Source organism: Sander lucioperca, chromosome 5 (genome assembly GCF_008315115.2).
Source record: "Sander lucioperca isolate FBNREF2018 chromosome 5, SLUC_FBN_1.2, whole genome shotgun sequence".
In the NCBI taxonomy this organism is placed as follows: domain Eukaryota; kingdom Metazoa; phylum Chordata; class Actinopteri; order Perciformes; family Percidae; genus Sander; species Sander lucioperca.
Genome location: NC_050177.1, coordinates 26,978,728 through 27,034,458, shown reverse-complemented (window position 1 = coordinate 27,034,458; position 55,731 = coordinate 26,978,728). Strand labels below are relative to the sequence as shown.

Below are 55,731 nucleotides of genomic sequence, written 5' to 3'. Positions count from 1 at the left end.
TTTTATCAAACTGATAATGTGTTTGTGTGTCGATGAGTTATTTTTTCTGTTTTAACAGTTAGCTGCTAGCCACCATGCTCAGGATCACCAGCTAAACAAGAGCTAACCATGCTAAACGTTATGAGGCTGATTCAGTACAATAACTTTAATGTAGCTCTGCTCATGAAAGAATCTGAATCACTTTATCTTCATTCGGTACAGCAGTAAAACTACCAAAACATGCTGTCTAAGTACATGTTAAAGTTCTGCTTTGAAATTGTACTGAGGTAAAAGAATTAAAGGCTAAATGTACTTAAAGGATCAAAGTAAAAGTACACAGATATTGGCTAAATGTACTTAAAGAAGGCAATCAAAGTAAAAGTAAACAGGTATTATCAGTTATCCTGTGCTGGTTTCTGAAATGAGCCCTTATGCAAAATAATTCATAATAATATATCTCTCCTGTTTGTACTTTACTGCTGTCGGTGGAGGGGGGAGAGGGGACGGAGGCACTTCAACAGCGCGGCGCTGTGCTGGTTGAGATTGCTGTTATAGCCTTATTTCACTCAGGGGAAAAATGTCAAAAAGACAACAAAGTTTGCTTAACTTTTTCAAATACGCTGGCCAGTCGGATCCCAAACAAGCAAAAATGGTTTCTGCCGATCAAGAATGTGGAGACCACGGTGGGTTTTTTGTTTTAATTGTCCGATGGATAATTGCTGCTTGTGAAAACGATCGTTGCAGTGTATTTTAATTTTTTTTTACATTTCGCACCGATGCAGTGCACGTTCTGAAATAAAAATAAACATTGCCCTGATGTACACACAGCGTTGTTTAGGCTTTTTTAGTCAGAGCCAGAGAAGCTACGTAGGCAGGTGTAATTTTTTTTTAGGTTCCATTACCTCCAACCCCCGTTTTGAGTCGCTGGATCCACCCCCCCTCTGCGCTCCGGGACCTCCCACTTTACAAATTAAGCTGCTCAGATCCTACATTAAGCATGAACCAGAGTTCCTCTGTGACAAAGGAAGTGTTGTCTGTCTGTCCATACCTGAGAGTTTCCAGTCTCCAGTGTGGATCCTCCAGTCCAGCAGACAGCAGCTTCACTCCTGAGTCTCCAGGATGATTATAGCTCAGGTCCAGCTCCCTCAGATGGGAGGGGTTGGAGCTCAGAGCTGAGGCCAGAGAAATACAGCCTTTCTCTGTGATCAGACAGGCTGACAGACTAAACACACACACAGTCATGTTAGACGTTCACATTTGTCCACTGTTTAAAATTTGCATATGCTGCTTGTTTTGTATGCTAGCTTGTAGCGTTAGCATGCTATCTTGTAGCGTGCTGCAGCCCGAGGCAACAAAACCATAAACGTGCTGCCAGACTATTTTTACCACACACGTGTGTGTAATGTTGGCTGCTTCATGGGCTGTTTAAGTAGCCTACAGTATTGATTTCTTTACCCCACTTCACATTGGGAATACACAACAGATAATCCTTTTTACGTGTAAATATGAATAAGTATGTAACTTGTAATGTGCTGGTGGTTGGCTAGTTGTCATACAGAACTACTTTAACCCTTGTGTTGTCTTGTGACAATACAAGGGTTAACAGTTGAATTTAACAGTGATAATTTTGCTGTTGAAAAGACGTTTAAATCTGGTTCATTAGTGAACATTTTTTCACCGACTACTTAAAGAAATGTGGATGTGGTTTCTTAGTTAGGCTTCAATATGACAATATTCTTTACACACTGCAGAGTATGACATTTTTCATTATTGCAAATCCTGGTGAAATATGATCTGAATGTGAAGGTTTTTTTTTACTCTGTCTGGCACAATAACAGAATAACATACATATCCTCCTCCTCCTCCTCTGTCTCTGACAGAATAGCAGTGTATGTGGACTGTCCTGCTGGCATTCTGTCCTTCTACAGAGTCTCCTTTGACACACTGATCCACCTCCACACATTTAACACCACATTCACTGAAGTTCTTTATCCTGGGTTTGGTGTGTTGCCTGGTGCTTCAGTGTCTCTGTGTCCTCTGCAGGACTGAGAGTCTCTCCTGGTTCCTCAGTGTCTCTGAGTCCTCTGCAGGACTGAGAGTCTCTCCTGTGGACAGAAACACTGACTGAACATCAGTTGCTGAAATCAAGGTCCAGTGTGTTCACTGTGACAACCCCCTGTGTCTGTGTGATTCACCTGTCTCTCTGACTTTGTAGGTGAATTGTTAGTGTAACCTGCTACTTCATCATGGTGTGTCTCTTAGTTGTTGTGGCCTAAGTGCCGGGCAAAACATTACTTTGGCTGATCAACATTTTAAAACTATATTTTCTGATGTTTAATTAAACATATTCTTTCCATCTTGAGGACCATCATTTGTTCATGTGTTCATTTTCATGATTCCTGTCATCAGTTGACTCTTTACTGAGTTTTAACACATTGGACATCATCAGGATTCAGCCTGAGGTGGCTCTCCTCGCAGCGCCGTCACAAAGGCCGAGCAGCTCCTGTGATGCAGTTGGGGAGGATCTTTTTTTGTTGTTTCTTTTTTTACATCCATGTACACAACAGTTGAAAAGTTCTGAATCAGCTGTAATATTGATGATCTTCTCTCCTTCAGTAATAAATATTGTAACAGAGATAAGCAGAATGAGTCAGACACCAGATGTTTTATTTACATGTGAAATACATTTTAAATGAAATGATTCAAAGTTCAGTTAGTGGATGTCCCCACAGTGTTGCATAATGGGAGAATACTGTTGGTCCAGAAAAGCTTCAGTGACACTCGATCATTTTTGAAGTTCTAAATTTTGAGTTGTTGTGTTTTTCTTTTTGAAAGAAAAACAAGACGTTTGAAGAAGACCTTTAGGAAATGATAATGCCAGCTTGTTTAAGGCTGCATTGTTGTGAACTTGACACTAAAAAAGGAAGCTGTTCCTGTTTAAATCTGCAAACAGGTTCAAACTAAGCTTCCAGTTTATTTTACTAATGACTGCTGGCTATGAATGCAAATTTCTTCTCTTTTAATTCAACTGTTGCTCAGAAGGATCTTTGTCTCTTTCCCGCCCTTTAGATTGTCAGTCTGGTCGAACCATTGTACAGTGTTTTGTTGTCCATGTACAAAAACTAAAGAACATCAATTTGGAAAGAGGACTTTCATCAAAGAGCATTCAGACATTAATGGCGTTTTTCCACTACATGGTACTTGCTCAACTCAGCTCGACTCTACTCGATTTTTTGGTTTTCCTTTATGAAAAAAAGTCCCTGGTACCTGCCGACAGGTCATTTTTTTAGTATCACCTCGCTGAGGCGATACCAAAAGGTGACCAAAACCTGCAGACTACTGATTGATCAGAGAGAATCGTCACTAATCACAGCGTCATCATTGCTGGCGACAGACAGGGGTGTCCTGAACAAACCCGCCATTATTAAATACTTTACCCAGCGGTGTTTTGTTTTTTTGCTTTTGAAACAAAATTTGTCTTCTGGCTGTGGCAACAGCCACATGCCGAGAATCAAAAACAACACACATTGGACGTTCTGTGTGTGTGTCGCGTTAGGTCACAGCAGTTTCCTGCAGCGTCGTTATGACGACCAGGTACTAAATCTGCAGTGGAAAAAGGAGGACGGGGCACAGCGGCCGGGCCGAGCCAAGCTGGCTCAAACAGGTACCATGTAGTGGAAAAACGCAAGCTCTGTTGCACCAGTTCCGCAGTCATGTATTTTAGTAAGGCCCATAGACAAACACATCAACTCAATACTTAGAGCCCAGTTGCACCGTTTTGCTTCAATAATGAACACAGCTCACCGATACTTTTCTGGACTGGAAAACGTATTCAACGTCCAAGTTCCAACAGGATTCTCCCATCAAGTTTGAATCATTTCATTCTTCTTTTTGTAGGGACACAACTATTTGTATTGAGTATTGCATGTTGAGAAAATAATAAACTTGTACTTTGTTTGATCTGGTTCTGTACTCAAGCAATTAATCATTAACATTAACACCTGTTATTTTGAGAAACATAAAGTAAAGTTAGTAAAGTATCTGATAGAAATAATGATAACATCAAGCAGTTACGGTTTATTAGCTTTGTTACGTAGCTAACTACAGCTACAGTTGATAGGTTTTCTTAAGGAAATATTAAAGCTAAACTATAACTGATCCAGCTAACGCTAAAGTTATCTTTATACAACCTGACAAAGGTAAATAACAGAACCCAAATCTGTCTTTGTGACATCTCTTTTACTATATATATATATATAAATACATATAAATATCTTACCACAGAACGGTGTCATTTCTGTAAAAAAAAACTTTTTAAATTTGTTGTAAATGCAGTGACTCTAACTGTAACTGTATTCTATAATCTACCAGCCACCGACACATTTACTGCTCTCTAACACAAAGAAACAGACGACTAAAGCTAGCTGGTAAGATAGCACAGTTAGCCATAGCTAAAACTAACCTTTATGCAAACTTTTCCATTCTGTATATGGAAAATGTCCATTTTGTGAACTGGCATTCAGTTATTTTTAACTAAATGACGCAGCAGCTTAACTCCTGCTAAAGCTAACTATCTTAGCAGAATAGTCATAACTGCCCTCTCCAGGTCCGTATTCTGAATTTTTATCTGAATTCTCTGAGTTTTTATCATATGTAGTCCTTAAATCAGACAAAGTATTTATTGTGGTGATTTTAATATCCATGTGGACGTTGACAGCAATAGCCTTAGTATTGCTTTCAACTTACTTCTACATTCAATTGGTTTTAGTCAGAGTGTGCATAAGACCACCAAATTGATAAGTTTGTAGATGGTACTACTGTAGTGGAAGTTTTTCTTGTTAGCAGCAGGAGTGCGTATCAATAACACCAGATGAAACAAATAAGGATGATTTGAGGATTAAACCAAAGTTTGGTCTTTGAGTATTTATTTACATTTGCAAATGCAGGAAGCACACGGTTCCAAAAGGCAAGCAGCGGTGGTGTGAAAGGTCTCTTCAACGAATAACAAAAAGCACACAGTATATATGAATCTCCAGTGAGATAGAAAAACATGCCCCCCCTTTCTAAACATGACTCACCATTTCTTACAATCAAACATAGTCAGACATTCAGGAGCCACTTCACTTCTTCCCCTCTGTACTACTTTCTACCCCAAGGTTTAGACATCCCGTTTATCTCAACTATGTGAGAAGTCTCAACTATTCAGGGAGAAATAACAGATAGTTTAGGGTGACCTTGTAGTCCCTATCTGTTCAGTGTACACATTACGTTCCCAGACTTTGTGGCTCTTACTTTCAACATGTGAGAATAAGAAAAACTCACTTTCAGCATTGTGAGACAAAGTAAAACAGAAATAAGATAAGAATATAAACAATTATGCTTAAATATAATTTTGCCATTACACTACGGCCTCGCTACGGGCGACTTTAGACTCTGTTGCTCCCCTCAAAAAGAAGGTAATTAAGAAAAGAAAACTAGCACTTTGGTATATCTCCCAAACTCGCAAATTAAAACAAACCTTGCGAAAACTTGAAAGTAAATGGCGTTCCACCAAACTGGAAAAATTTCGTTTAGCTTGGCAAGACAGTCTGAAAACATATAGGAAGGCCCTTAGAAATGCCAGATCAGACTATTACTCATCACTAATAGAAGAAAATAAGAACAACCCAAGGTTTCTTTTCAGCACTCTAGCCAGGCTGACAGAGAGTCACAGCTCTACTGAGCCATCTATTCCTACATCCTGTAAAATCCAGGATTTAATTTAAAATCCTTCTCCTGACCTACAAAGCTCTAAAATGGTCAGGCACCATCATATTCCAGAATGCAGAGTTACTTGTGGTTCCTAGAGTCTCTAAAATTAGCGTTGTTTAATTGATAATTAATAATTACTTTAGATAACCATTTTATTACTTTGACTAACATAACCTGTAGGCTCTATAGAGCTCTCCCTACGGGTTTCTCCATAGAGCTCCCCCTACAGCTTCAGAATAGATATTTGGCAGTTCCTATGTTTACTCGTGTCTGACTCCTCTCTCGGTCAGTCTGCCGTTTCCTCTTTCTCTGTTCCTCCAACAATGCTTTCCTAGCTTTCTGCTTCTTTTTTGCCGTCTCAGCCATGACAATAGTGTGAAAAACTCCATTGCTACCTTGTTAGCCGGTTCCTGAATGGGTGTTATGTGTGCAGTGCCATGAAGCAATTCGTTACATTGCGAGACCTGATATCACGCGATCCTTCCTGACACTGTGGCCGGCGACTCGCCCAAACCCAAGGGTGGTTTTTCCGCTCACAGGCGACCAACCTTGATTAACAAGTCAGGGAACGTTAAATCTGACTTGATATTCATGTTAAATGCTAATAAAAAACTTTACTTACTAATCTGACTAAACTTAGGTCACTCTGAGAAGTAACAGTCTACACATCTCCTTTGTAGCATCCATTTTGTTGTTATGGTTACAATCAATATTCTGATTTTCCAACTTCAGAGCCTGAATGCCTGCCAGTACCCCCGACATGCTGGGAGGGGCGAGGGCCCGTTCAACACTGCTTGCAGTTTTAATTAATGTTCTGTTTTGGCTGATATAATACTGACTTCAACTTTATTTGTTGCTTCCAAAAGACAATGAGAACAATGTGTAATAGACAGCAGGATAAAAGATTCAATATTCATCCGTAGCTCAAAGCACATCACTGAAATCAAACAAACGTCTCCTCGTGCTAAAATATTGAAACAGTGCATCAGAGGAAGGAACATGTTCCCTCTGAGGTTTGAACTGCAAAATCTAATTAGTCTGCAGCTCATCCCTTCAGGATTCTGAGTTTGTTGTTGTCATTCCTTGAAGCTAATTGGCCCACAGGTCAAAACAGCTAGAGTTTAGTTTCCTTTGAGAAGGACGCTGGGATTAATTATCTGCTCTGCTTAATAAGTCTCTTCAGAGCTGCAGCTGTAATGAGATTTTTGTGACTTCAGTTTTAATAAATGAATACTTCAGGGGACTCAACTGAAACACCACAGATCTGTCAACCATCACAGACAGCAGAGAAAATACAGCTCAACAGTGAGTGCCCACTTTTTTAACAGCTCCAGTGTCAGAAGTGTTTTTCCCCGTTCAATTGTTCCATTGACGTTTCAAAAATTGCTGACTTAAAAAGTTTTACGCCCTGAGCCAAGGCAACCAGCTGCGAGAGGAATCGTAACCATAAAACATTTGATTCTGTGCAAAAAACACATTTTGAAAACTGCAATAAAGACGAAAGGCACGAGAATGTGTACAGAAACTACCATAGACTTTAATGGTTACAGCTCGTTCTAGCCGTTTGCCGGTTCGGGGGTACAGTAAACATTTCCATGGTTACAGTAAGTCACATGAGTTTGACAGGTAACAACTTAAATGTTAATTTCTTCTCTGCTCTGATTGCTGACACCGTCACTCTTGTGTTGTGGTCAACCACACACTCGCTGCACACAGCACTGAGCTATGTAATTGGTCCAAAACGTCTGACCCATCCAAAAACCGGATCATGGTTAAATTTGTTCGGAACGAACCAGTCTTTTTGGTCCAGGGCAGGTTTCACACCTGTAAGTTGGTGTGAAGGGGCTTTAAAATAATATTTTTCATGTTCAAAAGGGGTAGGAAGAAGATACATAAGAAATTTAAAAAACTTCCACATCTACCAGATACAAGAATAAAGTTAAAGGTCCAGTGTGTAACGTTTTTAGTTGTTCATTATCAAAATCTGTGTTGCCCATTCACAAACTTGTCCTTTTCATGATTATTTACCACCACCATCAAGTATTCCTTTTGGCTTGAAATTTTACATTTGCACTTGCATGAACTGGGGTAGACGCTCCATATTCATGCGTCATCTTGAAATACATTAGCCGGTAAGGGACATACAGGACATACTGCTCCACCTTTCGCGTTTTCACTGTCACATGATAAATTCACAGGTGCTGCTAATGGCTATCGTCGCTTCCCAGCCCTTTTTGAAGCGTGAAGGCTACCGTAGCTGTAATACGTACTTTGAACTGCGTGGCGTGAGAGAGTTGATTGCGATAAATGATCTCAATGCTAGATGGGAGAAATTCCTACACATTGGACCTTTTAAGAATAAAAAAAATGTCCATTTCCTTTTATTTTCAAATGTGACTCAAACCTCAACCCGGCAGTTTGTGAAATTGTCACGTTATTTTGATCTATTGATTCGTGTACAGGGAAACGATTTTATACATTATTTCGTGGTGGTCACCTCTGGGGGATGCAAAACGGGGACGCCACACGCAGTAGACGGTGACAACAACGGCCTCCGGGACACGATCCGCCGTCTCTGGGAGACGCAACAACGGGGAAATTAAACGCTGCACGCCGGCAATAACAACGGCAACAACAACGGCAACAACAACGGCAACAACAACGGGACGCACTACAACAATGGGGCGGTTGTGGTTAAGAAAAGAAAGATGGGGAAAGGTTATGGTTAGGAGAACAAGAATGTGGAAAGGAACTACCACACGCGGGACGCGATACCTGTGTTGTTTAACCCATCCACCACCCCAAACAACCTCCTTACGCGGATTTTCGGCTTTTCAATACTACTTGCTACCATAATCGTGCTGTTATCACGTAATATGCTTCCCATTCAAATACATTACTTTAAAATTCGTGCTCACCAACACGATAAAAACGTGTCCCTGTACACGAGCCAATAGATTAAATAACGTCACCATTTCACGAACTGCCATGAGACTGGGCTGCAAACCTAGATATCCTGGGTTAAAGTCCTGTTTGTTTGCCTCATTCATCAGTTTACTTCCTGCTTTGCTACCGTCATAAACTTAAATATAGTAATCGTAATTGCTGCTTGAACAAACAACCTCTGGGAGTGTTTTTCGGGGAAGCACAGTTTCAAATCAACTGTTGGAAGACTGAAGGATTTCTGCTGTGATAATGATCAGATTTGAAACAAAGGGAAGATAAAGTGATGGTTGATTAACCTCCAGAGAATCTCCTCTAATAGGCTCAGGGACTTTTTAATTGGTTCAAACTGGGCTTAGCCAATCAGAGTGCTGCTGTGTTTGGGATCAGTCATCTTGGGGGATGTTTGGACTGCGGGTATAAGATGAAGCCAGACAGGACCGAGTTCCTCCTGACAACGGCTGATGGACCTCAGCAGGTAGGACAGCTCACTTCTACTTAATTATTTTACAAATAATTGATTGTGATTTACAGAAGCTTATGGGAAAACTATCAGATTCACATTATTATGTGAATAGTTTATTGTAATAACAAGATGTTTTTCACATTATTACAAGATATTTTCACATTTATCCCAATATTTTCACGTTTTAACATGCTATTTTAATGCAAAAACAAAATGTTTCCACGTTTGTACAATATATTTTCAAGCTATAACAAGATATACTAACATTTTAACAAGTTATTTTTAACAAGATGTATTAACATTTAAGTTATTAAGTTAACTTAAGTTAAGTTATTTTTAATCTTATAACACAAGATATTAACATTTTAACAAGATCTTTTAACCTTTAACAAGGTAGCTTCACAGTTACACACAATATCTTCACATTATTTCAACATACAAACTTATCAAGTTATAAAAAGAAAACTTTCTTATACTATTACTATATACTATTTATCATGTTATAACATGAAATTATCACCTTATTAGGGGGGAAATTTTCACATGTGATAATTTTATAATATATATGTATAATGTTTAAGTTATAACATGATAATTTATCTTGTTAAAACATGAAACTGCTATTTGAATGAAGACATGATGTGCTCACCGATAAATTGCAAAATATATCTAATTTACACTGAATATCAAGAACATTTTCTTGGTATAACTTGATATGTTTGTATGTTGTAATGTTGTGAAAATACAACAACTTTATTACAATATAAAAAGTTTTCATGTAATAATGTGATACTGATACATTTTTGGGTGTTGCAGCACTTCGCTAACGTAGTGATTGGTTACCGTCTGATGAAACCGTTTTTAATGAGCATAACAACGTACTTTAATTTAAAATTGAATTACCTCACATGATGGCTAACTGGCTCTTTAATGATCTCATGTTTACAACTTAAACAAGAAAATGCATTTCCTGCAGAAAATGCGTGTGAATGCTGAAAAGCCAAATTGCTAAAGCTAAACTGGATTGCTGACTTAATTGCGTAAGATTAAGGTAAAGTCCTGAGAATAGCTGGAAAAGTGGGAATGGTTTTAATTAGTATGAATTTCATTGAAAAGTTGAATAGCACTACTAATGTAAAAAAAAAAAGATGTGGAATATTTAACGTTTTTTTGAAAAGCTAACACCAAACTGAAACTGAAAAATTTATATTATTTTCAATTACTTAACGTTTAAGTTCAATAATGCCAAAAGATGTAGAACATTGTACGGTTCGTATTTATTTTCTAGCTGAAAGTATGAGCAAGTAGAAGAGAGAGAGCTGTGAGAAACATTTATGAAAATGCAGAAATATTAAAAGAATTATGTCAAGTATTCTAATATTGCGGCACACTGAATACAGCCATAGTATAGTATGTATAGTATGTCGAAAAATTTGATTAAAAAGTCATAGATAGTATGTTGAAAAAATCATACTATAGTATTTCAAAAAATCATGAAAACGTCAGTATAGTATGTTGAAAACAATCATATTATATAGCATGAAGAAAACAGTGATAAGGTCATAGTATAGTATGTTGAAAAATGTCATAAAGTTATATTATAGTATGTTGAATAAAGTTATGAAATTGGCATGGTATAGCATGTCAAAAAAACTCCACACAGAAAATATCTGGCCGGCCAGGGATCTAACCAGTGTAGTCTGCAGAGCCTACTTGTTTTTCCTATTTGCATCAGTGCTATCCTCAGAGCTATTGTGCTACCACATTAAAAGTTTTAGTATAGTATGTTGAAAAACCTCATAGAAAAACTCATTGTATAGTTAAAAAAGTAAGAAAAAAAAAAAAAAAGTCAACAATATACCCTGAAAAAATAAACCTTCTAGTCTTTTTTGCCAAGCTTTAGAAACAGAAGTCGCCAACTTATATATATTCAATGTAAACAACCGATCCAATTGGTCATCATCCGTGCACCAGAACATTTCAGGCTTTTAGGCAGACATTTCACGTAAGATCGGTGTTCTTAACTCATCATAATATGGACAATACAAGAGAAAATGTGATTCGTTTACAATACTATGACTTTTTCATGACTTTTTTCGAAATACTATACTATGACTTTCATATTACTTTTTTCGTCATACTATACTATGACTTTTTATGATGTTTTAGACATACAATCCTATTACTTTTAATTAATTTTTTCAACATACTATACTATGACTCTTTATGACTTTTTAGACATACTATACTATTACTTTTTATTTTTTTTCCAACATATTCTGCTATGACTTGTTTTCTACCCGTATGTTTTGGTTCCATGATGGCTAAGAGGTTTGCACAGATGCAAGTAAATTCTGCAGCCTTGAACTCTGGTTTGATTCCCAACTGTTGTTACCCTGGATTTGCATTTCCTTCCAGACTTTCTTTGACATACTATACTATGGCTTTTGTTGACTTTTTAGACATACTATACTATTACTTTTTAATTGTTTTTTCCAACGTATTCTGCTATGACTTTTTTCTACATTTTATTACTTATTTTTTGACATACTATACTATGACTTTTCAATTACTTATTCCGAAATACTATACCATGACTGTTTTTGACATGCTATATAGACCATGACTTTTTTTGACATACTATATTATGACTTTTCGACATGCTATACAATGACTTTTTTCAACATACTATACTGTGACTTTTGATGACTTTTTAGACATACTATACTATGACTTTTTATTTTATATATTCTGCTATGACTGTTTTCTACACATCTATTTCGGTTGCAGGATGGCTCAGGGGTTTGCACTGATGCAAATTAGACCAGCAAGTAGACTCTGCAGCCTTGAACTCTGGTTTATCTCTATTGTGACTATTACACCACTGCTCATCATAACCCCAACCGTCAAACACCGCCTAACAAGAGTCTGGGTCTGCCGAGGTTTCTTCCTAAAAGGGAGTTTTTCCTCGCCACTGTCGCAATAGCCACTGCTAATGCTTGCTCTTGGGGGAACTATTGGAATTGTTGGGGCTTTGTAAATTATAGAGTGTGGTCTAGACCTACTCTACCTGTAAAGTGTCTCGAGATAACTCTTGTTATGATTTGATACTATAAATAAAATTGAATTGAATTGAATTGGTTCAATTCCCAACTGTGTTGGGTTTTTTGGTGTGGAGTTGGACTTTCATTCACATACTATACTATGGCTTTTGTTATGACTTTATTCGACATACTATACTGTGACTGTTTTCGACAAACTATACTATAACTTTTTTATGACTTTTTTCGACATGCTATACTATGACTTTGTATTACTTTTGACAATTACTATACCTTTTTTTCTAACATATTCTGCCTTTATGCTATTTTTTACATAATTACTTTGGTTCCATGATGGCATAGAGCACTGATGAAAAATTAGACCAGCAAGTATACTCTGTAGCCTTTAACTCTGGTTCGAATCCCCATTTGTTTGGCTTATATGTATATCTTTTTTGTGACTTTTTTCGAAATAGTATACTATGACTATTTTGTGATTTTTTCTCGAAATACTATACTATGACTTTTTTGTGACTTTTTTCGACATACTGTACTATGATATTTTATGACTTTTTTCGACATACTATACTATGCCTTTTTTTACTATTTTCGAGATCCTATACTATGACTTTTATGACTTATTTCGACATACTATACTATGCCTTTTTTATGACTTTTTTTGACATACTGTATATAATAATAATAATGTATGTTTATTAATCCCAAAAAGTCATAGTATATTATGTCGAAAAAAGTCATAAAAAGTCAGTCTAGTATGTCGAGAAAAAGTCACGAAAAAGTCATAGTATAATATGCCGAAATAAGTCATAAAAGTCATAGCATAGTATTTCAAAAAAAGTCATAAAAAAGTCATAGTATAGTATGTCGAAATAAGTCATAAAAGTCATAGTATAGTATTTCGAAAAAAGTCATAGTATAGTCCGTCTAAAAAGTCATAAAAAATCATAGTATAATATGTTGAAAAAAGTCATAAAAAATCATAGTATAGTATGTTGAAAAAAGTCATAGTATAGTATGTTGAAAAAAGTCATAGTATAGTATGTTGAAAAAAGTCACAAAAAAAGGCATAGTAAATTATGTTGAAAAAAGTCATATAGAAGTCATAGTATAGTATTTTGAAAAAAAGTCCTAACAAAAGCCAAACAAATGGGGATTCGAACCAGAGTTAAAGGATAGAGTTTACTTGCTGGTCTAATTTTGCATTAGTGCTCTGAGCCATCATGGAACCAAAGTAATTATGTAAAAAATTGCAGAATAGCAGAATATGTTAAAGTATAGTAAGTGTCAAAAGTAATACAAAGTCATAGTATAGCATGTCGAAAAAAGTCATAAAAAAGTTATAGTATAGTTTGTCGAAAACAGACACAGTATAGTATGTTGAATAAAGTCATAACAAAAGCCATAGTATAGTATGTGGATGAAAGTATATATATATATATATATATATATATATATATATATTGGAAAAAATCTATTAAAAAGTAATAGTATAGTATGTCAAAAAAAGTCATAAAATGTCATAGTATAGTATGTTGAAAAAACTCATAGTATAGTATGTTGAAAAAAGTAATTAAAAAGTCATAGTATAGTATTTCGAAAAAAAAAAAAAAGTCATAAAAAGTCATAGTATAGTATGTTGAAAAAAGTCATAGTATAGTATGTCGAAAAAAGTCATAAGATTCATAGTATAGTATGTTGAAAAAAGTCAAAAAAACATAGTGTAGTATGTCGAAAAAATTCATAAAAAAGTCATAGTATAGTATGTCGAAAAAGTCATAAAAAGTCATAGTATATTATGTAGACAAAAGTCATAGAAACATTTGGGAATTGAACCAGAGTTCAAGGCTGCAAAGTCTACTTGCTGGTCTAATTTGCATCAGTGCAAACCTCTGAGCCATCCTGCAACCACATAAAAAAATCATATATGTAATAATAATATAGTTTTACACTGCAGCATATGTTGGGGAAAAAAAATTAAGTAATAGTATAGTATGTCTAAAAGAATCATAGTATAGTATGTGAAAAGTCAGTCAACATACTATTCTATGACTTTTATATGAATTATTTTAACATACTATACTACGGCTTTTTTCATAAACATTTTTTTTTAAAGTTTTACCACTTTTGGATGAATTTGGGATTGTAAATCTGTTTTTCTGTGAAGCCTTGTTATCCTAGGTTACTGATGAAGAAACCTGATGCTCCTAAATGGGCCTTATAGATTGTAATACATTTTAAAACTCAGAATAAATCATAAAATGTAATGAGCTTCACATATAAGTGTGTAATTATTAGTGATAATGACTCATACACTATAACAGTTATTGAAACAAAATGTCAGCTGTCGGTAGAGATAGCATAAAATCATGTTGTCTTTCATGCTAATGTATTAAAAGTAGACATGTCTGACACGCCTTCGATACAGCCTAAAATGTCAGAATTGGTAACGGAAAGTACTGGAGTTTATGCACCAATCCGTTATCACGTAATTTAGCTCAGAAGAAAATCTACATTAAATTTGTTTATTTATGTTCTTTTTCCATTAAGGCTCTCTGTTTAAGTCATAGTATAATATGTCGAAAAAAGTCATAGTATAGTATGTTGAAAATGTCATAAAAAGTCATAAAAAGTCATATTATAGTATGTTGAAAAAAAGTCATAGTATAGACTCACTCATAAATGTTCATGTTTCACAAAGAGTTAAACCTGACAACGACGATGGAAATCATATCACTTACATACAGGGATAGTAGTATAGAGCTGTAATAAAATATAAGACACACTGGTATCGGATCAGTACTCTATATCGGCCAATACGCAAGTTCAGGTATCGGAATCGGTTTCTGGAAGGAAAAAATGGTATTGGACCATTTCTAGTTTAACCGTCCTGTTGTCCTCGTTTCTAATTTGACCCATTTTAAAAAAGTTTCTATGTATGCCGTTGCAAATTTGGGTTTCTTTCAACCACAATGTCAAAGAAATTAACGTGGATGGTTCCATACAATGCTCTTCACAAGTTAAATACATGATCAGTTCACTACTTTCATTGCATTTGGGTGTTTTATTCAATTTTGGAGAAAATAATGACAAAAGAACATTGGAAAAAGTAACAAAAATGTCGGTAAAAACCTTCAAAAACGCGGACGAAAAAAAACAACAAAAACGTAAAAATACTTGGAAAAAAATCGACAAAATCATTGGAAAAAGTGACAAACAACTTGGAGAAATAAGTGTGCAAAAACATTGGGAAAACTTTAAAAAAAATTGTGAATAGTGACACAACAGCGGGGAACTCGTCAAGTGTCAAAAAAGAACAACAAAATGTTGAAAGAAAAGTTTTTATTAAAATGTTGACCCAGAAAAACTAAAAGTTGCACGGTGTTAGAAAAATTGTGATTTACATTTTTCTGTCTTGTTATTATTAAACTGTTTGCATAACAACTAGCCAAAAGATACTCTGGGAGACACCACTAATCTGACCTTGTGGGTAGCATGGACTGCTACTGAGAGCAGAACATGCCCTCCATGACTGAAGATAACAACTGACGACATCGACTCTGTATTATGACTGTATTTGACTCATAAATAAGCTACTGTTTGAGTCTTAGGTTAGATAGTTTCTGTACAATGCTGTAGTGCTGAAACTGGCTCCTTGTGTTCGCAAGCAAAAATGAACATTGAGATAATTCCAGTGGTTTCTGTCTATTCTTTCATAATGTAATTTTGCTAACACACGGTCGACGGGAAGACAACACAAGAGTTAAAGGTACATTTTTTGAGCATCACAGCCTTTTTCATCTTCTGTTTGCTTTAGGTGAAGCAGGCACCATGTTGGAGGGGTCGCTGGGCGGAAACTTTTCCCACATCACGTTCGTGTTCAGAGGTTTTCCCGAGCTGCAGAAACACCGCCGTCTGCTGGCGCTGCCGTTCTCCGCCTCCTACCTGACGGTGCTGCTGGGAAACTGTCTGCTGGTGTACGTGATCCGCAGCGTGGAGACCCTGCACAGCCCGATGTACCTCCTCATCTGCACGCTGTGCGTCGTCGACGTGCTCGTGGTGACCGCCATCATCCCCAACATGCTCCTTGGTCTCCTCTTCGACTGGGACGAGATCTCGCTGGCCGGCTGCTTGACTCAGATGTTCTTCACTCACTTCCTCTCCTCGCTGGAGTCGACGTTGCTGCTTGCGATGGCACTCGACCGCTACGTGGCCATCTGCCAGCCGTTGCGCTACGCCAAAATCATCAACTCTTCCGTGTTGGTGAAGTTGCTGCCCTTCGCTCTGGTGCGCAGCGGCTCCATCATGGCGACGCTGGTCGCTTTGGCCGGTTCGCTGCGCTACTGCGGCTCCGACACCATCGAGCACTGCTACTGCGACCACATGGCGCTGGTGAGCCTGGCGTGCGGCAGCACGGAGAAAAACAGAGCGGCAGGACTCGCTGTGATCGTCTGCTTCGTGGGCGTGGACATACCGCTCATCTTCCTCTCCTACGTGAAGATTTTGAGCGCGGTTTTGCGAGCGACAGCGGACGGCGAGGAACGCTGGAAGGCGTTCCATACATGCGGCACTCACCTTATCGCCATGATGTGTTTCTACCTCGTGGGTAGCGTCACATTCCTCTCGCACAACCTGAACATCCCCATACCGACGGACGCCAATACCTTCATGGGACTCGTGTACATTCTGTTCCCGGCGACAGTCAACCCCGTCATCTACGGAGTTCGAACTAAAGAAATTCGGAAGGGTTTTTTTAGGATTTTTCAAGTCAGAGTGAAGACAATAAGGAAGGTTTCTCCTATGGAAAAGGACAAACATGACAACATTTTGTCTGACCAAACATGCCTGTGAATCTCAGTTTGTGGTGTTTGCATAGCAGCCTGGTCTCACAGAATTCCGTGAAATGATCACGAACTGTTAACAACGCATTACGTGGTGGTGGCACGGAATGTGTGAAAATTCCGTGTGGCCACCACGGAAAACAATGCCAATGTAAAGTCAATGGCCCTCATTTATCAACCTAACGTAGAAACCAGCGCAGATATGAGCGCAGAAATCATCTTACGACAGGCTTCACATGTGATTCATGAAACATTCATATCACACCAATCAGAGCGTAAGAATGGTCATACATTGATAAATGCAGCGGCTGGAAACGATCGTAATTTAAATATCACGCCCCATTATATTCTCGGTTTTGAGGCCTCGCCCCTACAATTTATGACATGGTGAGACGTAATCCGGCTGAGAAGAGACACTTTTCAGAGGTGGAGATTGATACACTGATATCTCAGGTTCATTTGCAGTAACGTGTGTACTATTTGGCAGCCTGAAAACTGTTATTAAAGGCTGTAGAAAGAATGCAGAATGGAGAGATCACTGATGCAGTCAACAGTGTTGTCGTGGTAAATCAGACTCCAGCTGAAGTTTATTTAATTTATACATCCTTGACATATGTATGCTATAGTCCTAATAGTAATATACAGGCTTATATTGCAATCTCTTAGGCCTACACCTACCTTTATTTAAACAAACACACAGTAGCAGAGTTTATGCAGTGTCTTTTATTTTTCTCGTGTTTTTCTCATGAGTCAGAGCCAGGCAACAGCTGTGAGGGAGAGCGCGTGTCCTCTGCCCCCCGTGCTGGACCACCACCCCGACCCTGTCTCCTGACAGCAGAGGGGCTCGGTCAATGGCAGAAATAAATCGTTCACTTGTGGCAATCAACAATACTTTAAAAGAGAAACGAAAACCTGAAGAATAAATAATAATGTTGTGCATCGTCATGTTTCCTGTATTGAATATCATTGCCAAACATAACACTATACCTTTTAAAAGCGAGGAATAATATCTCCTTCGTATAGCCCCACTTGGGGCTGTGCTGGACACTGCTCTCTGGGCATCGGGTCATCTGGCTCCATCACTACATTTATGGCACCCTGTTTTCCTGCTCAATGTTGTGCAGAACCCCACAGGCTAAACAATGTTGCAGACTTAGGGTCCCCCCTGCTGATGCAAGACCATGAGCCATTTGCCCTTAATCAATCCGATGGAGCGCTCCACCGTGGCCCGTGCGCGTACGTGTGCACTGTTGTACCGGCGAATAGAGGTTTTTTTAAAAGAGCCAGATCTGCCATTGCTGATAAGTGATCAACTGATGACTTCTCCTTCTCCTGTTAAACTGATTATATGCTACAGCGCAAGTTCACACTGTCTTGAAAACTTGCGTAGACGAGTTCAGACCAGACGTGAGATTTTATCGCAGCCTACGCTCACGTTCAAATTGATAAATGCCTTGCTTTGCGTAGGAATCGGTGTACACCCGTCCTACGCCTGTTTTAGGTCGTACGCACATTTTATAAATGAGGGCCAATGAGAAGATGACGTAGCATTAAGAGCGACTATGGTAGCGAGTAGTATGAAAGGCCGAAAATCTGCATAGGGAGGTTGGTTGGGGGGGTGGATGGGTCAAACAACACAGGACTTTCACCCAGGAGATCGGGGATCATGTCCCGCATGTCACATTTCCTAAACCCAACCGTCCCGTTCTTCTTTTCCTAAACCCAATTGTCCCATTGTTGTCCCGTGTGTCATGGAAATGTAAGCCCACCCACAACCTTTTCCTTAACTTAAGGGGCCGTGTTCATTTCACAGAATTCTTCCGTGGGCCCATCACGGATTTTTGGTGATTCCGTGAAACTGCCACAGATTTTGAGTTAAGGGGCCGTGTTCATTTCACGGAATTCTGTGAGATCAGGTTGTTGCATGTAAAATAAAAAATGACGAAACTTCCAACCCTGAAAAGTAAAGCCAATGTTGAAGTGCCTTCATATAAATTCATTATTTGATTGTATACAGCTTACAGAAATGTGTAAAGTCATGTAGTTACTGAGTTTGTCCACTAGATGGTGGTTGGTTTTTACAGCGAAAAATGTCCCAAACACTTCAGATCACAATATCAAAAATGAGTTGATGTTACATATTAATAATAATATTGGCTGATGTATGATGCCAAAACACACACACACACACACACACACACACAGGTTGCCACAACTTACTTTTTATTAAAGATGCAGAGGAATATATAGGTTTCCTTCTGGCCCTGTCAAAATAAAAGCCCATTCAAATAATGTTAAAAATAATAAAGATGTTTTTGGGTGTCTTTAAAATCTTTTTATCCTGTAATGTTTCAGTCTCACACACACACACACACACACACACACACACACACACACACAGTAACAAAGGTTCACGTGTTTCAGTCCCTGTTTTACTTTGAATGTTAAATTGAAGTTCAGTAATTAAATGCTGTTTTCATATCATCAAGTCTCATAATGTTCATTAAAGGGCCATACACATCAACACTTCCTGTTTACATCACCTTGTCATTTTCTGAATCATCCATCAGTTTTTGACTAACTCAATGCTTTACTGTTGTAACATTGAACCAAGGACGCTCTTGTAGTAAAGAGAGACTATTCTCCTCCGAAATACTCCCCCATATGTGGTTTGTTCCAGCATCACTCTGACCTATATTTATGTTTGTAATGGTGGCACCCTCTAGTAGCCGTAGTAGTTTTGACGGGGGCAAAGCAGGAAGTAAAGTGTAGAAGTAGAAGAGCGCCAAATGTCCAGGTAGCGAATTTACGAATCCTACTATGGCCACGCCAAGACCCGCCCTTCAATAGCATTTATTGGCCAGGCGTCCATGCTTACCCAAGATAACGTAACCCCATTTGTTCAGGTCCTATCCCCTGACCAGTCGGCTATTCTAACCTTAACCACTCGAGGTCAAATGCCTAACCCCAACCACTCGAGGTGCTTCGTAGGGCGGGTCTTGGCGCGGCCATAGTATATTCATAAATTTGCATCCATGTAAGGAGGAAGATTGGGGGGTGGTTGGGTCAAACAAACACAGGACTTTCACCCAGGAGACCGGTGTTCATGTCCCGTTAGAAAAGAAAAGGACTTTAGGGAACTAACGTAGCTACGTCACGTTCTGCATCACATGGGCTACCATGTGATGCAGAACGTCACTTCACTTCAGGAAGTGAAGTCACATCTGATTTGAACCCAAACTTCCATCTTTTTATCAACTTAACTCAGTAGTTTTGGTGCCTAAATCTAACCAAACTGGGACCGTTTCACTAGAGTTGGGCATCGAGAACCGATTCCTACTTGGAATCGTTTTAAAATTGGAATCGTTTGGAGGATTTGGTTTCAAATCCGATCATCGGTTGCAAATTTAATATGCGCAAGTTTTGATTTCCGTAGTGACCAGGCATTTGTTGCAGCCATGGAGCACAGTAAGTGGCGCTCTAGTCTGGCTTTATTTTGAAAAAGCAGAAAAACTGCAAACCCACCATTGAATCAAAATAAAACTTTCCTCTTATTTGTGAAATAAGCATGTGACCCGTTTCAACTCCACCCTCAAAGAACAGGAATCAAGAATCGCAATAGGAATCAGAATTGTTAAAATTCAAAAGATGCCCAACCCTACGTTTCACAACGTTACAAGTTTAAAACCGCGACCGTTACCTTCTCTGGTTAAGATATGAGGACGTATTCCCTGCCACCATTAGGGGGCGCTAATTTAGGAAACGCTCCTGTGGGTCAGATTAGAGAGGGGGGAACAAACCACCTACATAGGAACGCTGGCGTGTGTTATTTAGCTTTAGCTTTGTAACAGTTGGGAGTTATCATCTGAGATATGAACGTTTGGGTGTGTTATTCACGTTTGTTTTAACCCTCGTGTTGTCTTCCTGTCGACCTGTAACTTTTTGTTTTTCTGAGTCAAAATTTTAAAATTTATTTTAATTTTAAATGAAAAACCTTTATCAACGTTTTGGTTATCTTTTTTAGACACTTTTGTGGCTTTCCCCGATGTTTTTGTCCATTTTTCAACGTTTGTTGACTTTTTCTAAGCCTTTTGAAGTTTTTGTGGGTTTTTTCCCAAATTTTTTTTCTACATTTGTCACTTTTTCTGACATTTTTGTCACTTTTTCAAAGTTCTTTTATCAATAGTTTTTTTCTCCAAATGATATAAAATTGAATAAAACACCCAAATTCAATGAAAGTAGTGAACTGATCATTTATTTAACTTGTTAAGAGCGCTGTAGGGAACCATCCACGTTATTTTTTTGGACATTTTGTTTTGAAAATGGGTCAAATTTGACCCGAGGACAACAGGAGGGTTAATTAGGCGTCGTGGTGTTTTCGTGGCACGTCTTTGGGCCGCTGCGTCGCGTGCGTTAATTAGGCGTTGTAGTGTTTTCTGGCACCGTGGTAATTGGGCATGATTGCGGCTTACTGTTTAGGCTTTTCAAATGGTGAGTCGGTCTGTGTATGGCTAGCTTTGTTGTGCAGCTATGTGATGTGTAACATCCTGGTTGGATGCTTCCTATTATGTAGTATCCTGACTTTGAGAAATATACATAATAATGTTTTCAACTTTGTCTAAAATGTTTGATTGAGAGACATGATTTGAGTTTTGTGCACACATCTCATCAGAAAGCATAGAGGTTGAACTCTGAAAGCAGATTTTTACAGAAGTGAAGCGAAACCAGCAGCAGTTAAATTCTCAACACAAAATCAAACGTTTGTGTGCTTCTTTAAAATCACAGCTGTCCTCTACAAAGATTGAATATCCATGACATTAATAAATCATATAAAGATGGATTTCATGCAAACGGGGCCACCAGTTGCTCTCAGCTGATTGGTGGCTCTCTCTTTCGGGACGTCTTCTTTGTCTTCGCGCAGACTGACCTTCGACAAAGACCTCGGTCAGCCGGCGTCCACGCTGCGGCTTCGAACGCTGAACTGTTCCGGTGTTGTTGTTTATAAAGACCCTCTGACTGACACATCGAAAACTAATCTCAACACAACGTTACTCCTGCTCGGTCCCTAATGGAAACACGTACAACAAAGTGACATTAGAGGCATGCTACCAGCCGTCGTTACGACGCCCGCGGTCGCCGGTTCAAGTCTCCGGCGCGCGGGCGAAGGAGTGGAGAGCTGCTCCGTCTGAAAACGATGCGGTATTCTAGCTTTATACACCCCGGCAGGACGCAGAGGACGAACATGAACGAGAACACAAACACGGCACCGCCGAGCGTTGAAAGGTGTCCGGAACGGCAGCGCTCAAAAGGTTTTATCTGTCGTCGAGTTTGGGCGAGTCCACCGGCTCCTCGTCTTCGTCCTTGTCGTCCGGCGCTCCGCCTATCAGCCGCTGGCGGGCAAAGTCTTCAAAGATGATGTCATCGTCGCTGAGGGAGGGAGGGAGAGGGTTGTAGTTACTCGAGTCTAAAATACCACTTGAGCATTAAAAACTTGTACATTTAGAACAGATAACAAATATGCGATAAATTTGCAATTAAATATTTTAAGCGTTTGACAGCCCTAATATGTATTTATATATATCTTTTTTTCAGGATAGTAGTTTATGGATCTGTTATTCTGTCTTGTTTCAAACTGAAGTGTTGTTCTGAAGCAGGTAAATGAACGTTGTGTGAGCGTGAAGTAATGAGCTGTAAAATGCAGCAGAGTTGCTGTCTGTGGGCTCACTCAGGAGTGGTTTTATGATGCTCTGTCTGCTGTCAGCAGGATGAGCTTCCAGTTTACAGCGTGTTTCCTGCAGCGAGCATTAAGATGCATTAAGGAAGAGACTCCGGAGGCGAGGCCATCACAGATAATGCTTCAGCAGGCGGAGAGAAAAAGCTCTCTGCTTCCTGACAGTTTCTAAAGAGGCCGTAAAACACAGCAGAACCAAGGAGGGAGAGACAGGAAGACAGACAGACAGACAGGGGGAGAGACAGACAGGCAGACAGACAGAGAGAGACAAGCAGACAGGCAGACAGAGACACACAGAAATACAGAAAGACAGACAAGCAGACAGAGAGAGACAAACAGAGGCAGACAGGCAGGCAGACAGACAGATAGACAGTCAGACAGACAGACAGACAGACAGACAGACAGACAGACAGACAGGCAGACAGACAGGCAGACAGACGGCAGCTTACTTTGTGTCAAACTGGATCAGGTTTGTGTCGATGGGAGCTTCATCTGGAGCTGCAGCGAGAGAGAGAGGGAAGGTTAGAAAATGATCCCAGACGTTAACTGTCTACAGTGCAGTGCCTAATGTGTTAATTAGCTTATTATGCTAATTACTCAAATTGCCCAGAAAAAAAGTGACAAAAAAACTAACGTAAAAAACATCGCCAAAGGTGACAAAAACTTGTTAAAAAAAGTGACAACAAATTGGGGAAAAAAACATCAGAAAAAGCGACAAAAAAATTGACAAAAACATAATTAAAAAAACGCCAAAAAAGTGGAAAGAAAGTGACAAAACAATTGGAATCAAATCGACAAAAACGTCGAGTGTAGAAAAAAAGTGTAGAAAAAGAACAACTAAATGTTGAAATTTCGACCCAGAAAAACACAAAGTTGCAGGTCGACGGGAAGACAACACAAGGGTTAAAAGTTCATTTGAAACAACATTTCTGATACATGAACTTGTTGTAAACACGACTCACCGTCTCTGTAGAAGGATTCTTCCAGCGGCTTCGGGTGCATCAACGTGAACGGCAGCTCAACGGAGACGTCGCTGAAAAACAAACCATTCAATGTACAGCAGGCCCTTGGTATAGGCAGAATAGTCAAAATATATATAGACAGATGCTAGGTGCGCTGGCAGTCCACATGAGTAAAGAAAAGGTAATAGATAACAAAAACGAAGAATAAAGTGTCAAAACCGCCCGAAAAGCAACAAAAATATCGCAGGAAATGTTGAAAAAAACACTTATTTTTACATGACAAAAACTATGAATAAATAATCAAAAATGTCGAATAAGGTAACAAAAATATCAACAAAGCGGCAAAAATGTTGAAGAAAGCATTTTTTTATTTTTAAAAAGCGAAAAAGTATCAGAAATGTGAAAAAAGTGTTGAAATAGCGTCAAAAATGTTGAAAAAAAAACATAGACAAAAACTCTGTAATCTTGCCTAGGGCACCAAATTGATTAATGCCGGGTCATAAAAACACCAATAATAATCCACAGACACTTATCGTGAGACGTTCAGGTGACCGTTGTAAATCTCAGTGAGTTACCTCGCCGCCAGATCTCCCAGGAGCCTGAAATCAATAAACATTTACATCACATGTCATTTAGCTGAGGCTTTATCCAAAGCGACTTACAATTGCTATATATGTCAGAGGTCACACGCCTCTGGAGCAACTAGGGGTTAAGTGTCTTGCTCAGGGACACATTGGTTGATGTATCGCAGTGGGAATCGAACACGGGTCTCAGGATGAATCACACATTCATTTCTAACCGTGAAAACTAAGAGCATCACTGCAGGGGAGAAACTACAACAAGAGACGTGCAACTCTTTGTAAATAACTATCGGATTTAGACATACAGTATGTAGTTGTAAAGCCGTCTGCAGGATGAACAGAAACTTAAGATTCACACTGAAACTGAGCTCTCAAGTCGTACGTAAATGTCACAGGGTAACGAACAAAGTCACAGGGTAACGAACAAAGTCACAGGGTAACGAACAAAGTCACAGAGCAACGTACAAAGTCACTGAGTGATGTACAAAGTCACAGAGCAATGTACGAAGTCACAGGGTAACGCACAAAGTCACAGGGTAACGTATAAAGTCACAGAGCAACGTACAAAGTCACAGAGCAACGTACAAAGTCATTGACTGACGTACGAAGTCAGGGTAATGACAGAGTCACAGAGTAACATCCGAAGTCACAGGGTAACGCACAAAGTCTCAGGGTAACGTACAAAGTCACAGGGTAACGTATAAAGTCACAGGGTAACATATGAAGTCACAGGGTAACATACAATGTCACAGGGTAACATACGAAGTCACAGGGTAACGCACCAAGTCACAGGGTAACATACAAAGTCACAGGGTAACATACAAAGTCACAGGGTAACATACAAAGTCACAGGGTAACATACGAAGTCACAGGGTAACGCACCAAGTCACAGGGTAACATACGAAGTCACAGGGTAACGCACCAAGTCACAGGGTAACATACAAAGTCATAGGGTAACGTACAAAGTCACAGGGTAACGTACAAAGTCACAGGGTAACATACAAAGTCATAGGGTAACGTACAAAGTCACAGGGTAACGTACAAAGTCACAGGGTAACATACTAAGTCAGAGGGGAAAGTACGAAGTAAAATATTAACAGATAAAGTCACATAAAGTAATGTTAAAAAGTTACGGAAAGTCATGTACGAAATCACAGAGTAATGTACGACGCCACCGATTACCATAAAAGTCAGACTGGGTAATGTAGAAAGTCATGGACAAACGCTACACAAACATAAAGAAGACATACAGCATATTGAAATAACAGAAAATATGTATTTTGATTCCAATTGGACTTTAAAGCCCGTCTCTGCTGATAAGATATGATTATATGATAAAAACTTAAAACACAAAGTGCACTGACCCGCCTCGAGACACAACCAGCTTCACTTTGACTTTGTACGACACTATGATGCCGAGGATCTCCTTATTGGCTCCTTCTCTTAACCTGATCAACACAGAAAACATTCAGTTTGACCAATCAGCACCTTCCTTCCTTCCTTCCACCCTTAAAGTGCTCATATTATGCTGACTTTCAGGTTCATAATTGTATTTAGAGGTTGGACCAGAACAGGTTTACATGGTTTAATTTTCAAAAAACATCATATTTTTGTTGTACTGCACATTGCTGCAGCTCCTCTTTTCACCCTGTGTGTTTCTTTGTTTTAGCTACAGAGTGAGACATCTCACTTCTGTTCCATCTTTGTTGTGAGTCACACATGCGCAGTAGCTAGGTAAGGACTACTAGCCAGTCAGAAGCAGAGTATGAGGGCTGTTCCCTGACAGTACCTAGGTGAGGACTACTAGCCAGTCAGAAGCAGAGTATGAGGGCTGTTCCCTGACAGTACCTAGGTGAGGACTACTAGCCAGTCAGAAGCAGAGTATGAGGGCGTGCCCTGAGAGTAGCTAGGTAAGGACTACTAGCCAGTCAGAAGCAGAGTATGAGGGCGTGCCCTGACCTAGGTAAGGACTACTAGCCAGTCAGAAGCAGAGTATGAGGGCGTACCCTGACAGTATCTAGGTAAGGACTACTAGCCAGTCAGAAGCAGAGTATGAGGGTGTGCCCTGACAGTACCTAGGTAAGGACTACTAGCCAGTCAGAAGCAGAGTATGAGGGCGTGCCCTGACAGTACCTAGGTAAGGACTACTAGCCAGTCAGAAGCAAAGTATGAGGGCGTGCCCTGACAGTACCTAGGTAAAGACTACTAGCCAGTCAGAAGCAGAGTATGAGGGCGTGCCATGCTAGCAGCTAGGTGAGAATTATAACGTGTGTTCCAAAGTGACCACGTTTGTCTCTGAAGTAAAGGCTGGACTACAATAGAGCTGTTTGGAGCAGTTTGTGAACAGTGTTTTCTGTTGGAGATGGTAAGTCCCTTTGGGGTGGACTTTGGGCTTTTTCACTTTGTAAACCTATAACATACACAAAAAAGATATATAACACAATTCAGGAAAGGGAAAAAGCCAAAAAGCATAATATGAGCACTTTAAAGGGCCACATACACTCTGAGACAGATGTGAACGCACGGTTCTGTTCGGATATGGAAAGTTAAATTGGCAAATTCAAATTTTCAACATTCTTCCTGTAACAGATGTAACAGATGTTCCTCCTATAATTAAAGACTAAAATTATTCTTTAAGTGAGCTAATAATGTTACTATTGTACCTGAAACATCCCTCAAATTCCCCCAAATATCTCCAAAATATTCTCCAATCTGGCTGAACACTCTTAAGGGCCACTCTCACTTTTCCCCTTAAGTATGATGTCAGAATTTCCCACTTTCCTACAGACCTGGAAGGCATCATGACTGCTGTTGGACTCACAGTGTGCTGGAGGCCAAGTTGGTGTCCTCGTGCTTCAGTTTTCCGTCTAGAGCGAGGCCTCGTTTCTCTCGGTTGTTTGCCAGAAACGGAGTGAGAGTAAAAACCTTGCAGAAAGTCGAACTGGGAGCGACGACGTCACTGAAGACGGAAACAAACGAAACGTGAACCCAGATGTCAACTTCTGACTTGATTCACTTCAAATTACAAATGCAATATGATGATATGATGGTGTCTGACCATTAAGAGCTTTGTAGGTCAGGAGAAGGATTTTAATTTCAATTCTGGATTCAACAGAAGTGAATACAGGAGAAATTTTATCAGTATCCGCTGATTTACAGACGTCTCTTTCTCCATGTAAGCCTGAGGGAAACTGTATTTTTGGGCCAGAGGGCATCACGTGACGGACACGGGAGTTGTAGTTCCACTGTTTGGCTGCTATGTCCAATTTTTTTCAAAGGCTGGTGCACTTCCTGGAGGTTTTCTTCTCCAAACTGGGGGGCATGCCGACCGCCATCTACTGCAGGTAATAAACTGACTTTGACTGAGAAGTAGCTCATACAACCCCACTTCAAAACATCGACATCATCTTCAACTCTTCCTTTAAAGAAATATTATATATAAACTTAGCACAAAAAGTAAGGAAATTTGTGTTTGGTAGATTATTTCTCTGTGGTAACAATGCTTTTTGGCAATAAATCTTATACCATTGGAAAGCCTGTTTAGTTCTCTTTCAGATGGTGCCCCATGGGTAAGGAACATGCATTTGTGGGATGAGCAGCAGGGCTGAGTATGTGGGTTGCGCCAAAGAAAAATTTGCCAAATCTTCTCTGCCAATGCCAAACAGCTTATTCTGCCATTGACTCGTTTGGTGTTTGGTGGATTGGATGATTGAAGTTTGAAGAAACAAGACATATTGGCAATTTAACAATTTATTCATTTCACAAACAGGAGCCTCAGTAGCGTGTGGAAGAACCATACACAGCCACAACAGCCTGGCTCCTCCTCCTCATGCTGGTCACCAGCCTGGTCACACACTGCTGTGGAATGGCATCCCATTCTTCAACCAGCAGTCCTGACCTCAACCCCATTGAACACTTGTGGGATCAGCTTGGGCGTGCTGTTCGGATGCCATCCCACAGCAGCGTGTGACCAGGCTGGTCAAATGCATGTTCCTTACAAATGGGGCACCATTTGAAAGGGAACTAAACAGGCTTTCCAACAGTATAAGATTTACTGCCAAAAAGCATTGTTACCACAGAGAAATAATCTACCAAACACAAATTTCCTTACTTTTTGTGCTAAGTTCATATTAAATATAAGTGTCGAGAAAAGAGGAAATTTGCTGGGTAAAACCAACTAATACAACCGAAAAATCCAGTACTGAATGGACCTTGTGTTGTTTAAACCGAAGCAGAGAGAAATGAAACTGACTCTGACTCCTCGGTGGCCACCGGACATTTATACTGCGCCGTGTTGAACAGGCAGATGTCTGCGTGCTGTCGCACTGTGGAAACACAAACCAATCAATCGATCAATAACACAAACTGCTGCACAGATTGACAGAGAGAGAGAGAGAGAGAGAGAGAGAGAGAGAGAGAGAGAGAGAGAGAGAGAGAGATCAGCTACCTGAGATCTTCATCTTCTTTACGGTCTTGTTGGTGTTGTTGGTGACGTGGACGTTAACGCTGATCGGCTCCCCATGGTAATAAATCTGAGAGAGAAACATATATTTGTACTCCATTACACCTATATTGTACTTGTTAAGCCTGATTTATGATTGTACGTAGGCTATACATAGAAACAGAGAAACAAAGTGTCTCCCCTGTTCTTTCTGATGGAGAAGGAGAACCAGGAAATGAGTCGGGGGAAATGTGCGTGTGCGTTACCTCTTGGTGCAGAGTGTGTGTGTGCATATGTGTGTGCGTGTGCATGTGTTAGCTCTTTGTCCAGAGTGTGTGTGTGTGTGTGTGTGTGTGTGTGTGTGTGTGTGTGTGTGTGTGTGTGTGTGTGTGCGTGCATGTATTAGCTTTTTGTCCAGAGTGCCTGTGCATGTGTTAACCTCTTTGTCCAGAGAGGCCTCCAGGTGCAGAGGTTTGTCCGACATCAGGAACTGTCTGGTGGTTTCTGCCGTCGGCTGAGGACCGGGTTTCTCCGGAGCATACTGCACCTTCCGGATCACCAGACGCACCGAGTTCCTGCAACCACAACACAGAGGCTAACACTGCTACTGCTAATAATACTGCATCATAGGGAACGCTAAACATGGGGTCAGCCCAATGGTCCCACAGCCCAATGTTCCCACAGCCCAATGTTCCCACAGCCCTATGTTCCCACAGCCCTATGTTCCCACAGCCCAATGGTCCCACAGCCCAATGTTCCCACAGCCCTATGTTCCCACAGCCCAATGTTCCCACAGCCCAATGTTCCCACATCCCAATGTTCCCACAGGCCTATGTTCCCACAGCCCAACGGTCCCACATCCCAATGTTCCCACAGCCCTATGTTCCCACAGCCCAATGGTCCCACAGCCCAATGTTCCCACAGCCCTATGTTCCCACAGCCCTATGTTCCCACAGCCCAATGGTCCCAGGGTGAGGTTTAGGGTTAGTTAGGGTTAGGGGTTAGGGTTAGTTACCAGATTTAGCTAAAAGCTACATTCCATCTGTAGTCCATTGCTACTGGATAATAGCTTGGGTGTAATTGGGACATTGGGAGAAAGGGGGATAAAATCTGATACAAATTTATGAAAAAGGAAATGTGGGAACATAGGGCCTAATTTTGGAAAGAATCGTAGAAATGTGGGAACATAGGCACGCTCCCCGCTAACACTGCTAACCAGAGTCGACCCTAGGCAAGATTTCAGCTGTTTTTGTTGACCAAAAATCCACGTAAGGGAGTTGGTTGGACCCTCCTCCACAGCGCTGCAAAGGGAGGTCTGGCTAGTCTACATAACATTCCGGGAGGGGATAAAAACGTGCTCTGGTTTATTGGCATTTCTTTAAACCAATCACAATCGTCTTGGGCGGCGCTAAGCGGAACTTTTTGGTGGAACATGTGTACGTTCAAAAGTAGTTTTAGTCGTGCAACAGAAAACTCAGATTGGACAGATAGTCTAGCTAGCTGTCTGGATTTACCCTGCAGAGATCTGAGGAGCAGTTAACCATAGTCCTCAGAAATCCACCGGAGGTTAGAACGCCAACACAAAGAAAGAGGAAGGGGACGGACATCCAACCGATAAGACGGACATCCGACACCAGAACAATCCCCTAACTTTTACCTTTTATGGATCTTTTCTTCAACGTTTTCTGCACAGAAAGCTTTCACCTCGAAGTCGACTCCGCAGGCCTGAAGACACACAAATGTTCATTTATTTCCTTAGCTTTTCGGCTCAGTAGGGTGAACGAGGCGCTGAGGAGGAAGTGAACACGTCTTTACCTTCCCGGTGTCCTCGGGGCCCGGCTGCAGGGTGACGGAGCACGGTAGGTTCAGAGGAATCTGAAAACACACAGGAGGAAGAAAAGACCTTTAAATTAGGGGATGTCATCGTGTCAAAAAATGTAGAAAAAGTAGAAAAAACATCAAAGAGAGACAAAACATTCAATAAAAGACACAAAAACGTCCGGATGACGAAAGACGGCAGGTTCAGAGGAATCTAAAAACATGAAGGAAGAAAAGCCGAACTATTTAATCTCTGGGTGGCATTGAAAGGGTCAAAACCCTCAACCCTCTGAGGTCTGAGGGCTTTTTCACATATCTTCTTAAATTAATCTTTATAGGGTATTAACATATAACTGCTCCCTGTGTGTTTCATATCAAAATGTTCAGAACAAACTCAGCTTTCTGTAGTGACGCCCAAATGTTTTCTAGAGCAATGTGTGAAGAGATAATTTGGCACTAAAGCTGAAACGTTGATGTTCGCTTTTTGAGATTCCTCAAATCTATTTTTGAAGAGAAAAAAATCTACAAAAATGTTGGGGAAAAAATGGCAGTAAAAAGCACAAAGAAATGTTGTAAAAGCAGCAAAAACATTGAAAAAAAACTAAACAAAAAATATTGATCATCAATATCAAGACAATGGAAAAAACATTTTAAATAAGCTACAAAAAAAACGTCGAAATAAATCCCAAAAACGTCGGAAACAACGGCAAAATTGGCGAAATGAACTTGTGTTGTTATCGCCAATCGTTCCGGACATCTGACCTGGAATAAAAATGAGATGCGGACCTTTGAGTGATATGTTTGAGAACCACTGCTGCTATGAAAGGATGACTGATGAATGAATGAATGAAACACACTGTGTGCTGCGTACCTGGAAGGTGAACGGGTGGGCGTGTTCTCCCAGTTTTTTGATCAGTCGTTCCTGCAGACGAGTCAGACTCTTCTTCTCTTCGGCCGGCGGAGGAAACGCCTGCACGTTCGCCACAAACAGATCTTTACGAAACGTCAAACCCAGGACGTCCAGATCCTCGCGGCCATACCGGAACGCACAGGTCAGAGTCACAAACACTGAAACACAACAGCATATATTATATCTTTATTATATTATATCTTAAACACACGTCAGAGTCACAAACACTAAGGGAACAAAAACATAAGTTATCATATCTGTATTATATTATGGGCCCTATCTTGCACCCGGCGCAGTGCAAAGCCCGATGCAAGTGTCTTTGCTAGTTTAAGACCGACGCAGCTGTCAGGGCCAGCGCCCACGTCGTTTAAATAACAAATGCATCTGCGCCCATCTTTGGCCCATGGGCGTGCTGGTCTTACAGGGAGGTGTGTTCAGGTACATTCTGGGCGTGCTGTTCTTACAGGGAGGTGTGTTCAGGTACATTCTGGGCGTGCTGGTCTTACAGGGAGGTGTGTTCAGGTGCATTCTGGGCGTGATGGTCTTACAGGGAGGTGTGTTCAGGTGCATTCTGGGTGTATTGCTATCTTAAGGCAGTGGGAAGTGATCGCACCATTGACCATCAAAAACCTGGTCTAAAGTCAATAACGCAGCATTTCATTGTTAATTCAATAGAGCATTAGTAGAATGCTCCTAGGCTCGTGCACAGCGCATGCAAACTATGCTTGTTACACACACAGGGACGCGCCTGGCTTTTAAAGGGAATGGGAGATGATCTCGGATTGGTTTATTGCATGTTACGCCCAAAATACACCTCTGATTAATGAAGACACTAAGTACAACCCTTTAGAACCATGCGCCTGACGCCCTAAACGCACCTGCGCCAGGCGCTTCATGCCGTGCGCTTAGATCGTTAAAATAGGACCCTAAATCTTAAACACACATTAGAGTCATACAATGTACATCATGCATCCATTTTATTTTTGGGCAATTTGATTGTAGGAAACCCATATTTCTGATATAAAAAACTTTGAAAACGGGTCAAATTTGACCTTAGGACAACACAAGGGTTAAGGGTTAAATAATCATTCTGCAGTTGCCAGTCTTTATGGTGGAAAAGTTATTTGGTCTGTGAATAAGAAACGAGTATCTGTGTTAATTTCTGACTCACCTTTCCTCTCCTTCAGGTACTCGGGGTCGATCAGGACGACGCCGTCTGCAGGAAGAAAAGTAAGAAAGTCACAGAGCAGCCGGAGGGCACCGGGCGAACGCCGGCAGGCCGCAGGATCAGAAAAAGCACTAATAACCATCAAAAGAAAAGTCCAAAATGTCCAAAAAAAATTTTCAGAAAACCAAAGAAATGACGAAAAAGCACCAAACGTAAACAAATGGCAAAACATCACAAATGTTGAAAAAAAAACAATCAAATTTTTTTAAATAAAGACAAAAACAGATGAACTCTTGACTATATACATATATGTGTGTGTATATGTATATATATATATATATATGTGTGTGTGTGTGTGTGTGTGTGTGTATATATATATATATATGTGTGTGTTTGTGTATATGTATAATTTCTGACAGTTTGAAGAAAGTAAAGAAATTAATCTCACCGACGGGCTCCACCAGGTCCACGTGGTCCACAAAGTCTCTCTTCCCCAAATAGACGGTAAGCTGAGGGAGGAAGACAGCTCAGAGATCAGCCAATCACAGCGCTAAGACATCAGCCAATCACAGCGCTAACACGTCAGCCAATCACAATGTTACTTCAGTAAAAGTGTGTATCATCAGGAAAATGTAGTTAAAGTACTAAAACATTGTAGAACGTGTAAAGGATCCAAACAGTTGTGTGTTTAATGGTCTAATCATCTCAGCTGGACTTGTAGGCCGTTATATTGTCTGGCTGGCTCGCCAACAACCAGTGGGACCAAACCAGAAAGATGTTGTACGTTACATATAAAACGCAGTGTATATTTTGGCTGGTAAAAAAATCTTACAAAGTGTATTTGTCTAATAAAGTCAAACTATCTAATTGCAAAAGTGTCCACAGACTCTTCTCGGGTGTTTGCAGGCGCTTGTGTGGTTGTTTGGTACTTTTCTTTGGGTGTTTCTGTACGTTAGTTGTGTGTTCATCCATTGTTTTTGATTGTTTGGTTTCTTTACAGGGTTAGGAAGAAGAGTACTCACCTTTCCATTGGGACTGGCTTTCTTAAACACTCTGGAAACAGAGAGAGAGAGAGAGAGAGAGAGACAGACAGACAGACAGACAGACAGACAGACAGACAGACAGACAGACAGAGAGAGAGAGAGAGAGAGAGAGAGAGAGAGAGAGAGACAGACAGACAGACAGAGAGACAGAGAGAGAGAGAAAAGCAGGTAAATGAAAGTGATTTCTGTTATATCTTCGTGTGATATCGTCATCTATATCTGCTGTTTTTTCTGGTAAGCATATAAAGTTCATTATTATTCTTAGTCGTCATCATGAAAAAAGTGTAAAAAATGTTGATAAATTGCCAGAAACATCAGAAAAAACGACAAAAAAGTGACAAAAACTTCAAAAATGTGGGCAAAACACCCAAAACTTTGAACAAAAATGGCAACGTCAGAAACTTGTACGTCAAAAAATTGTCAAAAACATAAGACTCAGCAACAAAAAAATATACCCAAAAAATTATAACAAAAACAGACAAAAATGTCCAAACATCTTTAGAATGTCAGAATATCGACAAAAGGGGACAAAAATGTTGGAACAACACCAACAAAGTTTGACCTCATATTCTGCCGTGCTTTTTGCATCGGGTTTCTGAGCGTCAATGCAGTCGGGGAATGACTGTAACCATAGGTAATGGAGAAATATTTCTATAATCTAGATTCTCAGTATATAAGTTTATAATATATGTGAGTTGTGTGTAGTCATGACACGTAGTTACAATTTCCAGGGAAGACATTTGAACTCCCTGTACAATGTATAGACTCGGACACACAGATGGTTAGCTTAAGCTTTGATTACATATATATACTCAACAAAAAAAGAAACGTCCTCTCACTTTCAACTACTTTTATTTTCAGCCAACTTAACATGCGTAAAACTTTGAATGAACATAAAACAAATTCAACTACTAAGAACTAAACTGAACAATGTTTCACAGACATGTGACTAACAGAAATGGAAAAATGTGTCCCTGAACAAAGGATGGTCAAAATCAAAAGTCCCAGTCAGTAGCTGGTGTGGCCACCAGCTGCATTAAGTACTGCAGTGCATCTCCTCCTCATAGACTGCACCAGGTTTGCCAGTTATTATTGTGAGATGTTACCCCACTCTTCCACCAAGGCACCTGCAAGTTCCCGGACATTTCTGGGGGGCATGGTTCTCGCCCTTACCCTCCGATCCAACAGGTCCCAGACGTGCTTAATGGGATTGAGATCCGGGCTCTTTGCTGGCCATGGCAGAACACTAACATTCCTCTCTTGCAGGAAATGTTGCACAGAACGAGCGTTATGGCTGGTGGCATTATCATGTTGGAGGGTCATGTCAGGATGGGCCTGCAGGAAGGGTACCACATGAGGGAGGAGGATGTCTTCCCTGTAACTTTTGATTTTGACCATTGTTAACCTTTCCTGATTGCTTCTTTTCCGACCGTAGTCAGAAAACCAGGGGAGACTCGTTACCTCCAGGGCCGACGTTATAAAATAAATAAAGTCGGGGTTAAAATCCCGTTTCTGGTGAGCAAATGAATGAGCTTGGCTTTTAGTCTGGAGTTTATTATTTTATTTCGAACACCGCACACACTGTGTACTAAACTTAAACTTATTTCTCTAACTCTGCTCCGGTCGCATTCACACGTCTGCTTCCTTCTTCTCTATTTTTCTCTCTGGCCCCCTTCCCACACACACACCCACATGCACGGAGCTCTCTTAAAGGAGCCGCAGCACCATTTTACAACACCATCCTTTGTTCAGGGACACATTTTTCCATTTCTGTTAGTCACATGTCTGTGAAACATTGTTCAGTTTATTTCTTAGTAGTTGAATTTTTGTATGTTCATTCAAAGTTTTACGCATGTTAAGCTGGCTGTAAATAAAAGCAGTTGAAAGTGAGAGGACATTTCTTTTTTTGCTGAGTATATATATTACATGTATGTTTGAAATTGTTTTTTAGTAGCAGACGGAGAGGTGGAACGGCAGGGGGTGGCTCTTGTGTCAGTGTGTGTGTGAGAACTGAAGAAATCTGCCCGGAGACAGAAGGATGACTCCGTCAAGGAAGAAGATAAAAAAATTAGGGATATGGTCAGACGGAGTTCACAAAATAGACTTGTTCTGTGCACCATCTGATATTACCTGGCACATATTGTGGAATTTGTTCTGTATGTCTGAATGATAAATGGTGCTAATAAAAAATGTATCTTAAAAAAACAAACAATTGGAGAGAGACTGAGTGAACCTGAACCCTGTATACTTTTGTCTGCGGCCAGGGAAACTTTGGCGAACCCACACGTGTGTTGTAACTTCGATACCCCTGCAGACCCCGTCTGCGTCTACGCCGGACCCTACGCCTTAGCCTGACGTCACCTCTCTAAAAATGTAACTACACGCCACTCGGCCGTGGCTTGGTAGCGTTGCATTTTCCCCGACTCATTTTCTGGTTCTCTTTCTCCATCAACAACATGAAATCAAGGAGAGGGTTAACTTCTCCTGCTCCAGATTTCCCACCGTGGTCAGAAAGAACAGGGGAGACTCTTTGTTTCTCTCACTATGACTCTAGAGTCGGTACTCGCTCTGAAGATAATCGCCGTCACTCTCTAACTCACTCTACCACACACACACACATGCCGGCTCGACGCACACACCAGTGCACAAGTATAAACATCAAGCCACTGATGTAGGCTACGGCGAAAGCTCTGCGTGGAGCCTCCGCAGAACCATAAAACAGGCTTTACTGTCACTAACCCCCACCCCCTCCCGCAACCATCTTGTCGGTGATTGGCTGGAGTGGTTTGTTGTATTTTGGTGCACGGCCTGTGCCTCTAGTGTTTGTTTGACGTTTATGACCCCTGTGTTGGCTCCCGAGACCGGGCTTTTTCACGGTGTGTTCAGGGACCAGGCAGCTAGCGGATCAAGGAGAGATGACTACCATTTGAGACAAAAATGAAATCGCGCTGAAACCATGCAGGAACTCATAGTGCACCTTTAAATGCTGGACTTCAGGAAACTTTCTTGACTTTAATCTATCGTCTCAGTTTTGATCCCTGAGTTCTGGTGTCATTAGTCTCATTAACCAACGCGCGGGAATTAGAGTGTGTCGATAACTGGAGTCAGAACTTCCTCTGGCCTTCGGGCCAGTACTTTTCAGTACTTTTCAGTACTTTTCAGAGAATTCCCTTCAGTAACTATAGGCAACCATAGGCGTAGATTTCAGGGGGGGATGCAGGAGATATGCAGAGAAAAAATATGAAAGATAACCCACTCCCCAAAAGAAGTAAAAATAACCGTCCAGGGGGTTGAAAACAGGAAGTGTGTCTTCTACTTTAGGGCTACATCGGGGGGTTAAAGAACACGACAGGAAGTGAAAAGTAGAGATAGATTTATGTTGATTTAAACTCTCTTTCTCTAACAGATTTGATGTTATAGATGTATATGATTCCTATAAAAACACGTGATGATGTTTTGAATATGCAGAAAGAACGACTCAGCAGAATAATGCATCCGTTGATGCAGAAGACGTCTCCAGAATTCAGGAAATTAAGAAACAGAAACTTCAGAAAAACTGGGACGCCTCGTTGTCGGTACCCGATCTGAGATCCTGTAATCCTGTTTCACGAGGATTCACGACACTGCACGATCTGTTCCACGCTTCCGGTCGTAGTTGTAGCGGTCTGCCGTTAGCCTCCACCAGGAAGCTAACGTTAGTTTAGCTAATAGCTAATTCGGCTAACCGCTAGCTGAGACAGCATGTAATAACTTTAAAGTGCCCATATTATGAAAAAAATCACTTTTTCTCTCTTCTCTCCTCTCCTCTCTCCCTCCTCCTCTCCTCTCCTCTCCTCTCTTCTCCTCTCTTCTCCTCTCCTCTCTTCTCCTCTCCTCTCCTCTCCTCTCCTCTCTTCTCCACTCCGTGTTGATAATGTCATAAATTAGCCGCCGCGGCTCCATTAGCTCTCAGCTTCAGTTTACAGGAAACCGCCGAGGCTCCTGGGAGCTCGCTCAGCGCCATTACTGCTCTCTCTGCAACTAGGCCAATTTCACTTCACAATAATAACAAAACTACTACTAATAAGAGGTGAATAATACTACACCAGCCAGACAAAACCATGGGTCAATAAAAATAGTTCTACACCGCTACCATTGAATCCATCCTCTCCACATCCATCACCGTTTGGTTTGGGGCAGCCACAAACCAGGACAAACGCAGATTACAACACACAATTCAGACAGCTGAAAAAAATCCTTGGTGCCCCCCTGCCCTCCCTCCAGGACTTGAACACTGGTAGGACCAGGAAGCGGGCAGAGAACATCACCAAAGACCCCCCACACATCCTGCACACGCTCTCTTTAACCTCCTCCCCTCTGGCAGGAGCTACAGATCCCTGCACACAAACACAGCCAGACATAAGAACAGCTTCTTCCCCACTGCCATCACTCTACTGAGGATAAGTGGGCTCATCAGCACTTTGGCCACTCACCCACTTCTCTACACATCCAGCCCGGTCTCACGGCAGTTTGTGTAAATGTCACGTTATTTGTAATCTATTGATACGTGTTCACGGGGACATTTTTCTCGTTTTTTACGTGGTGGCCAGCACCAAAATGTGAAGTAATGTATTTCAATGGGAAGCATATTTCGTGGCCACAACACGAAAATGGTAGGGAGTAGTATAAAGAGCCGAAAATCCGCGTAGGGAGGCTGGTCGGGGGGGTGGACGGGTCAAACAATACAGGACTTTCACCCGGGCGAGCGGGGATCGCGTCCCGCGTGTGGCGCTTTGTTTCCCGTAGGTTTTTTTCCTAAACCCAACCTCCGCCATCCTGTTATTGTGGCGCGTCCCCAGCGGGCCGCCTCGCGGCATATGGAGCGTCCTTTTCAGCCTTCTCTCAGCCGTCTCCCGGCGTCCTTTCCCCGAGAAAATAACGTGACATTTACGTGTAAAAAACGAGAAAAACATGCCCGTGAACACGTATCAATAGATTAAAAATAACGTGACATTTACACGAACTGCCGTGACACATGACATACTTATCATTCCAACATGCATCTTGCACACTACTTTGCACCATTACTTCTTGCACCTTACATCCCACTCCATGTGTACTTGTCTTGATACTATGTATTATTTGTGTATTTGTATTTTTGTATATTATGTTATGTTGATATGTGCCTATATGTATATTGTTGTCTCTATTGTACAGTATGTGTCTATATTACTATTTGTCTACTGAATGTGTACTACTACATGCCTATTTGTTGAATGTATAGAGTTAACACATAGCAAAGTCAAATTCCTTGTGTATGTACGTATGCTTGGCCAATAAAAACTGAGTCTGAACAGAAAGACACAAGACGCAAAATATCGTAAATAGAAGACAAAAAAAATGTGAGAAAAACACGACAAAAATTAAAAAATATAAGCAATAAAATAAATCCAAACCTTGAAACATGAAAAATCTTTTAAATGTGAAAGCTCTTCTATTATTATTATTATTACTATTATTATTATTATTATTATTATTATTATTATTATTATTATTATTATTATTATCCCTGCAAATGTGACGTCTTGTTTTGATTTTATTTCAAAATATAAAAATCATTTTGTGATCGTCGGTGAGACGTAACTGTTAACAGTCATAAATCAGATCAGAGTTGTTGACAGTATTAGGTTATATTTGGAACATTTTATGTGTTTTATATTCTGTCACAAACAGCTCAGAGAATGAAATGCATTTAAATCATTTTAATCAGAATCTTATTAACAAAAATCCTTCAGTTTATATCTGGGGATCTGTGGGGAGGTTTACCTTAGGACACATACAGTATATACTGTATATACTGTATATATATATATATATAGTAATATACTTTATATTTACAGGTTTCCCCTGAACTTGATGAACGTGTAATAAAAGCCTTCACATTAGCTGAATATTCACGTTTAATGGATCTTGAGATGTGAAGTGTCTGAAAGCTTGAGATCGATCTGAAACTCTAACGGACGGATCGATATCTGCCGTTCGTCGCCTGAAGACTCCCCCGACACGAGGCGTTCAGGGGCCTACACACTGTTTTCATGTAAAGCACTTTGAATTGCCCTGTTGCTGAAATGTGCTATACAAATAAAGCTGCCTTGCCTTGCCTTGCCTTACACACGAGGCGTTCAGGGGCCTGCACAAAGGTGTTCAGGGGCCGACACGAGGCGTTCAGGGGCCTGCACAAAGGCGCTCACGGGCCTACACACGGGGCGTTCAGGGGCCTGCACACAAGGCATTGAGGGGCCCGACACGAGGCGTTCAGGGCCCGACATGAGGCGTTCAGGGGCCTGTACAGAGACGTTCAGGGTTCGACATGAGGCGTTTAGGGCCTGCACAGAGCCATTTAGGGCCAGAAACGAGGCGTTTAGGGTCTGACATGAGGCGATCAGGGGCCTGACATGAGGCGTTCAGGGTCTGACATGAGGCGTTTAGGGCCAGACATGAGGCGTTCAGGGTCTGATATGAGGTGTTTAGGGTCTGACATGAGGCGTTCAGGGTCTGATATGAGGTGTTCAGGGTCTGATATGAGGCGTTCAGGGTCTGACATGAGGCGTTTAGGGCCAGACATGAGGCGATCAGGGGCCTGCCATGAGGCGTTTAAGGTCTGACATGAGGCGTTCAGGGGCCTGACATGAGGCGTTTAGGGCCTGACATGAGGCGATCAGGGGCCTGACATGAGGCGTTTAGGGCCTGACATGAGGCGTTCAGGGGCCTGACATGAGGCGTTTAGGGCCTGACATGAGGCGATCAGGGGCCTGCCATGAGGCGTTTAGGGCCTGACATGAGGCGTTTAGGGTCTGACATGAAGCATTCAGGGGCCTGACATGAGGCATTTAGGGTCTGACATGAGGCGTTTAGGGTCTGACATGAGGCGTTTAGGGTCTGCACAGAGCCATTTAGGGCCAGAAACGAGGCGTTTAGGGTCTGACATGAGGCGTTTAGGGCCAGACATGAGGCGTTCAGGGTCTGACATGAGGCGTTTAGGGTCTGACATGAGGCGTTCAGGGTCTGACATGAGGCGTTCAGGGTCTGACATGAGGCGTTTAGGGCCAGACATGAGGCGTTCAGGGTCTGACATGAGGCGTTTAGGGTCTGACATGAGGCGTTCAGGGTCTGACATGAGGCGTTCAGGGTCTGACATGAGGCGTTCAGGGTCTGACATGAGGCGTTTAGGGCCAGACATGAGGCGATCAGGGGCCTGATATGAGGCGTTTAGGGTTTGACATGAAGCATTCAGGGGCCTGACATGAGGCGTTTAGGGTCTGACATGAGGCGTTTAGGGTCTGACATGAGGCGTTTAGGGTCTGACATAATGCGTTTAGGGTCTGACATGAGGCGTTTAGGGTGTGACATGAGGCGTTTAGGGTCTGACATAATGCGTTTAGGGTCTGACATGAGGCGTTTAGGGTCTGACATGAGGCGTTCAGGGCCTGACATGGTTGCAGCAACATGTCTTCTGCTGTGTGAACTTAGTTCCCTGAAGCTCTCTCTGTCTCTCTTTGTGTGCTCCACGTTTGCAGCCACCGTGTCCGAGGATATGAATGAGTCCAGAGATTGCTCAGACATACAAAGCAGCAGACATGTTTACACGTGGGGGGGCAAGCGGTGACGAGAAGCCTCGGCAGGGTGCACGGGACCACGATACACGGGCCCACCCCCGTATGTAAATGGCTTGTGTGTTACCTCATGCTGTTTGTCGTAGCATTTCTTTGACCTTTTCTTTGATTATAATAACTGATGAAGTCAGACAGATAGAGTCTTATTTTATCTGTAATTATAATCAAAGAAAAGGTCAAAGAAATGCTACGACAGAGAAACTGTAACATATCAGGAGATAATCTATTTATATATGTAAATATTTACATATCTGACCCTATAACACACACAGATAATGGAACGTGATTTTACTGAGTGATACCACGTTATGCTGCTGTACTAATATTTATATTTATCTGTGTGTGTGTGTGTGTGTGTGTGTGTGTGTGTGTCTGTCTACTAACGTTACCATGGTAACTACCAGCAGTGGGGGGAGTCTCCACGCTGCCTCCTGTTTATGTCCAGTATATATATATATTCACCACTAACACCATATTATAAACACTAGTTTCACACTTATTCTTGGACTTCATGGTCAATAAACCTAATTTTTGAGTTTAAAAAGCAGAAATATGCAATAATATTGAATAAAACTCCCAAAATGTAATGACAGAAACTGAAACTGATCTTTAATTTGACTTGTGAAGAATGTTGTTGTTATTTTTGGGCAATTTGGTTGAAAGAAACCTATATTTCTGATATAGAAACCTTAAAAACGGGCCAAACCTGACCCGAGGACATCAGGAGGGCTAAAAACCAAAACGTAGCGCCGGACACGGAGCCTGAGGCTTCTGTCTATTACTTCATTACATCACCTGGTCCCTGCTCTACTCTACTCTACTCTACTCTACTCTACTCTGCTCTGCTCTACTCTACTCTACTCTACTCTACTCTACTCTACTCTACTCTGCTCTACTCTACTCTACTCTACTCTACTCTACTCTGTGCTACGCTACTCTACTCTACTCTACGCTACTCTACTCTACTCTACTCTACTCTACGCTACTCTACTCTGCTCTGCTCTACTCTACTCTACTCTACTCTACTCTACTCTACTCTACGCTACTCTACTCTGCTCTGCTCTACTCTACTCTACTCTGCTCTACTCTACTCTACTCTACTCTACGCTACGCTACTCTACTCTACGCTACTCTACTCTACTCTACTCTACTCTACGCTACTCTACTCTACTCTACGCTACTCTACTCTACTCTACTCTACGCTACTCTGCTCTGCTCTGCTCTACTCTACTCTACTCTACTCTACGCTACGCTACTCTACTCTATGCTACTCTACTCTACGCTACTCTACTCTGCTCTACGCTACTCTGCTCTACTCTACTCTACTCTACTCGCCTTTTTTGGATTTCCATTATGATAAACAGTACCTGGTACCTGCTAACAGGTACTTTATTAACACACACACAGAGACACACACACACACACACACACACACACACACACACACACACACACACACAGAGACACACACACACACACAGACACACACAGAGGCACACACACACACACACACACACACACACACACACACACACACACACACACACACACACACACACAAAAACACAGACACACACACACACACACACACACACACACACACACACACACACACACACACACACACACACACACAGACACACACACACACACACACACACACACACACACAGACACACACACACACACACAGACACACACACACACACACACACACTCACACACACAGACACACACACAGACACACACACACACACAGACACAGACACACACACACACACACACACACACACACAGAGACACACACACACACACAGACACACACACACACACACACACCACTCCGTCGAGGTTCCCAGCGAGCTGAGGTGATACCAAAAGGTGACGTGAAAACCTGCAGACTCCTGATTGGTCAGAGAGAATCGTCACTAATCACTGCGTCATTGTTGCTATAGCGACAGACGGGGGCGTCCTGAAAAAACCCGCCATCTTTAAATAGTTTAGCCAGCGGCGTTTTTTTTTTTTTGCTGCCTCCAGCTTCTTTAGAAACTAAACGTAAACATCAGAATTCACCAGACCTGTTTAAATTGACCTGTGACGTAAGACAGGAGGTGCAGTTTTGAGCTGGAGTTTTGCACACACTGCGATTGATGCGGTCATGCATCTTACAAATAGGGGAGGGGGTCTGCGGTCTCAGAGGGTTAGGGGATTTATTTTACCTTTTAGGTTTTTGTCACACCTTGCTCAGAGCTAACAGTTCACCCTTTGATATATTCTTTTCAGCAAATTACGGTAGGGTACTCGAGACACGTATGCGTGTAAATTTTGAAGATGGCTGAGCTCTCAATCCTTTCAGTTAACATCAGGGGGCTCAACGGGCCGATCAAAAGAGCTAAATTCCTGGACTATTTAAGAAGGAAGAACATAGACGTGGCGCTCATACAAGAGTCACATTTACGTAAAAGAAATGTAAATCGTCTACAAAATAACTTCATCTAGTGACGACACTAGAACCAAGGGCTCCATCGTGTTGCTGTCGCAGAAATGCACCCTCACCGTAGACAAAAATAGTAAAGACATATCAGGCAGGATATGTTATATACGTACCACAATAAGGAGTAGGGAAATAGCCTTTGTCTCAGTATACGCACCGTTTACATATGATGAAAGCTTTTTCCCGCGCCTAACCAATGAACTGCTCTCTCTGAATGAATACTCACTAATTATAGGGGGAGACATGAATACATTACTAGATTTAAATCAGGATAGATAAGGGTCAATCACACCAAAGCCCAGAAACATATATCAGACATGTTCAAAGCAGTTGTGGAATCCCACCATCTTACAGATATATGGAGGATGCACAATCCTACGAGCAAGGATTACACCTTCTTTTCCACACGTCACCTCACCCACTCCCGCATTGATTGTATTTTCTGCTCCAGTGAGCTTAAGGCAATGTTCTACATTATAACAATAGAACCAGCAATTCTGTCTGATCACAATGTGCTGATAACCACATTCTGTTGTGATATGTTAGGAGAAAGATCTAGGAGATGGCAATTTAACAATTCCCTTCTCCAGAACTCAGCTTTTGATGCAGAATTTAGAACCAAGCTCACGGAGTTTATATCAATCAATACTGACTCAGTTTCTGACCCTGCATATACCTGGCAAGCAACTAAAGGATTTATTAGAGATTTTACATCCTCCGTCGCGGTCAACTTGAAGAGGAAAAGAGAGGCATGGATAAACGTGGAAGAACGCTGTAAATCATTAGAGCAATCTCTTAAGACTTGTTTTTCTAAATCTACACATACTCTTCTAGTCACAAGTCGAACAGAGCTAAATGATCTGCTAAGAAGGAGAGCTGAGTTCATAATGCACAGAGTGAGGCAAAATTACTATTTTAACGGCTGTAAACCAAGAAAATTGCTTGCTCTGAAATTAAAACAAAGCGAATCAGACACAGAGGTATCTCAACCAATCCTAAGGATATCAGCACCACTTTCCAATCCTTCTACTCATAGTTGTATGGATCCTCCTGCAACTCAGATCTGACACAGTGCCAGAAGTTCCTGAAATAACTAAACCTGCCTCTTCTTGACCCAGAGGAGTCAGAAGAACTGGGTCAACCTATTACGTTAGAGGAACTTACGGTAGGGTTCCACGCAGCGAAACACTAAGCAAATTTCGGCCAGCGAAATATTGCCTCGGGGGTGTGGTCGCAAAAACAGAGAGGGTTGAAGCTAGGTAGCATAGGTAGCTAGCAGGTAGTTTGCTAGCAAGCTATCGTTGCTATTGTAGCTTGTGAAATCTGTGTTGATACAAGCGTCAATGTTCGCCAACAAAACATGTAATCAAACAAATGCACAAGTAGCCTAGCTAGCTGTCTGGCTAGGCTTACAATGAAATCCAATGTCCGAACATGCTAGCTGAACCAACGGCTAGCTGAAAAGTTTGAGTGTTTACACTATCATATACGGTGATCTATTTAGTGGTGTATGTGCCCTGACTAAGTTCGTGTGTCATATAAATCACAATTCGTGTTGATACAAGTACCAATGTTGAATGTGTAGAAACATTTTAATCACATATAAATGTTCATGATACAGCTCTGATAACCTCCGCCATCTTGGTCAGACTTTTTTTGTAACTCCCGCCTCCAAACACAAACACGCAGACCTGATTGGTTCTCGAGTGGTCCTCATTTGAATAAAGTTAAACTTTCGTCAACTTTTGTTTCGCTCCCCTCGGCGATTCGCTCTCATCTCGCCCAATCAAGGAGATTATCGTCTCCATTCAACCTCAATGAGAGCGAAGATAAATGTCGCTGTGTGGAAACCTACCGTTAAATCAGCGTTAAAAACAGTTAAAAAACACCGGGGTTGGACGGAATTCCATCAGAACTTCTTCTACAGTATTTTGACATATTAGCACCTACCATTTTATAAGCTCTCACTTCAGCCATAGAGAAGGGTACTTTCCACCAACAAACCAACACTGCGCTGATTTCCGTTATGCCAAAGAAGGGCAAAGATCCTACGGATCGCTCAAACTACAGGCCCATCAGCCTCATCGGGACTGATATTAAACTCTATTCCAAAGTCCTGGCTCTCCACTTAGAGCGCTTTATCGAGAACCTAGTCAACCTCAACCAATCAGGTTTTATACCCAAGCATCATGCTGCAGACAATGTACACAGACTATTTCATGTAATAGAAGAAACCAAAAATCTTCCAACAACAGCAGCAGTTTTATCAGTGGACGCAGAAAAGGCTTTCGACCGCCTAGAGTGAAACTACTTGTGGCAAGTAATGGAGAGGTTTGGGGGCCAAATTCATTGACATGGTGCGTACTTTATATGTTGTAGTCTCAACCAATGGCCTGCACTCTCAGCCGTTTCCCATTAAGCCGGGCTCGCGACAGGGATGCCCGCTTTCCCTCATGCATGTTTGCAATCTCTCTTGAACCGTTAGCCCAAGCCATAAGGCAAAATACAATCTGTAATATCCAGATTAAATCCAGTAGCAGCTCAATATCATTATTTGCAGATGATATTTTGTTGTACATTGCTGATCTTGAGGACTCTATTCCAAAAATTCTTAAGATCTTAAACAAATTTGGCTCAATCTCCGGCTATAAAATTAACTGGAATAAATCTAATCTTCTTTTATTGAACAACAGGCATGTGGCATCAACCAACCCAAAGCAAAATTACATATTTGGCCATCACCATACACACATCCCTACAGCGAGTTGCCCAGGACAACTATGAAACTATATTAACTAGTGTTCAAAGGGATCTGGTAAATTGGTCTGCGCTGACGGCATCACTACGGTCCAGAATTGCTGTTGTTAAAATGAACATATAGTTCCTCGTGTGCATTTCTTAAGTACAATGATCCCCTTACCCCCACCAATACATTTCTGGAAGAAACTTGATACCTTAATTCAGCAATATATTTGGAATAATAAACAACCTTGGCTAAAATACTCTACCCTGCAACGTACCTCAAACACAGGAGGCCTGGCCCTCCCTAACCTTAAAGTGTATCATAGAGCCTTTCAGCTACGGGACCTCAGAGTGTGGATGGACCCGTCATCTACAGTCCCATGGAGAGAAATAGAGCAAAACCTCACTGGAAGTCTAAGACTGCAAGACCTTGCCTTTACAGGTGTGTGTCCAAAATAGTGTATGCTAGCCTATGGCCCTATTATCACCAACACACTGACTAACTTTAAACAGGTTGAGGAGCAACTACGCTACACCAACAAGTGGCATTTGAACACCCCAATCTGGCACAATACACACTTAATATCTGGTAACAAACCCTTTGCTTGTAAGCAGTGGAGTAACAGAGGCATTTATACGGTAAACCAACTATTCAGTGAGAAAGGTATGTTGAGTTTTGAAGACCTAAGAGCTAGGTCTGAGGTCCCCAGGACATCCTTCTTCTTGCATCTGCGCTTAAGAGCAGCCCTAAAATGTTATGGAGTACCATGGGGAGACAGTATTGAGGCGCACCCATTCATTAAATGGTTTGTTGATTTTCCTGTGAGAGGATTAGCGTCCAAGATCTATGCTAAACTGATGCAAGTATCCGTAGGGGAACTTGCACTTTTTTGTGTTTTGTTTCTTTTTCTTTGTTTATTTGTTTACATGTAGTTCAAATAACTCCTGGAGTGTTGAGGAATATTTAGTTTATGTTTCTACTATGGCTGTCAAACAATACATTTTTTTTAATCGCGATTAATCGCCAAATTTCTATAGTTAATCACGATTAATCGCATGTTTTATCACATGATTAAAATTCTATTATTTAGCATTTCAGAACAGTTTTTAAGTACATTTTAACAATGCAAAGCCATTCTTACCAGTGTATCTTGATTGGGAATCAAATGAATACAAAGAAAGTTACTTTATGAACTTGACTTTAAGATTTGTATTTGTTATTATTTATTTACTGTAAACAAAAGAAAAATGTGTGAATATGTCATTATTGCACAATTCCTCCAAGTACCTAACTGAGATGTAACACTAACACTTTGCTTATACAGTACAAACTAAATGGTCCAAAAACCGGATGCCACAGCAGGACATTAGTAACCTTTACGTTTTTCTAATAAGGAATGTAACAACTCTCCTGGACAGAAAAGGGGGGACAATGTCCCAAATGACAAAAACAGTCAATAAAAACGATACAAACAACACAGTCCTAAAACCGTATGCTGATATATACATAGTCAATATAGTGATTAGTAACTCCTAAATAATGTTGATTACTCACTGACGTCCAGTGATCACCAGTTAATGAGACATCGTTTGGACTCTGCAGCAGTTCCAGTGTGGCTGCTTTCTCCGTGTCATACAGGCTGTGTATGGTGAGACTACTGTCCCCCTCCACAACTTTTCAAGTTAACTTTCCATTCAGAATCTTATCGGCATCCATTTCGGCGTCTCGCGCTCGCCATCCACTCAAACCGTAACGTTAGCCTACTACTCTTTGGCCGGCTCCAAGCCCAAACAAGTGTGTGCGGCGTGCCTGTTGTTTAGTTTCCGGTCTAGCTAGATCCGGTGTGGTGTTGTAGTTTTTTTTAACGTTACTAGTTGTTGCAACAGCTTTGCAACAAGTTTGCTAGGCCAAAAAGAACGTTAATCTCGCGATAAAAAAATTGACGCCGGTAAAATGGGATTGCGTTATGGCCGTTAATAGCGCGTTTAACTGACAGCACTAAATTCTACATTTAGAAATCTTTTGGGGCGCCCGGTTAGCTTACCTGGTAGAGCGCGCGCCCATATATATATAGAGGCTTAGTCCTTGACGCAGCGGCTGCAGGTTCAACTCCGACCTGCTGCATGTCACCCCCCCCCTCCCCTTTCAAGTCTAAGCTGTGCTGTCAGAAATAAAGGCCTAAAAATGCCCCAAAAATTAAATCTTTTGGATCGACATGCTTTTATTTTGGTAAGATTTGATGAAAACACGTCCACATTTTATTTTTTTATTTTTTTTATTTTTTATTTATGACACAATTTCAATACTTTCCTATATTATTCTGGTGTATTTACTAACATAACCTTTTAGCTTAGGTTGTACTGGTTTTAGGGATATGATGCATTTGAAGATACTCCAGGAAATGACATCACAATAACCCAAAATTACCGTAACGTAGGAACTGGAGGATCATTTCTACTGCAGAGTTTAAAGGGTTAATGCATGTTCCTGATGATACTTACAGACTTTTACTTAAGGAATATTTGCAATGCAGGACTTTTACTTGTAAACAGAGTATTTTAACAGTGTGGTATTATTACTCTTACTGAAGTAATCTGAGTACTTCTTCCACCGCTGCCCTAAAAAAACGACAATAGCGTAAACGAAAATGACAAAAATGTCGCAAAAAGTGACAGAAACACCAGAATAAGGATCTAAATACTTCTTCCAGCGGTGCTTCTTGCCGATGAGTAAGATTACTTTCTTAGAGGAGTAATTAGAGTAATGGATTACACTTCTTGTGTCTCTGTGTCTGTCTGTCTGTCTGTACTATCAAAATAAAAGCCCTTTAAAGAGGCAGAACAGTGTCAGACGTCACCGTGTGGAGGTTCTGACAGAACGTTATGTAATGTTACAACACACACACACACACACACACACACACACACACACACACACACACGCACGCACACACACACACATACGTATACACAGACACACACACACACACACACACACACACAGATACACACACAGATATACACACACACACACACACACACAGACACACACACACACACACACACACACACACACACACACACATGATCTCTCTGTGTGTGTATAAAGGTTTAAACGTTCTATCTTAAACGTTTGAATCTTACCGTGTTCCTTTATCTCCCATCCTGGAGACGCTGAGCAGCTGGACGGACGTAGAGATGATGGAGGAGGGATGCCGTCACCGTGGAAACTGAGGAGAGGATTTCTCTCCCTCTCTCTCTCTCTCTCTCTCTCTCGCTCTCTCGCTCTCTCTGTCAAGAAGGCGTCGTCATGCCGTCAGAAAAACACGACTGAATCCACTCTGCTGCTCCTCCTCTTTATCTCCCTCTCCCTCTCTCTCCCTCTCTCTCTCTCCCTCTCTCTCTCGCTCCCTCTCTCTCCCCCTCCCTCTCTCCCTCCCCCTCCCCCCCTCTCTCTCTCTCTCTCTCTCTCTCTCTCTGTCTCTCTCTCTCTCCCTCCCCCTCTCTCTCTCTCTCTCTCTCCCCCCCCCTCTCTCTCTCTCTCTCTCTCTCTCCCTCTCTCCCTCTCTCTCTCCCTCTCCCCCTCTCTCTCTCTCTCCCAGGAGTTGATGTCATGTATTGATCTCTTTGAGTGTATATATATGCATGTATTAGCTTTATTGGCATGGATGTCAGGAAAACAATAACTGCTCTCCCTCTTCCTTTATCTCCCTCCCTTCTCCTTCTCTCTCTCCCTCTTCGTTTATCTCCCTCCCTTCTCCTTCTCTCTCTTCCTCTGTAGGCAGTTAAATGCCCCCCCCCCCCCCCTCTAAGGGTTATGGGTAATTAACCCCCACAGGAACCTCGTATCCTGATATCTGAGTTCTAGTTATCAATCGTAGAGCTGCTAAACTGGGTTTCCTTGTTGCAAAATATTAATCTCTCTCTCTCTCTCTCTCTCTCCCTCTCTCTCTCTCTCTCTTGTCAGAATCATTAGTAGTAAAATGTGTTAAAACAGCCAGAAGACACGTTTTATTTTTGTCTGTGACATTAACATCATCTGGACTCTGACCTCCCTCCCTCCATAATCCCTCCCTCCATCCTTCCCTCCCTGCCTCCCTCCATCCCTCCCTCAATCCATCCCTGTCTCCCTCTATCCCTCCCTCCCTGCCTCCCTCCATCCCTGTCCATACCTGTATGTACCTGTATGTACCACCTACAAATGCTGATAAAATATGTAAGTAGCTGGTAGATTTGCTTCACTCACCAGCAAAAAGCAACAGTATTCTATTGAGTGGCTGGTAACATTTTACCATTAACTCGCCATTTGACCCTGCAGCCAGGGCTTGACATCAGCACCCACCAACCTGCCAAATGCGGGTAGATTTCGGCAGTGGCGGGTAACAGTCCCTCTCACTAGCCACTTTGGCGGGTGGCGTGCCTTTATATTGTAAAACTGGTGGCTGGAGTACTGGGCTACTGTCTGACATAGGAACACAGCTGTGACCAAGTGTGCAGCGGCAGCCCCCAGAGCTCCATTCAGGGGGTCAGCTCAATGGTCCCACAGCCCAATGGTCCCACAGCCCTATGTTCCCACAGCCCTATGGTCCCACAGCCCTATGTTCCCACAGCCCTATGTTCCCACAGTCCTATGTTCCCACAGCCCTATGTTCCCACAGCCCAATGGTCCCACAGCCCTATGTTCCCACAGCCCTATGTTCCCACAGCCCTATGTTCCCACAGCCCTATGTTCCCACAGCCCTATGTTCCCACAGCCCTATGTTCCCACAGCCCAATGGTCCCACAGCCTTATGTTCCCACAGCCCTATGTTCCCACAGCCCAATGGTCCCACAGCCCTATGTTCCCACAGCCCTATGTTCCCACAGCCCAATGGTCCCACAGCCCTATGTTCCCACAGCCCAATGGTCCCACAGCCCTATGTTCCCACAGCCCAATGGTCCCACAGCCCTATGTTCCCACAGCCCAATGGTCCCACAGCCCTATATAGGGCCTAATTTTGGAAAAAAAATCTTAGAGATGTGGGAACATAGGCACGCTCCCCTGTTCAGCGCATGCATACGAAATGGCAAGCTGAGGCAACAGTTGCGTCTGTACAGGTCATAGACTGTGTAAGGTTTAGGTTTGTAGAAGAACATAGAGAGAGCACAGTAGGACAATCTAGCAGGACATTTGGTGTGAGCGCTCCGCTTCCCGTCACCGAGGGTGCGTGCAGGCTGCTAAGTGACACGCGAGCGCACCAAACCACTTTCAACTAATCTTTACACACATTATCAGAGCTCAATATATGATGACTGCAGTGTAATGCAGTCTTGATTTGTGTGTTTACAATTCATTTACATTTAAAAGGGTTGTTGTTAAAAGAGAGCTGAGGCAGAAGGCAAAGCTCTCGATCTACAGGTCAGTATTCGTTCCTACCCTCACCTATGGTCATGAAGGCTGGGTGGAGGGACGTCCAGCTGGGAGGAGGTCTCGGGGAAGACGCAGGACTAGGTGGAGGCACGTCCAGCTGGGAGGAGGTCTCGGGGAAGACCCAGGACTAGGTGGAATCAACTATCCAAAAAAAACAACCTAATCGTGACAATTGGCAAAAAAAATCATCACCCCTGGTTGATGTGATTTGAGGGGTGAGTGGCTTTCCATCTCTGTCTGCACTATTTTCCCCCAAAAAGGACACAGTGAATAGGTTGGTCTCATCTCTACGTGATGTCATCACTGGTCTCATCTCTACATGATGTCATCACTGGTCTCATGTCTGTCTCATTCACTCCTTGCCTATATTCTTCTCCACTAAGACATATTGTCAAACAAGCATTGTGTAATAGATTTTTCATTAGTTTTTCCATATTAATAATATTAACAAATTAATCTATTGGTATCAAGTGGCTCCCCCTACTCTTCCACCTAATGTTAGACCTACCTGTTGCCTTCCCCCGTCTGTCCTGATCCACCATCCTCACACCTGAATGAAATTACCTCACTGTTAAATATAGCAGCCTAAATTCAATTCTTAAATCAGCCTAGTGATGGCATCAGATAAGACAACTATTATGCAGTAAGGTTGTGCTGCTGTTGAAGTTACATTCACATTTTGTATTTTAAATATATATATAATATTTCATATTTATTTATTTTTCTTCTTGTCATATATCTGCTTGATGACATGTTAAGGGATGCCGTCACATCCCTTAACATGTCATCTCCTTTTCCCTCTTTCTTTTTCTATTTTTAGCCCCCGACAGCTGTTTTGCTTTATCCATCTTTTTCCATAGATGACGACTCACTACTCGTACCTGCTCGCTCAGCGCTCACCCACCCCCCCATTAACCACAGATATAATAAAATAAAATAAATACACTTACAAATCAGTGATTTAAGCTAAGACGACATCAAGAGACAAACACTTAATTACAGACATAACAGGGTAAGACAATTAAAGGGGTGGTTCAGAATTTAGGACATAGGACCTCATTTCCAAGTTAGCCAGTGTGTTATTAATCAGTGGAGACCGTTTTCAACATTTTTCATCCAGTCCTTCCAGTTGCAGAGTTATGCCGCGTTCTATTTACCTCGGAACTCGGATTTTCCGAGGTCAAAGTCGTAAACACGCCCCCTGACCTCAGATTTACGAGCACGGAACTCGTACAACCTCGCAGTAGCCCGAGTTCAAAATCCAACATGGCTGTCCCCTGTATCAACAGTTGTGAAAGCTGCAGTAACATAAAGTTATTATAAGCACTTCTGTCTTATTTGTGTCACCAAATCAGTCGTTCACACAGGCATGGTCAACTTCTATCTGTGGACATGTTGTTACGTTGTTTGCATGCATAAAAAACGGCGTGATGCGTTATCATCAACTGGTATTGCTAACAATAGCTAACCGAGCTAGAGCTAATGACAACAATGAAAATCCGACTTTTAAATGGAACGCATTCAACTCGGGTATGACGTCATTCCCAGCTCTGGCTTCCCAGTTCCGAGGTACATAGAACGCGGCATTAGCTGGTGCTAGGCTAGCTGGTGCTAGGCTAGCGCAAGTCAACAGTATCTGCTAGCCTGCCACTAAAAACAGTCTTACACACTCCACAGTACACCCGAGGCAAATAAATTATAACGCCAAACTATCGATGTAAATGTCTGTTGAATGTTAGAAATAAAAGTACCGCAAACCGTAGTCAACTTTATTCAAATAAAATGTAATTTATACAAAATAGCAGCTAGTGAAGATGCTGAGTGGCTAGTAGCCTCAGTGGCTGGAGAACAAAGACGTTAAAGTCAAGCCCTGCCTGCATAAATCATAAAATGTCATAAATGAAGATCCAAATCAGTCTATAGACTATTTCTTAAATCGAGAGATAAGCTAACGTACTTCTGAGTGTGTGTGTGTCTGTTTGTGTGTGTGTGTGTGTATCTGTTTGTGTCTGTGTGTGTGTGTGTGTGTCTGTCTGTTTGTGTGTGTGTGTCAATGCCTCCTTTTTATTTGTAACATCCTGCAGACTTGTGTGTAAAGATGTCTTAAAACGACCGAAAAGTGAACAGACTTCTGCATGCATTCTACATTCTGTGTGTGTGTCTGTGAGTGTGTGTGTGTGTGTCTGTGAGTGTGTGTCTGTGTGTGTGTGTGTGTATCTGTTTTGGTGTGTGTCTGTGTGTGTGTGTGTCTGTGTGAGTGTGTGTTGTGTGTGTGTCTGTGTATGTATGTGTGTGTCTGTGTATGTATCTGTTTGTGTGTGTGTGTGTGTGTGTGTGTGTGTCTGTGTATGTATCTGTGTGTGTGTGTGTGTCTGTGTGACTGTGTGTTGTGTGTGTGTCTGTGTATGTATGTGTGTGTCTGTGTATGTATCTGTGTGTGTGTGTGTGTCTGTGTGATGTGTGTGTGTCTGTGTAGAGTGTGTGTTTGTGTGTGTGTGTGTGTGTGTTGTGTGTGTGTGTGTGTTGTGTGTGTCTGTGTATGTATGTGTGTGTGTGTGTGTGTGTGTCTGTGTATGTATGTTTGTGTGTGTGTGTGTGTGTGTGTGTCTTCTCTGCAGGTGTGGTTCCAGAACCAGAGGACTAAATGGAGTAAAGACAGAGGCGGAGACAGCAGCTGCTTCCTGTTTCCTCATTAACGCCAGGAAACCGCCCAAAGCATCAGCATCATCATCATCATCATCATCATCATCATCATCATCATCACTGTCAAGTCGCATTTCTAAATCTCGCTGACGAGACTTCAACATAAATAAACATAATAAAGACGCGGTGATGAAGGTCAGAAAGCAGTTTATTAGAAACAAAGACTTCAGCAGAATGTAAACAGATATTAAAATCCCTTTTCATCCAGAGAATTAATAATATATTATTTAAAATGTTCAGAGACAAACCGCTGATTCTACGATGCCTGTTTCAGTCTCTACTCTTCAGGAATACGTTTATAATATTAATAAATTGTAATATTTTAGTAGGGCTGCACAATGAATCCTGTCCTGTTTGGTACCGATCCTCACAAATACAACAGTGTAATCATTCTAATGTTTTTCATTTTAATATTTTTTTCAATGAAAATGAGAATAGTGATACAAAAATGATCATTCCCTTCAATATTGTGAATCATATTGCAATCACAATATCTGTGAAAATAATTGCAATTTGATATTTTCCCCATATCGTTGAAATAATTCTATAATCTAGATTTTATTTTCAGTATTCAAGTTGTGTCCCCTGTATAATGTATGGACTAGGGACACACAGATAGTTAGATACAGCTCTGAGTACCTTATAAGTCCAGGAATGCAATAATAATAATAATAATTTATATTTTATTAATCCCGCAAGGGGAAATTACGTTTTCACTCAGTTGTTAGTACACACATTACACACAGGCCTGAATTACACACACATGCTCAGTACCTCTACATGCACTAATGGAGAGATGTCAGAGTGGGGGGGGCTGACCATGGAAAGGCGCCCCGAGCAGTTGGGGGTTCGGTGCCTTGCTTAAGAGCACCTTGGCAGTGCCCAGGAGGTGAACTGGCTCCTCTCCAGCTACCAGTCCGCCACCATACTTGTGGTCCGTATGGGGACTTGAACCAGCAACCATCAACCCTCCGGTTCCCAAGCCAACTCCGTACTGACTGAGCTACTGCCACCCGAGTGTATGCATTACTGCACCG

General features: G+C 41.5%; 2 protein-coding genes across 3 annotated transcripts; one reads left to right on the top strand and one right to left on the bottom strand.

Moving 5' to 3' along the window:
- The first annotated feature begins 16,012 nt into the window (after positions 1-16,012).
- Positions 16,013-17,049, top strand: or112-1 (odorant receptor, family A, subfamily 112, member 1). Its single transcript, XM_031310447.2, has one exon. The coding sequence runs from the start codon at positions 16,030-16,032 to the stop codon at positions 17,047-17,049; it is 1,020 nt and encodes a 339-aa protein (XP_031166307.1). The 5' UTR covers positions 16,013-16,029.
- Positions 17,050-21,395: 4,346 nt separating this feature from the next.
- arrb1 (arrestin, beta 1) lies at positions 21,396-49,915 on the bottom strand. Of its 2 annotated transcripts, XM_036001644.1 has the most exons (17): positions 49,726-49,915; positions 33,673-33,703; positions 33,099-33,159; positions 32,654-32,698; positions 31,693-31,709; positions 31,444-31,623; positions 30,570-30,629; positions 30,412-30,479; positions 29,194-29,329; positions 28,761-28,845; positions 28,566-28,638; positions 27,135-27,272; positions 25,678-25,761; positions 24,308-24,331; positions 23,733-23,803; positions 23,220-23,268; positions 21,396-22,466 (listed from the first exon to the last, which is right to left on the bottom strand). In XM_036001644.1, the coding sequence occupies exons 1-17, from the start codon at positions 49,743-49,745 to the stop codon at positions 22,352-22,354; spliced, it is 1,257 nt and encodes a 418-aa protein (XP_035857537.1). In that variant the 5' UTR covers positions 49,746-49,915; the 3' UTR covers positions 21,396-22,351. The 2 variants fall into 2 exon arrangements, with proteins under 2 accessions (XP_035857537.1, XP_031166335.1); XM_031310475.2 differs by lacking the exon at positions 31,693-31,709 and having other exon boundaries at positions 31,444-31,640.
- Between the last annotated feature and the right edge of the window lie 5,816 nt (positions 49,916-55,731).

Coding starts and splice junctions, on each gene's coding strand:
- or112-1 (XM_031310447.2), top strand. CDS start 16,030: ATGTTGGAGGGGTCGCTGGGCGGAAACTTTTCCCACATCACGTTCGTG.
- arrb1 (XM_036001644.1), bottom strand. CDS start 49,745: ATGGGAGATAAAGGAACACG. Junction 30,480..30,569: donor GCCCCGAGGACACCGGGAAG/GTAAAGACGTGT, acceptor GTGTGTCTTCAG/GCCTGCGGAGTCGACTTCGA. Junction 29,330..30,411: donor GAAGAAAAGATCCATAAAAG/GTAAAAGTTAGG, acceptor TTGTGGTTGCAG/GAACTCGGTGCGTCTGGTGA.